The sequence below is a fragment of the Sus scrofa genome, chromosome 2, assembly GCF_000003025.6.
Source record: "Sus scrofa isolate TJ Tabasco breed Duroc chromosome 2, Sscrofa11.1, whole genome shotgun sequence".
NCBI lineage: Eukaryota > Metazoa > Chordata > Mammalia > Artiodactyla > Suidae > Sus > Sus scrofa.
The window spans coordinates 31,545,346-31,617,434 of NC_010444.4; the positions used below are offsets into that span (position 1 = coordinate 31,545,346).

Consider the following 72,089-nt stretch of genomic DNA (forward strand, 5'->3'; position numbering starts at 1 on the left):
AATGAATAATAAATATGTAAAAATACACTCAATTAGTGAAATACAGATTTGAATGACAATAATGTTATCTAAGTTCTAGAGTCTAGAAATCTTTCTGATGGCAAATTATCTCATGTTATTGCAAATGTGAAGTGCCACGGCTCTTTTGGAAGGTAACTTAGTAACATCTACCCCAAAATAAATCTTCTGGTAATCTACCTCACAGAAATTAAAATACCAATTTACAAAGACAATAAAGGAGAACGGATAAGGATATTTACTCAACTTTACTCAGTGGTCAAGAATTGGAAACAAAGAGACTACCCATCAACAGAGTAATTGTGAGCTTGACCCTGGTGTTTTGCACCATGCAAAATGACACAATCATTAAAAAGAATGAATTTAAAATACAGTTGATGATAATTAGAATTTTCCAAAATGTTTTGAAAATTGTGAAAATAAGTCTACAGAAAAATAACTACTAATATGTTTTTATTTTTGTAAATGTAACATTTAAATGATCATCATTTACTATCGATCAAAAAAGAAAAAAAACAGCAGTTCCCGTTGCGGCACAGCAAAACGAATCCAACTAGAATTCACAAAGATGCGGTTGATCACTAGCCTCGCTCAGTGTGTTTGGGATCCAGCTTTGCCGTGAGCTTTGGTGTAGGTCTCAGACATGGCTTCGATCTCATGTTGCTGTGACTGTGGTATGGGCTAGCAGCTGTAGCTCCATTTGGACTCCTCACCTGGGAACTTCCATAGGCTGCATGTGGAGCCCTGAAAAAGAAAAAAAAAAAAAAAAAAAAACCATGAAAAAATACATGGGATAATAAGAATGTGCGTATAAATGAACTGATAGTAATAATAAAACACAGATACACATACTCTATGTTATTAAAATGCTTATCTTGAAGGTGGGATTAAGTGTGATATTATGGTGACAAGAGGTTAGGACATATGTTAAAGATAAAAAGAGCATTAAAGAAATAAATAATTATATTCTTAAAAATAATATGAAGAGAGTGCCTTAAGAGACATAGAGAATTAAATACATGAAAAAAAATGGTAAATTGTAAAGACGTTAATCCTCCCTAAATTAAGTTACAAATTATATGTGATTCCAATAATATTAAGATTAATATTAGAAATAGAAAAATATCATTTTAAAGCTCATATGCATTAAAAAACTTTGCCATAAAAAGCCAGTAAATTCTGAAAATAAGGGAAATAGAAAGCATCTGCTTTACCAAACCTTAAACTATAAGATAGAGTCAAAAAAATGTTTGGAATTAACACATGAACAACAGTAGATAAAGGAAATAACTAAGAGTTCAGATAAACCCAAGTGCAAATGGAAATACAGTATACAATGGTAAATGAGGCACTTCAAATTAATGAGTCAAATATGCAACCTAAAAGATGCATGTATAGCAGCATGGAATACAGGGGGAGAGCTCTATACATTCCTCTTAATTTTGTCATGAACCTAAAACTGCTCCAACAAATAAAGTCTAGGAGTTCCCTTGTGGCACAGCATGTTAAGCATCCAATGTTATCACTACAGTGCTGGGGTCATTGCCGTGGCATGGGTTAGAGTCCTCAACCATGAACTTTAACATGCTATGGGTGTGGCCAAAAAAGAAAAAGTGTATTTTTTTTTAAAAAAAGGTGATAATTTCTTCAAAACAAAAAGCACCATAAACTAACTCAAAACAAAAACTACAAAATGGGAGAAGATATTTGCCACAAGAGACCCAAGAGAAAATTTGTATAATATATAAAGATCATTTGCAAATCAACAGAAAAAAATAGCAAAGGATATGATATGAACATGAAACTCATAAAGAAAAGAAACAGAGGAGTTCCTGTTGTGGTGCAGCGGAAACGAATCCAACTAGGAACCATGAGGCCAGGGTTCGATCCCTGGCCTCAGTGGGTTAAGGATCTGGCGTTGCCGTGAGCTGTAGTGTAGGTCGCACACGCGGTTCAGATCTGGCATTGCTGTGGCTATGGGCGTAGGCTGGCAGCAACAGCTCTGATTAGACCACTAGCCTGAGAACCTCCATATGCCAAGGGTGCGGCCCTATAAAGACAAAAGACAGAAGAAAAAAAAAAAAAAAAAAAAAAGAAACAAATTTAAGCATACAGACAAATGTTCAGATTTACTCATTTCAGAAAAGTAAATCTGGATAACATTTTTTACCTACCTATACAAACAGATCTATCAATGTTAAATTTACTATAGTGAACTATATGGTAAAATAAAAGAATATCCATAGCCTAAGGAAATATTTAGGAGAAAAAGACCCTAATGCACATAACTTATCTTTAAAACAATGTGTGTGCATATGCATGTGGGCATATATATACATGCATACAGAAAAAGAAAAATAGAGTGATAAAGCAAACAAGCAAATGAGATAAACTATTAACAGTAGGTGAATCTGAGTAAAAGCGTACTTACGTTATTCGTACTATTCTTACTTCTGCAACTTATCTGTAAATTTGAAATTACTTTTAAACAAAAACAGGTCTGGGTAAAGTGTTTAGAGAAAGCACTCATATTATTTTGCTGGAGTGTAAAGTTTGATAATAACTATAATACTTTAAAATACACATATGTTTTCACCTAATAATTTCTAGGAATTATTTCCTATGAATATAGTTCCAAAAAAGCATATAGAAAAATACTCATTGCTAAGGGTACAAAAAGTCTGGAAACACTATCTAATAATAGAAGATGGTTTAAGTGAATTATAGCACGTACATACAATGAAATACAGTGAAGTTGTTAAAAGCATAAATTAAGTATAGATATGTAAACGCAAACTAATCTCCATCACATATATTACTAATGAAAAATATATACTTCCATATACCTATGTAGACTTGTTTATTCATAAGCTTACATATATATATATATATATATACACATATATATATATATATATATATACACACACGTATAAATTGGCAACACTCTCTAGGGAAGGAAACTGGATAAATGATTATGAAATGCAGAAAGAGATTTACCTTCACGGTAATTTTGTAATTACTTTTGGAATATATATGCGTATGTTTTAAAATTTTAATAAAGAAAAATAGAAATAGAATAACATTTTCAATGAACACTTTGATCCCAATTTATTTAAACAGCATGCACGTGATATGCTTTGAAAAAAAAAAAATGAAGGCTGTAGTTATCCTCTATAAAGACATCAATTTCTAAGTAGACAAATCTATGCTTCTACATCCAGATATCTTCCTAACCATAGTAAAGGTTTGAAAAGCTGGCTAGAAGGATGCCTGAAGTTTTGGGAAATGTTTCTTTATCCCTCATGAAGGGCAACAAAACACATGCAGAGGTGGGTGGATTGTCAGCCCTCGCCTTTGTCATGCCCATTAAGTGACAGAGATGGCAATGTCAGAATTCTTCTCAACACTCTTACCTGTTGGTTCACAGTACACCTAATGCAATTAGAGTAGATTTTGATGTCTGACATACTTTAGTTTGAATCTGGCTTCACAATTTATAAAACTGCATAATACTGGGTAAGTTAGTTGGGCTCCCTATGTTACTTCTGAAGATTAAAAACAATGCGGAGGAGTTCCCGTCATGGCTCAGCAGTTAACGAACCCGACTAGCATCCATGAGGACACAGGTTGGATCCCTGCCCTCACTCAGTGGGTTAAGGATCCGGCATTGCTGTGAGCTGTGGTGCAGGTTGCAGACATGGCTCGGATCCCGTGTTGCTGTGGTTCTGGCATAGGCCGGCAGCTACAGCTCCCATTGGACCCATGGCCTGGGAACCTCCATATGCCGCAGGTGCCACTCTAAAAAGACAAAAATAAAGTAAAAAATAAAAACAATGTGGAAAAGATATTCAAAGTAGCATCAGGCATATATATTCAATTAATAATATATATTATAAATGTTATTATTATTGATATCTTTGCTATTATTGTTACTGTTATTGCCTGACTGATGCTGGTCTAATACCCAAGCTTTACTGCAAAATCCTAAAGTTAGCTGGCATTTTGTAGTAGTCTTAATGAAGTGATATATGGGGACACTATTAAGTTGATGTCCTGCCCAGATGTACTAAGAGCAGTTGGGTGAAAATAAACTGAGAAGTACTTGAGGAACAGAAGAGTTCATTGGATAGCAGTGAGCTAGTTTCCCCATCTTTGCGTTGTTTCTACTCGAAACTGAAAATTCAGCTGCCAGCTGTTTTATGACTACTTTCAGGGTTCAGGGAATTGATGATTAACAGTGTTCTACATCATAGTAGAGTCTTACGTTCAAAAGGATATATTGAAAAAAATCATAATTTTGGCCAAATATCTTTTTATTAACCACTGGAGAAATCTGCCACCACACTCTGAAAGCATCTGACATTAAGTACCTCAAGTGTGGGTACAAAGTGAATTTATACAACGTTGGATCTCTTGACATCTAGCAAAAGCAAATAAATATTGGTCAAATAAATGGATGAACAGGTAGGCAAACTAAAAGAGCTTTCCCCTCTTCTCTGAAGGAGGGAATACTGATCAATAAAGTTTGACATAGACTAGGGGATTCAGTCATGATGTGGCTCAGATTCATTCAGCTATACATTTCTGTCTTTAAAATTATGATCAAATTTAAAACTATCCACTATATGGTGAAATGAAATGAATGCTGGCTGGCATGAGAATCAATATTATAGCTCTTATCATTTTGTATTCCTTTGAATTGTTGGGAATCCCAAAGAGTAAAGTGCTATATCAAATCATGCAGAAAACATCAGTGGATTATATATGCTTATGCAGACCTTATCCCACAAAAACCTCTGAGGTTTGAGTGAAGACAGGAGGAGGAAGTTACAAAATATTTAAAGCAAGTCAGATCTTTACAGCTGTCCCTCTGGTGTGGTTCAGGTAAAGAAGTGAAAGCTTTTCTGATCTCCCATTCAATGTTTTCACAATTACATATTATTTGAAGCATTTTTTTCGGACTTGCAATTCAACATTCACTTGTTTAAGTGATTATTTACTTCTTTCAGCGGGGTCTAAGATCCATGAAAGGAGGTCAGACCAAATAAATATGATTTCATTATGGAATTCCCAGTGTCCAACAGAATGTTTGGCAAAGAACAGATATCGACTGATATTTTTAATGCAGAAATTAATGGAAATGTGGGATTTTATTTTCTGTCATGTTTATAGATGCTAAGAATAGTTGGACAGCATGGTGACTACAGTTAATAATACTATTAAATCCTATTTGAAAGTTGCTAAAAGAGTAGATCTTAAAGTTCTCAACACAAGAAAAAAGTTTTTGGTAACCATGTGTGGTGCCAAATACTAAGCAGACTTATTATGGTGATCATTTTGTCATCTATACAAATATCAAATCATTATGTTGTATATTTGAAGCTAATGCAATATTATATGTTAATTATAACTGAATTTAGAAAAAAATCAAGAGTTAAAGATGCAAGGTCTGCATGTACTAGCAGGATGTGCTAACAACTTACAGAACACAGACTGAGGAGAAAATAAAATGTGGCCTTATTAGCTTCTGCCATTTCCAATTCTTTTAACTGATCCAACTGAATATATAATCCATGTGGGAAGAAGCTTCTGAGACTTCAAACCAAGTTTCCAGTAGATATTCTTTTTAGTCTTTGTAGTAAGTAACTTTTGCATTTGGTGTCTATGTCTCAAAGTAGACCAGCATTGCTATCCAGTCCCTTCTTTCAGTCTCATAGATTGAAATCCTTTGACTCACCTGAGTCTTTCTTTTAAAACTGTGATCTTTACCATAGGCTTGCTCTGATCTTTTTCTGATATATTTAATATGCTGCATTCTAATAACCTACTTCTATCAATCTACATGCAAGGATTTAAATACACTTGTTAAATAAAACTTAAATATCAAATGAGAAACTGGTGAGAGGACTTAAAAGTGATCTAATTCCACTCTCTTTGATGAAGAGGAGGAAACAAAGCCCAAGTCCTAGAATAAGTTTTCTGTAGGGTTGTCAAAAGCCCAAGTCCTAGAATAAGTTTTCTGTAGGGTTGTCAAAAATCCTAATTTCCTGACACCTGGGGAAGGACCATCTCCAGCCCAGTGGCTTGCTTCTCATTCTGGCAAATCCTAATCATGAACCATCTCAAAAAATAATTTAAAGCAAATTTTGCATTAAGTTAGGCAAACAGACACCTTTTGGGAATAATGGCCATTAACAAGCAAAGCCTAGCAAGCTAAATGCTGGTTTGAGGTCGCTACTTGACATCTCATTTGCCAAATATCCAAGCCATTGATTGAGTCCAAAGTCAATACCATCCTGGAGCTATTTTCATTTCCCATTGTGTAGAAATTAGTTAGCAACAACCATTAAGTGTATTTCCCTACGATTGCCAAAGCTGAACCAAAAAACCCATATAAAACATTCAAATACTTTACAGGTGATCTGATTATTCCAAAAGGAAAGTTTGAATGTGTAACACATCCTACCTGAACTGAACAAATACCTGTCTGCCTCCAAACTTATCTTTGCCATAAGGTCAAATTGGGAGGAAAGTAGAGAGATGGTAATGCAAGAAGGTATTATTTCACTGATTAACTGCCTGGCCTTGAAAAAGGCCATTCCTTCTTTTAATCTGAGAGTATCCTTAAAGCAGCTATTACTTCATAAATTTAATTCGACAGTATGTTTGGAGTTCAAAAGTGATTTCTCATTTTTCGAACAAATCTAAATTCAACAAAATAGGGGGAAATCAAGTAAACTATAATACACTCACAAGACACAAAATTTAAAACATGTAATATATAATTAAATTATAAAATCTGTTATAATTAAGTTATAAGATACTAATAACAATGAAAATAACAAGGACAATACCCATACTATTTGTTAGGCAATATGCTAAACACTGAATGAGAATTATAATAGTCCTGTGAGAAATGTACACACAAATACCTACATAATACAGAAATGTGAAAAAAAATGTAAACAATGGTTATTTTGAGGACAGGTGGTTATTTTTACTGTGAGATATGATTTTCTAAGTTTTCTGCAATATAATTTTTCACTTTTTTTTTTTTTTTTTTGTCTTTTGTCCTTTCAGGGCCGCACCTGAGGCATATGGAGGTTCCCAGGCTAGGGGTCTAGTCGGAGCTGTAGCCACCAGCCTACGCCACAGCCACACCAGATCTGAGCCGTGTCTGCAACCTATACCACAGCTCACAGCAACGTGGGATCCTTAACTCACTGAGCGAGACCAGGGATCAAACCCGTGACCTCATGGTTCCTAGTCGGATTAGTTTCTGCTGCACCACGACGGAACTCCAATTTTTCACTTTTTAAATCCGCTAAAAAAGTTTTTGTTTTTCAAAACTGGATTAGTTAAATGAGATGTAAAATTTTCCATAAAATTTTGCGTGGTGTAAAATAAATCCATAGTAAGCAAAGTTATGACATTTGGATGGCCATTGAGTTTAGTTTTCCCCTTCTTTTACATTATATTAATATCTGCAACAACATTTGCTTTGTAACTGCTTAGACGAAACAAACATACTTTCAAGAGCATCAAAAAGAAACTCTCATATCTACCTCAGACCTGAAATTAGCTTCTGTTTGTCTGCGGAAATGTCTAAAATTTTCATCATTTTGAAATCAGATCTATCGAAATGACCCTGGGGAAAAAAACTCTTCTATTCCTGAGTGCTAACACTTTCCAAGATGTTAACTCAGTGGTTCCCAACCAGGATGATTTTGCCTCCCAAGGGACACTTGGCAGTGTCTGGAGACATCTTGACCGGCGTGACTGCAGAGGGGTACTCCTGGCATCTAGTGGGTAGAAGCCAACGATGCTGCTAAACAGACAGTAGAAAGGACAGCCCCCAGCCCTACGCCCCTAAAAAGCATAATCCAATCCCAAACATCAAAAGTGTAGATATTAAGTAACCCTGAGTTAGTCTAAGTTATGGTTTATCAAAAAGAAATACTCTTCCCTGGGACACAGACCCGGGTTCTAGATTGAAGCTGGTGAAAAAGACTAAAAGGCAGAGAATGAGGGGCAAACAAGGCTCAGAAAGGTAAACCTTGGTAAAAACCCAGCTTTTCTCCTCTATAAACCAGAAATGTGACTTTGCATGAGTTCCCTGAGCCTCACTTCCACACCTTTTCAGTGGGAGTAATAATTACAATTTTCTCATAACGAGTCTTGCGAAAACAATACGGATCTGTGAAGGTGCTGGCAACTACGCTTGTAACCACAGCTAGTGAGCCTACAATGAATACTGATGATGATGATGATGATGGCAGTGGTGATGATGCCACTGATGGTGTCATGATCGTAACGCTGATGGCAAGGCTGATGATTTTCACCATGCTTCGGCATGCCCTAACCTCTACACCAATACAGATGGCAGACCATCAGAAACAAAGATGACTAGTCTTCTAGTTCTTCATGTCCCAGAGACAGAATTTTTCTAGTAGTTAATATAGGAACATAAAGAGAATTCACTCATTACTCAAGAGAATGATCACCAAGGAACAACAAGAACTCTGTGGACAGAAAAAAAGAGCTATGAGGATACATCAAAAAGTAGATGCAAACTGAGCATAAGAGTCAGCATCTGATACTTCCACTGGGAAATAATTCTACCACAGAACACTGCTGAGCTAAATTCACTGCTATAGTGAATTTCTTTCTAACCTAGGAATTAAGTGGAAAGAGAAAACAGCTTCAGTGGAGTCTTAAAGGCAGATAAACTAAAATTAAAAAGGGAAGTCAACTATCTATTCAACTGCTCAGGCTATGTGGTGATCATTGGACTAATAAACTAGATTCATGGTTTGCCACAACCATTTCAAAACCTTAAGTGTGTTAGAGCACTGCCATTTTCATTATCAGATTCCCTTAGCATCTTCCAACATACTTTCTGATATGAGTTCATTTTTTTCATCCTGTGGATTCTCATGTGAAGTTCAATGAGCATGTCACTTAATGTTGGCCCCTGGAAGGAGTTCAAGGAAAGTAATAGATTCAGCCACCTCCACCTGTCAATCATCTATGTTTTCTTTCAACAGCTGCCCACTTATTACACCTCCAACTTGAGGACAGATTCTTTGCTCAATAGTTCTATGCTTCCAGGTTGATGCTACAATGTCCAGATACTTTCACCAGCCAATACACAGCTTGTTTTACTATCATAGCTTGAATGTATTTATACTGCAAATTTTACCATTTGATCATATTAGTCCATCTTTCTAAATAAACTGCTCATCTTGCTCTTTTCCATTTATCTAAATGTTCTCTGGTTTTCAAGGTCTAGCACAAGTCCTGCCTCCTTCCTCACTTAAACTGTTACTGCTCCTGCTGCTCCATCCTTTTGTTCCATACAGTACCTACCATACCTAAAGATGTATCTGTTCTGTAGCAGTTATGGGTCTTGACGTTGGCACACAGCCTCTTAAGCTATACAGTCTGTGTTAAAACACTAGCAGTGCAATTTTTGAAGAACGCTTATTAGATATACATATTTGGGCAAATTACTTAAACTTTCTTTGCCTTGGTTTCCTCATAATGAATAAAAGGTTTTTTTAAGACTTGACATATAGAAAGAACTCAATGGTTAACTATCATACCACTGAGTTTATTATTCTGCTTAGTTTTTTCTGTTCATTTTTCTCTCCAACTGGGTTGTAAGCCCTTTGGGGAAAAGGAAAGCAGTAGCTGTAGTGTGACAAGTCCTAGACCCTGAACTTAACACATGCTAGAGCCCCACTTACCTCTCTATTCTTATCATCCCATTTTACAGAGAAGGAAACTGAGGCTTAAGGATATCTAGATTTAAGATCACATAGCTCTGGTGACAAAACTAAGACTTCAAAGACTAATATTGTATTTCCATTAATGTCAAACTTCAAAGACTTGCCCTCTTAACTCCTCCATAATTGCCCCCTTCTTCTCCTTATATAACTGCATTGAGTACATTAAATGTAGACTAAGTGTTTCATGATGATTACTATGCAATCTGTGTTTACCTATAATATAATATTTAACAACATGCAATAAATATATGTTTTGGAATTTTTTAACACCTGAAAATTTATTGCAAATAAGATTCCTACTTAAAGGCTTAATATAAGTTTCCTCAAGTATTGAATGTTTTCCCACATAAATATTCCTAGACAGTATTTATGAAGCAAAACCATTCATTTAAGGAGTTCCTGCTATGGCACAGTGGGTTGGAATCTGACTGCACCAGCTCGGGTCACTGCAGAGGCGAGGGTTTTTCCCCTGGCCCGCACAGTGGGTTAAATGATCCAGCACTGCTGCAGCTGCAGGGGGTTGCAGCTGCGGCTCATATTCCCTGGCCCTTGGAACTTCCATATGCCGTGGGTGCAGCCATTAAAAAAAAACTACTCATTTAAAGTGAACCTCTAAGCAAACCTCAGTCTTACTGGAATGAGTCTTTTGAAAAAAACATAATGTATCAAGAAGCATAAGGAAAGTGCTAAAAGCAATGGTTGCTTTGCTTAATGGAGCAAGTCGAAAGTGTTTGACGTTACCCTTAATAGTAGTCAGTAAAACAGTTTCCAGTAAAACTTAAGCGAGGAAATTAATCCCATAATAACAGCATGCATGCAGGTTAGGCTCAAATAATAGCAGTGCGAGAGCATGGAGGAAAGAGGCTTTAATTTATGCTTTAGAATGTACTGGGTGGGTGAATTGCACACATGGAAAGTGAGTTATTTCTTAGTCAATTTTATTATTCAGCAAGAACTTTGAAAATACAATATTAGATAAGTCTTATATAACCTAATATTGTCAAATAATAGTTTTTCAATCTAAATGTTATGGTAATCAATCATCTGATTAATATTTATTAGTCACCTACTATTTCATACTAGGAACTCTGCTGCTATGCTCTGAGGATATAAATTGATGTAGTTCTTATCCTGAAACATCTCACAGAAGAGTGGGAGAGATCAGCAGATAAATAATATTTTAATTATAACATCATATAAAAAGTTCTGTGTGACGTAGACTGCCATATGTACACAAAAGCCCATTTCGTGTTTCTCCTCGGGACACAACTAGAGTGCATTTCCCAGACTCCTTTGCAAATATGCATGGTCACATGACTGAGTTCCTGACAATGGAATCTGGAAAGAAATGATGTTTGATATTCAAAGCTCGTCCACTGAAACAAACCATGGGTTGTATTTTTTTCTCATTTCCTCCCCTGCTAATAAATAGAACTTTGAGAACTTCAAGGATGACAGAGCCACAAGATGGAAGGAATGTACATCTCAGAAACTCTACTCACAAGGCTGAGCCACACTCTAGAGGTGGTAAAACTCAAAACGGATCTTTAGGCTACTTTCTCTTTACAATGGACAAGTTAAAGTGCTCAGGGTTAGCTCTCTTGATCCTTTAGGAGACTTACCTAAAATGAGACATGGTTCTGTTTTGTTCTCTCTAGATCTGAACACTGTTCTTTCTAGATCTTTTGTTGTTGGTGGTGGTGGCTTTTTTTTGCCTTTTCTAAAGGGCCACTTCCCTCGGCATATGGAGGTTCCCAGGCTAGGGGTCTAATTGGAGCCGTAGCCACCGGCCTATGCCAGAACCACAGGAACGCAGGATCCAAGCCGCATCTGCAACCTACACCACAGCTCACAGCAATGCCAGATCCTTAACCCACTAAGCAAGGCCAGGGATCAAACCCTCAACCTCATGGTTCCTAGTCAGATTTGTTAACCACTGCACCACGACGGAAACTCCATGTTCTTTCTAGATCTGAAGACCGAGCGCTTACACTTAAAACTGGCCAATTCAGAGGCATGATCTACTAAAGAGCACCTTACATTAAGTGGAGAGCTGATGAAAGATGGCAGCCCCTCCTAGCAAGTGAGTGCTTATGTGAGATGCTAAGAGTAGTTCACTTACGATGGATTGTTATTTCCGTTACCTGAGAAGAGAAACCATTTACATTCACACAAATTACTGTCCATAACATGACTCAACTGTTCTATGGTATTTATCAGTCTAATTTACTATGCCAGGATTCTCTTGACAAGAAGATAATAATGTTCTCTTGCAAATAACTCTATTGCTCATTCTAGGAACTTCCTGAACAATTCATCAACCCTTTATTAGAAAGCTCAAATGACAGCTTACACTCCACGAGATGTTTTGACCCCTCAGTCTAACCTTCTCATTCTGCTATCTACCAATCTAAATGATTCGAGCATGATCTTTACCCAGTGCTAATCAAGCCTACTCACTGAATGACCCATCTTCAAAAAGTCAAATATCCTGACAACTTTCCCCTCCCTCATCAAAGAAGCCACTAAAACTCTGGCAGGGTAACAAGTTCCTCCTTACAATGACAGTAAGTAATAAGCTCAACTTTATCTTATCAGCAGGTTGTCTGGATGATCTATTGGTTTCCTAAGACTTCTGTAGCAAATTACCACTAAGTGTGTGGCCTGAAAAAAGAGAAACTTATTCTCACAATTGTGGAGGCACAGAATCTCATAACAAGGTGTTAGCAGGGTCATGCTCTTTCTGAAGGCTCTGGGAGAAGACCCTTCCCTGACTCTTCCTAGCTCCTGGTAGTTACCAGTAAACCTTGACATTCCTTGGCTTGTGGCACCGACTCCAATCCCTGCCTCTCTCTCCACATAGCATCTTCCCGTTGTATGTATCTTTGCCCAAATATCTCTCTTCTTAAAAGAACACTACACATTGGATGAGGGCGTAATTCAGGATGACTTCATCTTAACTTCATTCTCTCTACAAAGACTCTATTTATAAACAAGAGTTATAAGGTTACAGGTTTTGGGTAGACATGAATTTGGGAAAGAACACTGCTCAGCTGGTACAGATGATATTCTGGACAGCCATAATTTTACTTCCCTCTTCTCCATATCAGAATGACTAAAACATCTTTTACTGTGAACAGCACCTCGTTTTTAAATTAGTCTTAAAATTCAGATGCCACTGGAGAGAAATACTGGTGCTTAAATTTGCATTAAGCTGTAAATGACTGGCATTAGAGTCTTTCCGTAAGGCAAGTTTTGCAGAGGAAGATGGTACAGAGAGAACAAGCGGCTAAAGAGTGCCCAAGGGAATTCTGGAACTACTCTCTCTCTCTCTCTCTCTCTCTCTCACATACACACACACACACACACACACACCAACAACAACAAAACCTTACAAATTTGGCCAAAAGTACTAATTCTAGGACCAGTAATTTATCTCCTTTTGGTCTCCTCAGATGACAGAATTACTACCTTAAAATGTTGGCCATTTGGGACCAGGGCAATGTATCCTTAGATAGTCCAGCCTTTACATGTAATTACTTTGGAGATGACATATTAAGGTATTATACAACATTAACATTTTAGTAGAATTCTTTAACACATAACCACTTGTGAGAAATATCAGTGTAAAAAGTTAAAAGAGAGTCTTAACTTCCAGAAACTTCTGGGACAGCTACTTAGCTGCTGTTTTTAAATTATTAGATTTATTTTTTTATTGAAGTATAGTTGATGTTAGTTATATTGTGTTAGTTTCCAGTGTACTGCATAGCAATTCCACTTTTTTGCAGGTTATATTAATTACAGGTTATTACAAGACATTGGGTGTTAACTTCTTGCGGAGGAAGGTGGTACAGGAGACAGCCCTGATCTCCGCAGTTACAGGCAGGGATTCCTGAGAGTTATAACATCACAAGGCAAATCAACAATTTATCAATGCTTTGTGTGTATATTTATCTATTGCCTCGGGATCTTTACTCATTACAAATCTTTTAATACTTGCCAATATTTTATGGCAAAGTATTGCATACTGATCATCAGAAATTTGCTTATGCTTTGTGTGTCTACAAAAATCACGTTGAGAGACCAGCAAAAGTCGATCTTACTAAACCTAGAAGCCCTGTCAAATTATCCTTGCACATGCAGAAGAATGAACCCTCAGCAGATCTTTAATTAACTCATTCTCTCATCCCACAGCACAAAACTTCTGCTTCAAAATATGAGGCAAAATCTGCTAATGATTAATATGTTTATTTCACATGATTAAAAAAAAGAAATTATAGCTATCTTGGGTTTCAATTCTCTTTTGGGTATATTTATTTAACCCTCCCCAATTAAAAAGAAATTCTTTTCTATGAGGATTTGTAACAATAATATATAAGAACATGCATATTTTATCAATATAATCCTCACAATGTGAATATAAAATGCAAAATATATAAATATAAAATGCAAAATATAAAATGCCTGGGAAAATGGAAAGCACCTATTTTAACTAACCGATTAGTAGTTCATGGAATTCACGGCTCAAGAGTCCCACAGCCATACCACTTGAGTTCAAATCACAAACTGGCTATGCTACTTTGGGCAAAGTATTGAACTTCTATACACCTCAAAGCGCTGAGGATTTACCGGATCAATCCATGCAAAGCGCTAAGAGCAGTGATTGAAACACAGTCAGTGCCCACTAAATGCCACATATTATTATTATTGTTCTCTGAGGCAATAAAATGGACAAACAATATGTACCTGCCTTCAAGATGTTTGAGGCCTGGTGTGGAAAGGTTGAGCGAAAGGTAACTAATCAATAACACAAGATCTGTTACGCTATGTGTCAAAGGAGATGAGACGCCTGAAGTGATCAAGGCCTCATTCTGAACTTCCAACTGGAATGAGGCCTGGAAAAATGAGTAGACATGGTCAAGTGAGTAGGAGAATGAAAAGCATTCAAGGCAAGAGTGTATAGCATGAAAGGCAGCATGAAAGGCACCATGAAGGCAAGAAGGGACAGTGCATTCATTTGATGAAAAGCCTTTTTTTTTTTTTTTTTTTTTGTGAACAAACGTTCACTATTGAAGACAGTCAAAGATTGAGGTGAGAGGGGCCTAATATGGAAGAACCCTAAAAAACCAGACTAAAATGTTTGGTTTTTAAAGATTTATGTTCATGAAAGAGACAAGCAACAATATTAGCCCCAAGGGAGGAGCTGCTGATTTTTTTTTTTTTTTTTTTTTTTGCTTTTTAGGGCCGTACCCGCTGCATATAGAAGTTCCCAGGCTAGGGGTCGAATCGGAGCTACAGCTGTCAGCCTACACCACCGCCAGAGCAACAAGGGATCTGAGCCACATCTGCGACCTATACCACAGCTCACAGCAATGCCGGATCCCTGACCCACTGAACGAGGCTAGGGATCGAACCCTCATCCTCACGGATACTAGTCAGATTCGTTTCTGCTATGCCACAACAGGAACTCCCAGGAGCTGCTAATTGATAGCCAATCCTTATATAAACTCATCTGTCAATCAAATATCAATGTCACTAAATTATATATTGTCATTTTGCATATCATCAAAATTATTTTTACCAAGTAAAGCCTTAATGCTAAAAATGACATTTGATTAATGATGTATAAAAACTTAATCATTCATTCTTCATTTATTCGTTCCTCTGTTCTTTTGTTTGCTCAACACCGCTTATGTCCCAGAAAAACTAGTATGTATGATATCTATCTTCAGATGACAATAATTATTAAAACTAGGTTATGCCCTCAAGGAACCCAAAGTCCAGAGAAAGTGATTAAACTAGCTTTCCTACTGTTCAGTGTACAGAATAAGCAGTGCCATCTGAGAGAGAGTTATAAAATGCAAGGGGAGTTCAGAAGTAGAAGAGAACACACCTTCCTGGGGAAACTGAGAAAGTATGGATGGCACACAGACTTAGCTTTGAAAGGTTTTGAAAATGGTGGATAAGATATTCCAGGCTGAAGACTGAACGGATGCTGGAAACTTCTGGCAATGATTCAGCGTGGCTAAAAGCAAGGCTTTCCAGAACACGGAAAGAAACTATTTCCTTAAGAAGGTAAATGTGAATCCATGATCAACTACACTTTGGAAAACACTGGGTTAAACAAAATGGAACCTAGTCTTTTTATTAACATTTCTCAGGGCTTTTCATAACACTAATTTGCACTTTAAATCCTTAAGAGGGCAATGTGGTACACAGCCCTTAATAAACTTACCTTACTCTGAAATTCACTCCCTTCCCAGAATATTTGAGGGGCCTAATATTCAGTGAATATACATTATAAAGTGCTTGGTTAGAGCAGAGATAGAGAATGCTTAGGGGATCTGATGGCACAAGACTGAGTCAAGCTAATGAATTCTGACTTTTATTCTATTCGCGAGTTTCAGAAAATCCAATCAGTAAGGGAAGCCAGTGTCTTCCTGTGCAAATTGATTCATAATAGCATGCATTCAAAACATGGCACTGGTCGATTGGGAGTCATTCTTATCCTAAAGCATACTAACCAGAGAAAAACGGAGAGGAATTTGCCAATATACTCACTGTGATATTCAAATGACCATGAGCCACCATTTTAAATGTGAGCAGGCAACTGAATGTTCTGGAGATTATCAGCAGGAGAATAAGCCTAGAGACCTGATGGATGGGATTTTTTTTTTCTTATGCCTCTGCATCCCCAAGCATTTCATTTTCACATTTATGACAATGTTGTCAAAACAAATTATGTGATAATATATGGGAAAGATTTTTCAGTTCTATAATTAAAACATGCTCTATAGAAACCTACTTTATTCATATAATTTGCTTCATTATTATTGTCTGAATATACCACTGATCTGTCTATAAAAAGATAACAAATGGATTCAAGCCTTTGATATACGTACCAGATGACAGGGAACTAGGAAACCTGGAAGTTACAGCCAGTCATTTTGGGCTTTAAGGATGCTTTAAGAATAAGGGACCAAATATTTGCAAAGAGGTTTGAGCTTCTTAAAAGAAAAATGCAACATGTTTGGCTCACATTTCAAAAAACTTGGAAAATTAAATTGATTTAAAGAGGAATTTTCTCCTCAGGAGAATCTATTTACGCAGCATCTATTTCATCACTCTTATATTCCGTGAGTCATCAGGAAGTAACACAAAGTCACACAAGAACACAGAGTCTCCTGGGATTTTGAAACAAATGGATTTGAAACTGCTCAGTTGATCCTACCCAGAGGATGATATACACAGGAATTCAGCATAAGGAGAGTTTGATCAGTGCAATTAAATGTAAGCATTGCACCTGTGGAACCTGGAACATGATGTTGCAGTATGATTTATAAGGCCAGAGTGGGTGGATTTCATTAATTCAAAGCCTTACCATCCTGCATCTTTGCCATGTGGCTAATGTTACTGCCATTTTAATGGTGCTTGCAAATAATCTGCCAATGTATTAGAAACATATTTTTGAACTTCTACAAATTTATTGAGTGTATATTATGTGCCAACGACAGTGTAAGCCACTGGGAACTCAAATGTGGGTGGGAATCAGTCTAGCTTCCTTAAAAGACTACTAAAACTCGTTAGGATAAGCCCTATGCAAATAAGCCCAAGGGCCTACGTGAGCTCTTGGGAGGCACACCATGCCATCTCAGTGTTTGGAAGAGACGAATTTGAAGTGAGTTTTGGAGGACTAGACAGAGTTAGCTCGGCAGAGCTGGGAACAGTCCTGGAAGGCAGCAGGAGCCAAGGTTCCTGAACCACATGACGACTGGGCTTGTTAGAGGAGGTAAATCATCAAAATCAGCAGAACTTGTGGAACCTGGAACGTGATGGTGCAATGGGATTTATTAAGCCAGAGTGGGTGGTTTTTATTTCAAAGCCTCACTATCTTGCATCTTTGCCATGTGGTTAATGTTACTACTATTTTAATGGTGCTTACAAATAATCTGCTGATGTTGATGATTTTGATGTTCTGTAAGTTTCAGGGCATAAGAAAAGCTCAGGAAAAGCTTCACCTGTCATGTAGGGAATATGGGATTTACCTTGGGGAACATTAAGAAATATTAAAATGTTTCTAAGCAATGTAAGGAAATACAGAAAGATCTAATTATTTACACTCTAACATCCTCTTGGGAACGACCTCCATCTCATCGTGCACAATTTTAGAGCGATTGTAATTCCAAGCTCTTCTCCCCTCAGAAACTGAGGCGTTTAATTGTCACACTCCTTCTTTCACTACTCTACGACAATCTTCTGAACAAAAGAAACAGCTAATCCCAATCAAGGAAAACACACACACACACACACACATTTGTTTTCATTTCCAACAAATGTGCCTAGGCAATAGAGCAACTTCCACTGTTAGGAATTAATTTATATCTGTTCAGAATATGATTTTTTGAAATACCCTTCTATCTTTAAACTTCTACATATCTTTCTAATTCTTTCCAACATATTATCTTTTTACTACAGTTGACCAGAGATGGTTTCTCTTGCTTTTCAGTTTTCAAAAAAAATTGAAATTAATATAAGCCATCAGCCTTATAGTGATGAAAAAAGAATGACTTGAATGAATACAAAATTGGAAGCATGAGAAAGAGCTGAAAGGAAGCTGTGGAAATCTAGGCAAGAGATAACAGGGACCTAGAATTAACATAGAGACTAGAGGGTTTAAAGGGAGTGAATGAAAATAAAATATATAAGGGGAGAGAACTGAGGGGCCTTTGCAAGTAATCAGATGTGGGAAGTGAGGGAGGAAGAGATTTCAAGTCACCAGGGATCCTGGCCTGAGAACCTGGATATGTGATAGTGCTATCCATGGACCTAAGAAGAAATACAGGGAGTGGTACCCAGTTAATGATGAAGACAAGGAACTTATGCTTAGGCAAATCCAATAAGGCATGCATGCTGAAGCAGCCCACCAATGGTTAAATATTCTAGAGCACAAAGAGATCCTGGTGAGACACAGACATCTGAAGACTGTAAGTTGGAAGAAGAGAATTAAGTCAAAGAGACAGATGCATCACCAAGAATCATACATAGAGTAAAAAGAATACAAAGTTAAGGGTAGATAGAACCTGGATTTGATGAAGAAGCAAAGAACAAAAATCCCACAAAAGAAAGCTGAGAAAGAGCAACCATTAAAGAAGGCAGGTGGAAAACAAGCAGGTTATGGAAACCAAGTTACAAGAAGAGAGTGTGGCCAGAGTGACAAGTGCTGCAGGTAGTTTGGATATAAATTATGAAGTGCTTATTGAATTTAATAAACAAGAGATCATTTGTGTCTTACTAGTTCTCAACTGACACACAAATACAACATGACAAACAATCAGTCCCTTAAAACCACAATCATTGATTCCTGCTGATCTGCTGAACTCAGCTGGAGCCATTCATATCTACTCATCTACTTCCTGGAACCATCAAGCCAGTCCAGAAACATTATTTTCAGGGCAATCTCAGGGGTCAAGAGGATAAACCCAACCACATAAGCACTTTCAAGCATTTGATCTTACTGCACTTAGTACCATTTTACTGGCCAAAGCAAGCAACACGGTTGAATCCTAAGTCAAAGGAAGAGGAAATATACTCTGCCTTCTTAGTTATAAACTACAAAGTCACAGAGCAAAGACCTGGACACAGGGAGGGAAGTACCATTAGAGCCAATAAAAGTAATCCATTGCAGTCAGCCTTCCCTCCTGCAATTACTCTTATCCCTCTCACATGCAAAATACACTGAGCCTCATCTCAGAAACCACAAAATTTTCATCCAATCATGCAATAAACTTTACCTAGATCTTGTGATCTGATATATCACATTTAAATGTGAGTTCCCTTGATCTGAAGGCACTATCTAAAAAGACAAGTCATCAGCCCTACATAAATCAATGTATGATGGTGAAACAAGAGCAAAAACACTCCATTCCAAAAGGAGAAATCAGACAGCCCTGTGAGCACTGTTAAAACCACACTGCAGAACTGTGTTTCTCCTACTCTTGGGGCAGGGGCTGTTTATTAGGTACAAGTTCTGCTCTCCAGGAGTGACTCCCCAAGATACTGTTCATGGCTCTGACCTCTGAAGCTTCCTCCTTCCCAACTATACCTTCCTGCCTACTTAGGAAGAATGCATTGAAAATATGACATTTCTGTGGCTGAGCAACTTCCTACCTGGAAAAATGTCAGGGATCCAATGGTGGTCTTACATTTTGAACAGTCTCAGTGTTTTTTAGTCCCCCATGGTAGCAAACAGTGTCACGGAGTTCTCTGAAGCATTTGGTGGATACACTACCAGAGCTGTCCAGTTGTACTTTCTACAATGATGAAAATATATACTTTACTGTCCAATAAAGCAGTCATTAACCACAGGCAGCTAGTGAGTTCTTAAAATGTAGACAGTATTACTGATGAAGCAAATATTTAATTATAATTAATTTTAATAGCCACATGTGGCTACAAAGTAGGACAAATTTAGCTGACTTAATTATGTATTGGGGGCATTTTAGGCTGCTGTGGGTTCATAGCCTTAATCTTCCTAAAAGCTTTTTACTCCAACTAACAGAATCTAAAAGGTACTATCCTACATTTTTCAGAGGTCTTATCAAACACCTACAGCCTGACTATCAACCTACACAACCTACAGTCATAACTTTTAGTTGGTCTCCACTGGAAAGCCTTGAACCTGTCAGTCATACTCTAGAGTTTATCTTCATCCTTAGGATGTATCAGAACTGAAGATTCTTTTGCTGTTTGGAGAGGTTGGAGATGAGAAATTCTTTTATTTTCCAATCCCACAGGTTATGGACTCTATATTCCTTATAATTTAACTTACTATATACTCATTATTTTCCTAAATTCATGACTTTCTTAAAGTACTACATCCAAATGCAAGTAAAAGAAACCAGAATATACCTTCAACATTTTGCCTAGAGTCCTAGACAAGTACAAAAATCCGTTTAAGTATATTTTTCTATCTTCCCAGTTAATTGTTTCCTCATCACTGACTTGCTGGTCCCAAAACTCATGCCACAAATTTTAAGTATTCAGTCTGGCAGTGGTCCAGTTTTAGGAACTGATTTTCCTATCAGTTAGCAACTGGCTCAAAAAACAAAAACAAACAAACAAAAACCTACAATAATGAGCCATCCAGAAATTCAGCAGCTCAAAACAATGATCAGGAAAATTTGCTTTGCTGTGGCTCAACTGATCTGGGTGGGGATCAGTATGGATGGCTCAGCCCTGCTCCATATGTCTTTCATCCTCCTCCTGGGACCAGCACGCTAGCCCAGCCATGTCATTGTCATGGAGATATCAGAGGCACAAGAAGGTTAAGCCTAATCACAGAGAAATTTTGAAAGTTTTTTTTTTGGCCACATCATGTCTTCTAATATCACACCAAGCAAAGTAAGCCACATAGTCAAACTCAAGTCAAAGGGCAGGGAAATATATTCTGCTCTAGTGGTAGGAATGGCAAAAATCACACAGCAAAAAGTGTCGATGAAGGGTGAATCAAGAACTGGAATCATGTATGCAATCTAACATAGTAACTTAAGCAAGACAAATAAGCTGAGTAATGAGCACAATCAGATTCCAAGACACTGAGGAGTAAATGGGAGGGAATTTGCAATGAGGAATGGAGATGACATACATCATAGAACCATGGATCACCAGGGTCAGAAGGAAACATGGGCTAGTTAGTAAAACCTCCATTGTAAGGCTTAATTTCTTTCTGTAAGAACCTCATAAAGTAATCTTCATGTCACTTTTTGGATGCCTGAACTGACAAGGAACTTACCACCATTCCTGCTTATAACATTCTTGCATACTACTTATAGTCTGACAAATCTACATTTTTCATATCTCTTTTGAAATTCTTCATGAAATAAGTCTGTGTGTCTGTCACTACTTGGTATTGGCTCTACTCTTCAATGCAGAATAAGACAATTCCTTGATTTGTAAGATAGCACTCCAACTGTTTGAAATCAACCACAATGCCTTACATTTGCCAAAATGGCTCACCTTCAGCCTAACTCTACCTAGTTGTGTTGACTGTTTAACATATAACATAATATTGAGTGTACATATCTTTCTGATTTGAGCTTTGGGGTATTGCCAAATTTACTATCATGACAGAGCTAATTATTTAGTTTGATAAAAGAATGTGTCTTGCCATCAGGAACACACTACAATATTGACAAGTGCACATTAGCAAGATGATCAGTTCATGAGGAACTTGAAGGTTTGTCAAATTTGGTTTTGATGGTGAATTGTGGGTGTTGCGTAAGTGGATAATTGTGTCTAAAGGATTATTCTATGACTCTTCTTTGGAAGGAAATACTCCTAGAGCACGGATAATTATTTTATCCTTACCAGTGACCGCAATAAAAGCATGAAAACTATGTTCATGCAATCAGTAGATGACATTAACTTGAGAACAGTTGCCCGCCACACAAGATAACAGAAAGATAATTCAAATGAACATTTGATTAATTAGAGAAACAGTCCATCAGAGAAGAGAAAAAATGCACTAGGGATCACTGTTAGCTTTTACACTGAAGGCTTGAAGCCATCAGAGGAAGAAAAGTCAGAAAGTCTGGTTAGGCATAAGTACAGCATAAAGGATGGAGGTATCGAAGTGGTAACAAGCTAAGACAAAACTAGTGCTATCTGGTTGCGTCTTCATTATTATTAATTATTAATTTATTATAATGGATAATTAATGATAATAAGCAATAATATTGATGAAATAAATACAAGAGAGGAACTTCAAATAATAAAGCTGACTTATAGACCAGCAGAGATTAGAGATGAAGTTGGCAGAACAATACCATTACACTGGCGTTCATATCTGATGTTGAAACTTGCTTTCATTTATGTTATGGCTGCCTATGCAGCTAGACAAGGATGTTTTTAGGAAAACTGAGCTCTATTTTCCATTTTTCCATAAATTACACATGCCAATTTATACTCAAAGAGTAGAGGACATACTTATAGAAGAGGAGATGAGAATCAGATCCATATTTTTTAATATTATAAAAAGGGAAAAAATTACTCAAGACTGCTTACCAAAAGCTGGGCTCTTTTCAGATTCCCATTAGTGTCTGCATGGGATTCAGCCAATGGAATATTTAATATTAATTTTCTTTCTTAAGAGGGCTATGGATTTTTTTCATAAGGAAATAGTGCAAGTGTGAATACCCTGGCTACAACTTATACTTTTTTCCTGCAAGGAGGTATCAAGTGCCAGTAAATGGCTGACATGAGCTGGCTTCATTTCTGAGAAGCAGGAGAGATGCCCTAGCCCAGTGCCTTCATATTCTGGATGCTGCTTCATCTAATGTCAAATCCAACTGGGACCTCATTGCTAACACTCATCACGTTTTGGTTTCATTCATTTATGCTAATTTATTCCATGGCCTGTTGTTCGTCATCTTTTCAAAACAGATTATTTCCAGCAGACTGATAAGGGTGGAAAAGCAGAGGGAGAAAAAGCCGGTTATCACATATGTCCGCACAGGCCACACGAAGTGGTGGTGAGGGATGGCCATTACCCTGAAGTACAGCACAGTGAACCCTTGGCAGGAGCATATGCAACGTTTTCATGAGTTTACTGTTCTCAAGCAACCCCAAAGAGTGCTGATGGGTAATCTGTGATCATTTTTCCAGAGATGTGAATTTAAATAATGGGCTCTGTGAACTTGGTAAGAAAAAAGCAAGGCATTTTCTAGTAGATCCACCAACCACTACCTAGTATGTGCTCTAGAACATACGTTTAATGCAGTAAAGAATGCACTGGCCCCATTTAGACAATGGGCTACTTAAGAGTATCAGGGTTTACTAACAGGTTTACCTGACTAATATTTATTAAGGACCTATGATAGTTTTGCTATAATATGCAAACCTGACATGATCTCAGGCATTCTGCTGTTAATAACAGCTGATATCCACTGAGTGCGTACACTATACCAGGCACCATTCTAAATATTTTATTCATAATAATTCATTTTATCCTCACTAACTTAATTACAGTTAGCAACTCAATAAGGCAGGAGCCCATTATTATCTCTATTTTTTAAGTGAGGAAACTGAGGCCCAGAATGAATAATTTACATAAAATTACTCACCGCGGAAACGGCAAACCTAAAATTTGAGTCAAGTTAGACTGACCCAGAGAACTCCCTTTGTCACTGGAGATCCCAGGATCACTCTACTCCCCCTGGACGCTAATTCAAAAACTGCGACCTTAGGACACACTTGTTTTTAAATTCTCATTTATTACCAGGAAATAAATTTCAATACTACAACTAATATCATCACCGCTTCCTAAGTGAACATCTATTATGTATCAAGTAAGGTTCCAGACCTTAAAAATAATTGCCAATCCTCAAATTTTTAAAAATGGGTAGTTTTAATCCTATTTTATGGAATAGAAATCTGAAGCTTGGAGGGGCCAAATGACAAGTTGAAAGCCAATAACTTGAAGTCAAGACAGAACAGTAATCTAGGTCTGTTTGTTTTAGGCCCTTGTTCTGATCATAACCAGTCACTCTTAAAAATAAAACGAACTTAGGAGTTCCTGCTGTGGCACAGGGGGTTAAGGATCTGGCATTGTCACAACCAAGGCGTAGGTCACAGCTGCAGCTTAGATTCAATCCCTGGCCTGGGAACGTCAATATACCACTAATGCAGCCAAGAAAAAAAATTTTTCCAAGAGTCTAAAATATGACTGGCCCAGCTTCTCTCAAGTGTTTATCACTTTTTTCCAATCAATAATAGCCAAAGCCATATTGTACAAGCACGGTTATCAGAAAAATGCTGTCAGTTCCCAGAGAAGAGGAACCGTAAATCTGGTAAAAATTAATTGTAGAAACACTGGAAAATATCTTCTTTGGTACCCAGATATATTTGTTTAGATATTTAAACTTATTAGCAAATTTTATATGGTTCTTATTATAATAAAATTCCCCATTAGGTATAAGGATAAACAATTGAGAGTTTTTACTTAATGAGACTTCCCTTTAACACTTGCTTTATGACAATTTCCATAGTGACACGACAATACAATTGAGCGTTTTAATTAAGGGTCCAGCTTCTTGGACCCCTCTGTCACTTAGTTCTTTCATTACATATATTAATTCCTTAGTTTGCTCAAAGACAAAACATTCTTGATTACTCAGAGTTAACTAAAAGTCAACAGGCAGTGTTGAAAAGCGGCGAGTACTAGTTTGGGAATGTAAGGCTTGAATTGTGTTCCTGATTCTGCCACGAGCCAGCCATTAGTGATCCTTCTTAAAATAGTTAACATTTTATATCTTAGTTTTCTCATCTCTATGGACAACACTGGATTTCAGAAATGGCAAACTGTTTCACATTCATGCCAACTCCAGGTGATTATCTCTATTTTTAAAATGAGGAAACTGTGCTGAGCAGGGCTCTGAGGTCATATATAAGATATGCGAAAAGGTAACAGCAACCTGAGTAGTTACTGAGGTCTGCTGGGCATGGAGGAATTAGACCTGGCCTGGCAAAGTATTTCGCCAGGTACTTGCCTTGCAAAAACCAGGTGGTTTATTCACTGAAAATGTGTTTACTGAGTATGTTCCAATGCCTGGCACTGACTGCAGCAGGCAGGGATAAGGATAAATTAAATAAGGTATGGCCCCTTATCCTGGGGAAACTCATTTCCTGGAAAGTATGATGAGAGTTATAAGAGGTTGTTTTTAAAGTTTACTCAGGCTCTAGATTTGCATGAACTCCGATCCGTCCAGAGGTAAAGCATCTGGATATTACAGAAAAACTCTTTAATTTTCTACTACTTATATTTCCCCGTCTCTCATATTAGCATCTACAAAGAAATAACCACATACAGACAAACCAGCTTCATGGCTGGGTAGTGGCTCTGCAGGCAGGGAAGACAAGCAAAATTACACTGCAAAATGAATCAAATGAAAACAGCACGGTTGCCACTGCCTTGTGGGACAGAGCCTCAGCTCTCAGTGCCCACACCACTGAGGGAGGGCCCAAAAATTGTTGCCATTTTATGTGGCTGCGAAACTGACATTTCAGATTGCCACACCACTCGTTTCTTATTCAAAGGTGGGCCTAAGAATGGGTGGGTGGAGTCATAACAAAGTACCTGTGTATTAGCTGCAAGAAGAATGGTATCTTCAGTTTCCACAGTGGGCTTTCCTTACCTGGAGAATCTTAAAATGGCCTATCCCTATCTCCCACCCAAGCAATATTAACTTATCTGGCGCTCTGCTCTCAGCCATATTTTTCCTATTGATTAAAGTGATGTTGTTTCTACATCAACTTCCTGTGACATTAGTTAGCATGATTCAGGATACCCAAATCTTATCGTTTCTTTGATACAAAACAAGCAAAATAAAGACCTGAGTTTAGAAGTATAGAATACCCAAACTCTAATGTACAGCAACTTTATCAGGGGAAAATACTACCTTATTAGATCTCCTGGCAGCCATGCAGTTGGACTTCCAGTAATTACCACATGCTGCACCACCACTTGCTGGGGAATGTTTTTCCTTTATCAGACTTCAAAAACAGACAGGTGTCAGTGCCGCTGAATGAAACCAGCCAGAGCCATTGACACACTTGTTCTGATGCACACTGGAAAGGGGGTAAAAGCTATAAAGGACACTCGATAGCTTTGCCCACTGGAAAGGTTACCTGTAGGCCACAAGGAGCATTTAGTCCCTCCTAAAAACATGGTTTAGGTTCGCCTATGCAGCCTTTCTTCCACTTGTCTCCTCCAAGGAGCCTGCTATCTGTTTTCTCTGCCTTCTATTTAGTCAACAAATAAATATCAGAAGAATATTCCTAAAGCAGTGCTTCAGGTATACTGATCTTCTGCCCTGAAATTCTCTGGTGGCCCTTCCATTACCCTTTGAATTAAGCAAAACCTCTCTTAATTCAGAGGGATGTAAGGCCTTTTACAGTCTGGGCCCTGCCATCACCTCAACATTACCTTCCACCTCTTCCTCTCTCCACTCTCTTCTTCCTGCAAGTCCTCATGTGGAACACACCCTCTCCACAGCTTCTTTTTTTTTTTTTTTTTTTCGTCTTTCTCTCTTTTTAGGGCCACACCCATGGCACATGGAGGTTCCCAGGCCAGGGGTCCAATCGGAGCTGTAGCCACCAGCCTACGCCAGAGCCACAGCAACACGAGATCCAAGCTGTGTCTGCGACCTACACCACAGTTCACGGCAACGCCAGATCCTTAAACCACTGAGCGAGGCCACGGATTGAACCTACGCCCTCATGGATGCCAGTCAGGTTCGTTAACCGCTGAGCCATGATGGGAACTCCTTCCACAGCTTCTGCTTAAGGCTCAATCATCCTAGCTCCTACAGGAATGCTTCAAATGCTCTCCTTTCCCTCAACTACACCTACTTTCTTCCCCTTTCAAATCCTCACAGACATATCTGTTGTTTCTTTTATGTATTTATATATTGTGGTTATATATTCCATATACAAAGTGTACAAATTTGTGGTGTTCAGCTTACTGATTTGACCCAGGCAACCACCACCCCAACTGAAGCATAGATTGTTTTCACCACAGCAGAAAATTCCTTTATGCACTTTTCCAGCAAGTACCTCTTTCTCAGGGATAGTCACTGTTTTGACTCCTATCACAATAGTTGTACCTATTACAGAATTTCTTATAAATGGAGTTACATGGTATGCACTCTATTGTGCCTGTTTCTTTCACTCAGCATAAGGCTTTGAGATTATTTTATGTTATTTTATTTTTGTTTTTTTATTACTCAATGAATTTATTACATTTATAGTTGTACTAGGTTATTTTTAAATGTAACGATAGTCTGTTCCTTTTTACTGCTGAGTAGTATTCCACTGTGTGAGTATACCATGATGGATTTGCTCTTTTTATAACTGATTTTTCATTCATTTGTTCACTACCTTAATCCATCAAAAACTAAGGCTTGCCATGATTTTTATTTTTCTTGCCAGCTATTACAATGATTCTGTAATTGTCTTATTTCTTCTCTGTATTGTATTCTCTGTCAAAAAGAAAGACATGAGAAGTTTCATTACTGCTATTCTTTAGGTGCCACACCTAAGGTTCCCTCATTTAATCCTCACCACAGCCCTGTGAATAGGTAGACAGAATCCTATTGTACAAATGAGTAAACTGAGGCTTAAAGGCGTTAAGTGTCCTGCCTTGGGTAATGCAGTAGAGGGAGCAGAGTTTTAACTTGGGTACTCCTGGCTCCAAAGCACGTAGGTTTATTTGTGTCGTGCTTAGAGTTCTCTGAAAATCCCACTACTATGGCTAGCACATAACCACCCATTGAATTGAAGGATATATTCTGTATTTTGTAAAATGTCCTTAAGAAGATCCAGTAAGATGCATTGTATGAGGCAAACAATAAGTAAAACAAAGACACACAATGAAACACATGTAGTAAAAATCCTCACCAACCATCACTACCCAGTTGGACGGCAGGCTACAAAGTGATGGCCATCTGCTTTCTCAGAAGAGCAGTAGATACCTGTTCTTCTTCCAATGATATCCTTGAAAACTGCTGTTGATATGTTATTATAGCTATTTCCCAGATTCCATCCACTGGACTTTCCATAATTTTAAACCCTTCTTCAGTGTCATCTTTTCAAAAAAATCCTGTTTACTACAGTAGAAGTAATGTGGGATTTAATATGTGGACAGATCTATACACAAATATCATTTGCATCCACTTAACTATTTCGCTGAGCTAAGGCTAATTTCCCTATTGTTAAAATGAATATAACAGCATTTACGTCTCAGTATTCTTAGAAGAATTTGTGTAAATTTATGTGCTGTTCTTAGCACAATGCTTGGCATGGGGTTAATAAATATTTTCTGTGATTAATATTGTGATCTTAAAACCCAACCCCCTCTATTATTCTGATCATCATTGACTTGTAAGTATCATCTGGATTCTCTGTTTACAAAGAAAAATCAACCCACAATGAACATACAGGGAAATTTAAATATCGACACTTGAAGACAAACCAGTCCTAGACCTGGAAGAGGGGAAGGCCTACAGCACTGTTAGAAGGAGTGACACTACAGGAGAGAATTTGGGAGTCATTAAGTATGTGGACTGTGGAGTCACCATCTGTATTAAAATCCTGGCTCTACTATCACCAGTTGTGTGATCAGGGCCAAGTCACTTAATCCCTCCATATTTATTATCTTAATCTGCAATCGAGCTCAGAATACTGGATATCTCCTTAGAGGGTTGTTTGAGAATGAAATTAAATCCTAAGTGTATCATATATAGTATATTGCCTGGCACACTGTGAATTACCAATAATTGATTTAATTTTTATAATAATTATTATTTTTGTCAGTACAGTTGGGTTGTAAGTGAAGGTCTGCTTGAGCCAACAGTTAAAATGATAACAGGGATGGCATCTGTTTGATTTTCCCTAGAGGACTCGATTTCATGTTTCTTCCCCAGGAGCTGATATTTCATGCCAGAAATGCACAGGGCAAAAGAATCACCTATCCTAATAACAGGGAAAATGGTTGTTTTCCACAGGGAGATGAGCTGATCTTCCACTTAAAAAACCACCGTGGCACAGATGGAGAGGCAAAGGGTGGTGTGCTGCCCAAATATTAAGTGTGGAAAACAAGGGTACTACCAGAAGTAAGCACTGAGTAAACATACATGAAGTCTAAGAGTGTTTACAATAAGCAAGAACCTGCAAGCAACTCACAAAAAAAGTAGTCATGAACATTAGAAACATACCTTAATACAATACAGGCCAAAGATGACAAACCCACAGCTAACATCAGACTCAATGGTGAAAAGCTGAGAACATATCCTCTAAGATCTGGAATAAGACAAGATGCCCATTCTTACCACTTTTATTCAACACAGTATTGGAAGTCTGAGCCACAATGATGAGAGGAGAAAAAGAAATAAAAAGAATCCAAACTGGACAGGACTAACACAACACTGTAAGTCAACTATGTGCCAATATTTTCTTTTTTTAAAAAAGAAAGAATCAATACAATTCTCTTGATTGGTGCTTGAAACTAGATGTTACCATTTGCTAAATGGAGATGACTAGAGGAGAAACAAGTCTAAGTGGAAAGGAAAATCAAGAGTTTTTCATCCCAGTGGGGATAACAAGTAAGTCATTGGACACATATACTTGTAATTAAGTAGACAGGCCACAGCAGGAAATTTTTAATTTAATTTAATGACAGTTAAGACCACAGGGACAGATGAGATCACCTAGAAAAGAGCAGTATAACTGAGGAAAAGTCGAAGAACCTAGTGCTAAGAGGAAAACCAATAGTTAAAGGTTAACATAGAAGGAGTTGCAAAGAAATCAGAGAAGTGCTCTCTGAAAGGTGCCTGGAAAACCAGGAAGTGGTGGGATCACAGTAATGAAATCATGGTAATAAAATAACCATGTTGGACTGTTTTTGGAGAAGATTTTATCATCACTATGTCAAAACATGCTGAGAGATCTGTATAAAGCAGTAGAAAAATACCATTGGATTTGGGCATGGATCTGTGGCTTTTCACAGATGACTTGGCGAGGAGTGGGAAATGGAGAGGCAGGGAAGGGAGCCACACCAGAGTGCAATGAGGAGAAAATGGGACATAGGAGATGGAAATATGAAAAACCTATCAATTCTGATGTTGAAGGAGGTCAGAGAAATGGAGTAAGATCTAGAAGAAGATCTATCCAAAGAGATTTGGGGGGTGGCTTGCATGATAGGTGAGATGGAAGATATAAACACTATCAGTTCCTACTATTTACTGTGTGATTATTATGTGCCAGGTGCTCTTCTAAACGCATTCCCTGATTTTTACTTACAAAACTTCACAAAATCCCTATAAGAGAAATACTAAATACAATCCCCAGTTGCTACATGAGGGGAGTAAGACAGAGAGAGACAGAGGAAATGTGCTTCACCTACTGAAGACTGGAGCCAGTGTTTAAACCAAGGCAGTCTGTCTTTAGAGTTTATCATTTCAGTCTCTACTATGAACTGTCCCTAGCTATACTAGTCTGCGTGAGAATCAACAAGCAAACAGAGAAAAACTAAAGTTGCCAGAGAAAGAGAGTAACAGTGCAAACACAAAGTCCATAAGAAGGCAAGACTGAATGAGATCAAGGGCAAAAGAACATAGGGAGTTTCTGCTGTGGCCCAGTGGGTTAAGATTCCAACTGCGGCAGCTCAGGTCACTGTAGAGATGCAGGTTTGATCCCCAGCCTAGCACAGTAGGTTAAAGGATCTGGCATAGGTTGCAGCTGCAACTCAGTGGGTTTATCTGGGTGAGGCTTAATCAGGCACACAGGATGGAGGGATACAGGAATAAGTAAGTTAGGACTGTCATAAGTTAACCACTCCAGGGGCAGATGTTGAGATGAAGTTCAGGATGAAAGATGTTATTTAGGAATCAGCACCTGTGAAAGGAAGAGGAGGGATACAGGATTCAGTGGAGAGAGTTCATCTGAAAGGCAGACAACACAAAAAATTTGCTTAACCAGGTGAGGAGCTCTGAAGCAAATGTTTGCCATCAGGGCTTTCCCATGTGACCACTGGTAGAAAAGTCTGGGTATCTTTGTTGCTCCCATCTTGTTCAATCAATAGATAAGGGTGAGGCTCTGGCAGGGTAAGGCTTCAGGCAAGGTAATTCTGCAGTTGGGGGCCAACTTGGACGATGCTGAGAGTGGGATCCCCTGTGAAGGCACTCCCTATGCTGGTCAGTGGGTCCTTCCATCAAGGTGGATGTGGACAGCCCATCTCAACACCTATCCAAGAGCACATGGGAGAGAGAGAGAGAAATTATCACAGAATAAGGAATTCAAGACTGATAAGGAAAGAAGAACAGCTATGAGAGAATGATTCTTTTTTCCAATTATATGGAGTTTGGTGTGGAAAGGATAGCATAAAAGTTACCAAAAGAGGCTGAGCAATCCCAGCGGAGACAGATTACCCTCTGCCTTAGTTTGGAAATAATCTACAACCCAGAAGCAGTTTTAGACCCTCAGACCTACCTTTGCCTAGTGTAACCTTCCTTCACACGCCAATTTGGTTTGCTAGTCAAAGCCCCACAGAGAGATTCTGAATGCTAGAATGTTCCATATAAGACAGTTTAGATTCTGTTATGACAAGAGATGAGAGCTATCTATCTAGGTTGAAGGAAAATGTCACTTACCTAGGTTGACGTAACTGGGATCCAGGAACAAATTACATAACCTCCTCAACTATCTTTCTTTTTGATGAGGTTTATGTTTGCACCTTAATTTTTTTTTTAATGTACACAAGTTTAAGGGAGTAGGAGAAAACATTATGTTTGAGGATGATTTAATTGTGGATTTGGACTCAGAGGGCAAAGTCAGATCATAATACCAAGAAGACCTTTTACTGTCTTCCCACTTTGTGGTGGGTGATAGAATATGCGCGTCACAAGGGTATTGATCTCCTTGGACAAAAATGCAGAGGCTCCTGTTTATAGACCCCATCACCTAGTGCAATTCTGGCCCACTCTACCCCCACCATCCCTTTAACTGGAAATGTTCATGCAACACATTGTGATGTGTCACCTATTAATAAGAGGTAAAATAGGCTGTACTGCCCCCCTCTTTATTTTCTGGAAATTACATGGCTAAAAGCAATAGCTTTGGTTGCTAACAAAAGACTGTTTCATCTGACCCTGCACTAGTTTTGCACTCAGGAAAAAAAGAATTATTGTAATGACAAATTTACCAGCCCGGGCTATTAGCGGCTAAGTTTAGACTAAACTCTCTACCCTAGTTACTATGTTTGGACTCGAAAATGAAAATATTATTTCAAGAAGGAATGAAAATGCTCACCATGCCTCTCACATGGGAAAGAAAGTTGCTGAAAAGAGTTTGAATTGGTTATGAATACAATGCAATTATTCTATTGAAAACATCGGCTGGGAGAGTGTTTTTCTAAAGATAGGATCCAAATAGGCCGACACTACTTCAATGAGATTCCTCCTCCTCCCAACCCCACTCGTGCAGACTTCAACTACCCCTCATGCACATACAACCAAATGGAAGACATTTCATATTCTTAATGACTCAATCACAGGAGGACAAGTCTTGATCCCTGAGCACCTGCTCACTGCCTAGAGAAGGAAGCAGGCAGAATTAGGAGTTGGGAACACTCTTGCTGCTGCCACATTTATGGCCTTGAAGAAGCCACTTTCTCCTCTTTCAACCTGCTTTTTTTTTTCCCTGTACAGTAAAGCCCCAGCATATCTCAAACTCTCCTCATACTCCCCTTCAAATAAAACAGTAATCTCCTCGATTTTTGTTTGTGATTTTGCAGAATGAGCAAAGGGCCTATTCAACCAAGAAGGGTTGTAAAAGTCAGGCAGGCACAGGACCAACAATTTGGGGTCTTTGTTTTTTGCTGGACATGATCCAAGACACTTTGCAAACCTTAGATCTCCTTTCAGCCTCTGCCAAACCCATGGGATTGTACGTATTATCAGATGCACCAAAAGGTCAGACTGTCAGAGCACTAAACATGGAAGCTACGAGAGGCTTCAAACCCTGGGCAGGGTCACAATGATTTTATGATTCAAAGCTTCCCCAAATGTTCTCTGTCACATACACCAAACTTTCCCCTACTTATAGAGCAAATTAAGCCATGAGAACTTCACATGAGAAATTCATTCTTTTCTGTTTTAGTCTTTCCAGATATCTCCTTTGGAAATGAGACATATCAAAATTTGAAATGTAGCATATATTTAAGAATCAGCCTAAGTTGGAATTCCAACTTTGTGATAATTCACTTAAGTAATCTGAGCCCTAGAGTCCTTCCTATCTGTAAATTGAAGAGAGCAATGCTACCTTACACTTTTATGAAAATTTAACAAGCTTGTTTACGTTGTCTTTTTTTTACCTTCTCTACTTCTTTCTTATGGGCCAACATTCTAATTCTCTAACATAAATTCATTGCCAGGGTGCAATATTTGAACGTTGTGTGAGGACAAATTTCCAGTAACGAGGACATCAAATGTGGGTTATAGAAAAAGCAGCCATGTAAAAAGAGCACTAACCTGCTACCGGTTACGCGCAAAAAAGTAACATTCACCCAATCTCCCTACAGTTCAGTTGATGCCTCGACTTAACTGGTCCTAACTTGTAGACCTGGTAGTTAAGTCGACTGTGGTCAATAGGCCAAAAACAGAAGTAACTTTGTCACTGCGTCACTTTGATCCAGGGCATTTAGAAGCTGATGTGAATTTTCCATACTTCCTCTTTTCCTATCAAGGTTAAGTCCTAGACACCAGCTGTAAATATGACAGCATCATCAGAGGGTGGAGCCTCTTTCAGCCCAGGTCTCAGACTGATCAACCTCATTGAGAAATGCTCCCACCAGCTGCACCAAACATGCAAGAGGATAAGAAATAAGCTTATTTATGCCAAGTCACTGAGATTTAGGGCCCATGTGCCATAACTAACTCTATGCTATTACACTGATACTAACAGAGGTTGGTACAGGATACAGAGGGGGCAGAGATGAGGGTGTCTGCCTGGATTGTCTAATTCTACTGGGAGAATCTGCCTGGAGGGTACTCCTGTTTCAGTTTTGAAGACTCAATTGTTATGTTCACCGGGGATCCCCTTGGAGGTCTGGGAGCTAGAGGCTGTCATTCCAGGCAGAGGTTACAGCACAAGGAAAGGCACAAGCTATGAATCTGCATGACACAGAGAATCACAAGTAGTTATTTCTGGTGTGGAGTTAAGTCTTCAGTGTAGTATTTCAGGAGCAGAGCCCCAGTAAGAAGGTACATCTCATAGATATGTGCATGTCCCTTCCCCTGAGAGTAGAGGCGGAAGAGGGAAAAAAAAAAAACCAAAAACACTGATTAGATGGCATCCCAATGAAGACACTCTTCATCCTTTGTATAATTTTTTCTCAGGTTGGCCCTGGTTAAAAACAGGAAAGAGTTCATTTTCATCACTGGTATTTATTTTAGTGGATGCCAGTGTAAACTTGCAACACCCATTCATTCCCACTCCAAGTGGTTTTCAAGTTGAAGCGGCCAATTATCCAAAATGGCTTCCTAGTATGAAATGTCCATATTCCACTTGGGGCTCCCTTATTCCATAAAACTCATTTAATGCATGAGCTTAATTACATGGAAATAGATCAAGGGCCTCAGAGGTGAAAGGCTAACGAGGGCATTAAATTCTGAACCACTTAACAGCTGCCCCATCACTTGGCAGAACTGTATTTTAAAATAGTGTTTGAAATATATTTAAACTGAAATAAATAAAACATATTTTCCTGTAAATGATGCCAAGTCCTGCCAATTAAACTCAGATCTATTTAAAAAAAAATCTTTAGCTCTCAACAAATGCTGGCTGCTTTTTCCCACTAAAAGCAATTCTGAGCATTCACGCTTGCACTTTTTCCCTGTATCATTATGCCGTGTTCCTCTTGTTAATATTTAAAGCCTCTGAAACTGTTTTTCCCATATGCTTTTGGAGTAGAATGCAAAACTTAAGTTTTCCATTTTTACGAAGCTTTGTAAAAAAATAATCTCATGTGCTACTTATTAAGGGAAGATACTACTAATACCCACAGGCATGAAGGCTTCACTAAATTAACAAGAAACAAAAAGATTTGGTGGAAAGTCATTATCTTTATAACCATAACTTTCACCATTAAACATGATTAATAATAATGGCACAACAATAATCATAATTTTGAATGTGATAAACTAGGTGCTTTTCTAAGTTCTTTATATATAGTACTATTGTATTGTATACTCACAACTTCCGTACAACTATTTTTCATAGGAGGAGACTGAGTAATCAGTGATTAAAGAAACTTCCCCGAGATTTCAGAGTTTTAAGTACCTGGGCTAGAATTTGTACCTACATCCAACATTAGTTGAAATCACTATACTATTCTGTCTTTAAATTTTATAGTTAACAAACCACAAAATATATCTATTTGTTTTGAAAGAAATATCTAAAATCACAAAACATATATATATATTAGTTCAGCTGTTGAAAATTCAATTAAAAAATGACTACTGTGTGAATCATGGATATCAGTTTATAGGGTGAAATTACAAAGTAATAAAATAGAAGAACTATCTTCCCTGACTAGGAAGACTGACAGATTACTACAGGTGGCTTTAAGGACCATGAACCCAGAGCACAAAAGGCAGTATGTTTTCTCTATCCTGGTAGAGTCGGGGATCATAGCTGGAATGGAATGTACTGGGACTCAGAAATGGCTGGGCATCTCTGGTATATTGTTTGGCTAAGTCTAACGAAAGGTAAGTTTTAAGAGGTGCTTTCTATACACCACAAAGGTCAGCCACAAAAAGATGAACTCAGCGAGAAATCCATAGTTATCAGAGGAGAGAAACATATCTGACTGTAACAGCTGTTCCTCAGATTTATCTCTAAGCACAGTCTCCTCTTTATGGACTCACTGTTCTGTCCTATTGAGAATATGGGTGAGGGAAGGAGGGGGGTGGGCTTGGTATAAAAACAAGAAAGTCTTAGAGTTCCCATTGTGGTGTGGCGGAAATCAACTAGGAACCATGAGGTTGCAGGTTCAATCCCTGGCCTCGCTCAGTGGGTTAGGATCCAGCGTTGCCCATGAGCTGTGGTGTAACAGTCACAGGTGCGGCTTGAATCCTGCATGGCTGTGGCTGTGGCAAAGGCCAGCAGCTATAACTCCAATTGGATCCCTAGCCTGGGAACCTCCATATGCTATGGGTGCGGCCCCGAAAAGACAAATAAAATAAAATAAAAACAAGAAAGTCTTGTTTCATGCAAAATACCTCTCTTTAATCAACTCTCCACACTAGCCCACAACTGTGATAAAGACACACATTTTACTAACCGCCCCCCCATTTACTCTTGGGATGCAGACAACCAACATTAACAAGTCATGCTCTGGTCCTGTCAGACTTCTCCAGCATCAAGCTGCACCATTCTCTTCCTTACTCTCTGAACTTTAACCTCCTTGGATTGCATCAGATCCTGAGAAGCTCTACATTCAACCACCATGTTCAACCACCAGTTCCTTCTGCTGTGATAAGCTACTCCTCATTACCACTCTACCCATTCCATTTGACGTAGTTTTGACTGATGCTTCGAATCTCACAGTGGCCTCTTCTTCCTTTAGAATCCTTTCCATGAATACAGTTTTGTACTTGTGCATGTTGTTATTGCAATTAATTCAAGTAAGGTCTGGCCCCTCTACTAAGGTGGCTGTTTTTTGCCCACTATTTCATACTCAACACCAAACAACTTGCCTAGAATGAACCAACACTCCAAATGGATCTCAGTCCCCACAGGGTGCTACATGAATGTCTTCTAAGAGGATATGTCTCAAGTGAATGGAAGACATTCCTTCCTCTCTCACAAAAGAAAATCAGGCAGCCCAGTGATCACCTTTTGTGTACCATCAGAGCATGAGACAAGCAAGAGTTAGCCATGCCCTGCAGCCTCAAACTGAAGAATTCTGCAGATGCCATGGAGGTTCCTGGATGTGTCCACCAAATGTAGAGACACAACGGTGGGGGCCCAAGCAAGAGACAAATGGAACATCAGTGGTACCACAAGGTAACTAACCAAACTGAGATATCTTCCTGAACAAACTTGAAACACCTTCTGAGAACTCCCAAAATATAACTCTCTAAATGTTGAATGATCTAGTTTTCCTAGAGCCTCATCTATTTAAAATTTCAAGAGGAGGAACACAAGAGTCTCCCACTAATCTGAACTAAAGATATGGTCCTTTTAAAGGAAGGAAGTCAGTCACTGCTGACTCATGGCCAGAGATTAGAGTGCAGGTGCTGGCTCTTTCCTCAGAAATGACATTATTCAGGAAGGCTAGATGTTAATGTTGCTCTGGATTTCTACATTTAGCATTTGGTCCTATCTCTTGTTTTAGTATTTCTTAATTACTCTTCTATATTTATAAGCATGTTTTATAACCTCCTAAGCATCAATATTTAGAATAATATATTTATTTCTACTGATCTGGTTTTCAACTACAATCCTAAACCTTTCCATCTGTCTATTACTTGAAAACAACATTAGTTTCAATTTCAGAGTATTCCAAAGACTCAGAGGAGTTCTCTTGTGGCTAAGCGGGTTAAGGATCTAGTATTGTTACCACATTGGCTCAGGTTGTTGCTGTGGCAGGGGTTCAATCCCTGGCCCAGGAACTTCCTCAGGTCATGGGTGTGGCCAGAAAGAACAAAAAAAAACAAAGCAAAGCAAAGATTTAAGATATTATACAGATTAACCTAATTTGCTTCGGGAGTAATATGGTATGACTTCTCTCCAAAATTTTTTTTTCAAACAACATTTTCACATGTCCTTGACTGTCATTTGCTACCAAAAGGGCCAAAAAATGGGGTACTGAACTGCCAGGACTGTCTTTGCTGAGCTAAGGCAATGGGAAATCAAGTCTTCTCACTGCTTTCAGGCCCCAAGCCTTCCGTTCCTTTTCCTTATTCTGTAAATTATTAGTTAACTCCTGTTCACCTTTCAAAAGTGCTTTTATGGGCCTTTCACCTTGTGCTCATCTCTCCTACCATGTCCTTAATCCCAGCACCATCTGCTGCTCCTGAAAATCTTGCTGGCTAATATACCCAGAATGTTAATATAGTTCTAACATTCAAATACTTGGTGACTCATGACCAATCAATTTACTTTCAGCTCTTGTTCCTTTAGTTTGGAAATGACAAATTAAAAATGCATTACATGTGAATTCAGAGACAGGAACAACCTTCTGTTAGGTGTGAACAAATTTCCCTATAGTCTTATTTTCAGTGATACTCCCAACCTCTTCTTTCTCCAGCCCACTCTCCTTGTCCTCCAGTTTTTGCCAAGGACCTTTGCATTTTCTTCTCATCCTTCTCAGTTATCTATTTCACGCCATGAAGCATCTCAGCAATCTACATTTTCCGTGTAGCTCTCACTCATGAATACAATATCTGTAGGTTCCATACTGGACAGCCCCTCTGGACATGCCACAGCAATTCAAGTCAGCACCTTTAAAGTTGAATCCATCATCCCTCGTGCCACAACCAGCTAGCTCCCTTCCCACATTAGTTATTTTAGTGAGCACCACTAATGGCACCCTGGTTCTCTTAAGATTTTTTTTCCCCTATCCTCAATACACAATCAATTGCCTTTTACATTCTGCCATTTTGACATTTGCATCTTTTTCCTCCATTCTATCTCTGCTTCTCTCCAGCCACTTCCTACCTTCAGTGTTTCATCACCTCACTCCAAAATGTTTACAAGATATTCAAAAGACTTCTTCCTATACCTGTACCTACCTTGTTCAATCTACTCTTTTCGATGCATCTGGAAAAAAGTTCTCCAAAATGGAAAATATAATTTATGCCATTTTCTTGCTTAAACTCCTTTAACACCCCTGTATCACACGCACGGAAAAAAAAGCAAAAACATTAACATAGCACTCAATGCCCTTTCACATCTGACCCTTTTCTACTTCTGTAGCTTCATATCTTTCCAATCCCCTCCACCCAAGAAAAGCTTCCATCATTCTAAACAACCTTCGCTTTTCCAAACACACCATGCTTCCTCATCCCCTCTACAACCAAAATTCATTTTGTTGGGAAAACATTTGCTTTGTCTTTGTAAACCACATTCAGTGCTTGAGATCTGTCACAGGTATTGCTCCTCCCAGAAAGATTTCTCTGTTACCCCACTCTTGCCTTATGCCTGTTTCTCTTCTACCACAGGACCAAGCATAAGTTATTATATTTTCTCACACACATTAGAATCATCTGTGCATGTGTCTGAATCTGAATTGCAGAACATCATCTATCATTTCAAATGCCGTGGCTTAAACTGTCTTTAAGTATTTACTAATGACAGCAATAAGTGTATTAGCTCCTCAAATCTAATTTATGAATTATCTGCTGTCCTTGTGTATTAACTGGGAAGGCTTTCTCCCTCTGTTGGCAGTCCAGTGACTTTCTAACTTTCTCGACCTCTGTGTTCTACTATGCTTAGTCATAAGGTGGGTTTTGGTGGGCTTAATGGCTTTCTGGATATATATCAAAAAAAAAAAAAAAAAAAGCTATCTTCTTCTTCCAGAGAAAAACATGAATTTAAGTTCTGCTCTTTTATGTCAACATTAAGTATTCTTCATGATCACTACTGTTTGGCTACCTCCTACTCATTATTCAGAAATGCTGCTATTGACACATGTAACTTCCCTTAGGAGGAAGTCTTTTTGATATTTGCATGTCTTTTATCATGAAGTGCCTCAACTTTTTCAAAGTACTAACTACTAAATTTAAAAAAATAATCAATAAAATAATCAATTAATATAGGCACTTAATGAATTACCAAATAAATGATCTTGCCTTGATTTAACTTAACACAATTTTAAAATAATTCTCAATTATCCAATATAAATTAATAGTGTCTAAAAGGACTTTCATGCATTTTAATAGGTGTAGAAACATATGAGGTCTTTAGGCACCCTTCAATGATGCTACCTGAGAGTATCATTTTTACACTCTGATAATAAAGCTCAATCTGTTTAAGGATCACTTTGGTTCAAGTCAATTTCATCTATGTGACCAAAAAAATCATCTTTTGCTCTCCCTTTGGGAATGCATTTATTAAAGATAAGTATATCAGAGTCAGGATACATAGTTTGTTCAACATGTTTTTTGTTTAAAGGGAGTTTATCCCTTCAGTAATACTGTGATCCAATATGACTCTACGGTAAATGCTTAATGTTGTACAGACTCTTACTTGTGCTTGAGAAGGACAAACTCTCAAATGCTAATTACATACATTTCCTGCGGTCTTAGGAAAAATTCTTATACACAGTGAGAGAATCTAAAAATGGTATTCGTTCACTGTCCACCACCAAAAACCCAAAACAAAATAACTATGATTTTTGAAACAGTATCTCAATAACTTCTCTCTCAAAACATTTTTTCCCTTGTCTAAGCTTTGAAGAAACCAACCTTCAGAAGGACACTAACATAATTAATTAATGTGTTAATAATTTTCCCAATCTCCTATTTTTTTCTGGTGACATTATACAGCCAACTGAGGGAAAATTCCCTTTCAAAGAATGTAGGTCACCACAGATTTTTACATAAAAGGGAGAATTCTCTTCCTTTTTATGCTCATAAAACAGAATACGTAGTTTTCTGTAATCCATTGTCAAGACAGTGAGAATGGATGGAAATAAAAGTGGGCAGTATCTTGAAATATTAAGACTGTGGGCTTTGGAGTCAAAAAAATGGATTTAAACTAGGGTTTTGATACTTATTAGTTTTAAAACCTTTGACAGTTACTTAACTTTCTGAATTTCTTCTATGAAATGAAGAGATGACAGCACATATACAATCCTTAAAATGTTTTGTCTTTAAGGATTTTTTGAAATGATTTGTATAAAGCACAAAATGCAGTGCCTGGTAGGTACCAAATGCTCATTAACTGATAGGTGGCAATTCTTCAAGGAGAGATTTTGTTCAGGTATCAGCTGTGTTGGAATGCTACTGTTATCTTGTCCTTTCCACTACTGTAACATTCCTTTCTAAATTATTGTAGCTGCATCAGTAAAATAGCCAAGGGCTTATGCCATCTCTAAAATGAATTTTTCCCCCAAATAAGCCTGGAGCACACAAAATGACTAGAAATTTATAATTTCAAAGTCATTCTTGTCCCCCTCCTCCAAGGAATTTAGGCAAGAGGAGGAAATTAACCCTGATTTATAGTATATTTGCTCAAAGAATAATATTCTCATATCTCAATTTTGGGGTCAGACACAAAGTGGAGTAGGTTATATAAATCTGAATTAAAAAGCAAAGTTTGTAAAGCCTCCAGTGATTTCCTGAGAAACCAGACAGCATAACTTCATTAAGGATGGAAATGAAGCTCCTTGATCCCGCTGCTTCAGAAAATGTACTTTCAGGACACAAAAAGGAAAAGCAAGAGAGAAACAAACATGCATAGAAGAAAAAGAAGAGGGGAAGAGAGAAATAGAGTAGTGGGATAGAGAGCGAAATAAGGCCTGCCACTCTCAACAGTGGCCTTTGCTCTATGGCCAGAAGAACTGCACCACTTCTGCAAAAGATCTAAGAAGCTCAGAGTCATCACACATAGAAAAACAGCTGAGTTTGGAACTGCCCTCTAGTTGAAGCATTAGCACATCTCAAATGGTTGAGTGTTATCATCAGATGCCACTAATGGAAAGCCATTTTACACACACACTAAATTCTACTTAATATAGCAATGCATCAATTCCAGACTCACTTACATTGAAGTATTTTAGGGGTTAGAAATCTACTTTGGATTTATAGTGGGAAAATGATCTAAAAAACAAAACAGAACAAAAAACTAACTTTCAGTCTGCAGTATATTAACTACCTGTGGGCAATCCATGATAACTTGGTACATACTAGTTATGTCCTTACCTTTAGCTGGAAAAACCAGCCATGTCAAATAAGTAAAGTTGACATGTCCTTACCTTTAGCTGGAAAAACCAGCCATGTCAAGTAAGTAAAGTTGACAGTCACCTCATTGGTGTAATATGCAATCACCTAAAATATTCCTCAATCCCATGAGCCCTGTGATATACCCAATCACAGTGTCTAAAACCCCCCCATCTGAAGAGTTGTTCAAAGATACATGTCTTCGAAGTCTACCTATTCTAACTCCACTGTGTTCTCTCCAAAGCCAGTGACAGATGATGGAACACCTTGCTGAAATTCATTTATCTATTCATACAAGTGTCTATTCTTTGATGTATACCAGGATCATTTTATGTGAGTAGGGATAGAATAATTAGAAAAAGGTCTGGCCCCTGTATTCAAAGAGTTGACAGTAGGTTACCCATCCCAAGAAATTCAAGTGATATTACTGAAAGAATGACTATTTTCAGGATAGGCACTTGAGAATATGATGAGAGAAGGAAGAAAAATATAACAGTAACAAAAGAAGCAAAAATGATTTGAGGAATTTGTAAACACATTTTTGCATGGTTTTAACATGTCTGAACATTAGCCACATGAGACTTAATCTAGAAAGTGCTCAAGTGTATAATCCACAGGTTAATTTTTTATCAACACTATGAATGTCTGTTATTCTTGGGTCTATGACTTCATTGTAAGTTTAAATACAATGCCCATATTTATTTCTATTTATAAAAATGTAAGCATATTGAAAATATATTTTAATAGACCCATATATGCACATACCAGAGATTATGTTAAATGTTAACATTTCACCCTATCTTTTTTCTCTCATCCTCTTTCTCTCCTTAAAGAAGTACAGTTACAGGAGTTCCTGTCGTGGTGCAGTGGTTAATGAATCCAACTAGGAACCATGGGGTTACAGGTTCGACCCCTGGCCTTGCTCAGTGGGTTAAGGATCCAGCGTTGACGTGAGCTGTGGTGTAGGTCACAGACGCAGCTCAGATCCCACGTTGCCGTGGCTCTGGTGTAGGCCAGCGACTACAACTCCGATTCGACCCCTAGCCTGGGAACCTCCATGTGCCGCAGGAATGGCCCAAGAAAATGGCAAAAAGACAAAAAAAAAGAAAGAAAAGAAATACAGTTACAGCTAAAGACACCCTCTTTTACACCTCATTTTGCCCTCTCTTTCTCAAGAATAACCAATTTTCTGATGTTATTTCATTTATTTACTCATTCAAGAAATATTTAATGAATCCCTACTATGTGCCAGACATTATTCCAGGTATTTGGAATACATCCTTAAACTAAAGAAATAAATACCACTGATCTTCCACAGCTTGTTTAGAAGGGTGACAGGGTCAACAAACATAATTAATTTACAAGTACATTTTACATTAAATGAAAGACGGACTAATACTATGGAAAAGTGAAATAATACAGAAGAATAAGGAAGATCCAGAGCTGGGGGGGGGGCGGTGGCAATTTGAATTTAAGGATGATATGAGAGAAACAATTTGAAAGAGGTGAAAGAGAAAGGAAGTGAGCTATTTGGAGGAAATACTTTCCAACATAAGGGCCCAAAGTACACTCCCACCAGCAATGCATAAGAGTTCACATTTTCCTACACCCAATTATAAACATTTTCAGTTCCCAATTTTTGCTAATCTCTTGAGTGAGAAATTTTTTAATGTCCATTTCCTTTATTACTAATGATGTTGACCATTATTTAATATATATGTGACTGTTTTAGGTTCCTTCCCCGTAAACTGCAGGTTTCTTTTTTCTTTTTTTTTTTTTTTTTTCCAACTTTTGTATTGTAGTGGTTAATCTTTTTTAAATTGATTTCTGGAAGTTCTCTATAAAATCTATAAAACTATTTCTCAGTCATATGGGTTTGGAATATCTAATATCTAATGGCTTTTTTCATTTTATTTAGTTTTTCTGTTTTTCAGACAAATTTTTTCATTTTAATATGATTAAATTGATCATCCTATTTGTTATATTTTGTATATAAATATATGTAAACATGGGTATATATTTTAATACATTCTTTCCTAATCTAATGTCATAAAAGGTTTCTCTGATTTTTCTCAAGATTTTAAACTTTTGTTTTTCTGTTTTAGGTCTCAAATCCCCACTCAAAATTTATTTTATTTTATTGTATATTATGATATAGAGATCTAATTTACAGTTTATAAGTGAAGAGCAAACTTATGCTTATTTATTTATTGAAAAGCTTATTATTTCATCATTGATAGTTATCTCCTCTGTCACATACTAAGTTCACTCATCATTTAAATGAAATCTTTTATTTCCTTGTCTTTTGGCCAATATTATATTTTAAAGATCTATCCACATTGTTAACTAAAGTAGTTGTTTGTTTTCTGTCACTGCTTTATGGTATTTTCAAGAATGATGATACTACAATATATTTATCCAGTCTATTTTGATGGACTTTAGCATCATTCCCACTTTCTGTTTACTACAAATAATTCTGCTATTTTGAACATTCTTGTACACCCCCTATGTTGCATATGTGTGAATATTTACCTAAGAGTAGAACTGCTAGTTTGTAAGATATGGAGCTGTTCAACTTTATTAGGTACTACCAGTTTTTCAAAATAATGACATGGTTACACTTCCCATAGCAGTGTATCACAGACTCAGATATTCCACATTTTCATCAACACAATATAGTTACAACTATTTTTAAAAGACTATTGAAAGAAATTTTAAAAGATCTAACTAAACAGAAAAACACCCCATCTTTATGTATCAGAAGACTTAATACAATTAAGATGGCAACATTTCCATTATTGATCTACAGAATCAATGCAATCCCTATCACAGCTCCAGGTAACTCCTTTGAAGAAATTGACAAGTTGATGCTAAAATTTATACAAAAACTCAAAGAACCTAGAAGAGACAAAACAATCTTGAAAAAGAACAACAAACTGGATGATTCACTCTTTCCATTTCAAAACTCAACAGTACAGTACTGTTATAGGAACAGATAAGGACCAATAGGATATAAGCATAAGTATAGAAATTAACCCATATCCCTATGGCCACTTGACTTTCAACAAAGGTGCCAACCTCATCCAATGGGGAACAGTCTTATAAAACAAATTATACTGGGAAAACTGTACAACCACATACACAGAAAATCCTAAAGATACTTCCAGAAAACCACTAGAGCTCATTAATGAATTTGGTAAAGTTGCTGGATACAAACTTAATATACAGAAATTCACTGCACTTCTATACACTAACAACAAAATATCAGAGAGAGAAATGAAAGAAACAATCCCATTTACCATCACATCAAAAATAATAAAGTTACAAGGAATAAAGCTACCTACAGAGGCAAAGTACTTGTACTCTGATAACTATTAATATGCTGATGGAAAAAAGTGACGATGACATGAATAGATGGAAAGATATACCATGTTCTTGAATTAAAAGAATCAATGTTGCTAAAATGACCATACTATCCAAGGCAATCTACAGATTCAGTGGAATCTCTATCAAACTACCAATGGCATTTTTCACAGAACTAAAACAAAAAAAATTTTTTTTAATTTGTATGGAAAGACAAAATAACCCTGACTAGCCAAAACAGTCTTGAGAAAGAACAGAGCTGGGAGAATCATAGCCCCTGACTTCATAATATACCACAAAGCTCAGTAATCAAAACAGTACAGTACTGGCACACAAACAAACATATGGATCAATGGAATAGGATAGAAAGACAGAAGTAAACCCATGCACTTATAGTCAATTAAGCTATGACAAAGGAGGCAAGAATATACAATGGAGAAACAGCGATCTCTTGAATAAGTAGTGCTCATAAGTTGAACAGCTACACATAAAAGAATGAAATTAGAACATTTTCTCACACTATATACAAAATAAACTCAAAGTAGATTAAAAACCTAAATATAAAACCAGATAATATAAAACTGCTAGAGGAAAACATAAGCAGAACATTCTTTGACATAAATTGCAGCAGCTTCTGTTTGGATCCATCTCCTAGAGTAATGGAAATAAGAACAAAAATCAACAAATGGGACTCAATTAAACTTAAAAGCTTCTGCACAGCAAAGGAAACCATAAACAAAATGAAAAGACAACTTACAGACTGGAAGAAAATATTTACAAATGATGCTACTGATAAAGGATTAGTTTCCTATATATATAAACATCATATACAGCTTAATATCAAAAAACAAAAAATCCAATCAGAAAATAGGCAGGAAATCTAAACAGACATTTCTTCAAAGAAGACATACAGATGGCCAACAGGCACATGAAAAGATGCTCAGTATCACCAATTATTAGAAAGAGGGAAATCAAAACTATAATGACATATCACCTCACTAAAAACGGCCATCATTAAAAAGTCCACGAATAATAAATGCTGGGGAGAGTGTGGAGAAAAAGGAACCCTTAGACACTGTTGGTGAAAATGTAAATTGGTATAGCCACTGTGGAGAACAATATGGATGCTCCTTAAAAAAAATTAAAAATAGAGTTACCACTTGATCTTACAATCCCATTCCTGGACATATATTCACAGAAAACTCTAAATCGAAAAGATACATGAACCCAAATGTTCACAGCAGCACTATTTCCAACAGCTAAGACATAGGAGCAACCTAAATGTTCATGGATAGATGAATGGATAAAGATGTGGTATATACACCTTGGAAAATTACCCAGCCATAAAAAGGAATGAGATAATGCAATTCTCAGCAACATGGATGGACCTAGAGGTTAACATCCTAAGAGGAGTAAATCAGACAAAGACAAGTATCATATGATATCACCTATATGCAGAATCTAAAAAAAAAAAAAAATACAAATGAACTTATTTACAAAACAGAAATAGATTTATAGACCTAGAAAATAAATTTATGGTTACCCAAGGTGGGTGGGGAGATAAATTAGGAGTTTGGAATTAACATACACATACCACTATACATAAAAGAGATAAACAAGAACCTACTCTATGGCATATTTAATATCCTATAACTTCTAATGAAGGATCTAAAAAAGAATTCATGTATATACGTCACTTAGCCATACACCTGAAACTAACACAACACTGTAAATTAACTGTACTTCAATTTTTTTTTTTTTTTGTCTTTTTTTTTGCTATTTCTTGGGCCGCCCCTGCGGCATATGGAGGTTCCCAGGCCAGAGGTCGAATCAGAGCCATAGCCACCGGCCTGCACCAGAGCCACAGCAACGTGGGATCCGAGCCACGTCTGCAACCTACACCACAGCTCACGGCAACGCCGGAGCGTTAACCCACTGAGCAAGGGCAGGGACCGAACTCGCAACCTCATGGTTCCTAGTCGGATTCATTAACCACTGCGCCATAACGGAAACTCCCTGCACTTCAATTTTAAAAAACGGTTTAAAAACGAATTATAACTTCTGAACTGAAAGATTTATATCTTTCAAAAATTGAAAATTTATAAATATCACCTATCCCATCCTCCCATTCCTTTTTATTTTTATTTTTTTAATTTTTAATTTTTTACATTTTTGTCTTTTTAGGGCCGTACCATGGCATATGGAAGTTCCCAGGCTAGGTGTGGAATCGGAGCTGCAGCTGCTGGACTGTGCCACAGCCACAGCAACATGGGATCCAAGCTGTGTCTGCGACCACAGCTCATGGCAATGCCGGATCCTTAACCCACTGAGCAAGGCTAGGGATACAACCCACATCCTCATGGATGCTAGCCAGGTTCGTTAACAACTGAACCACAACACGAACTCCCTCCCATTCCCTTTTTGATAATTTCTATGATGCATATGTTAAACACCTCATTCTGTTCCCTCTGCCTATATATTATTCTTTTATTTTTTTAATTTTGAATCTCTTACTTTCAGATAATTTCCTTGATATTATTCTAATTCATTAATCTTATTTTCAAATATGCTTACTCAATTAATTTTTAATATCAATAGCTACTTTTTCATTTCTAAAAGTTCTATGTGCTACTTTTTTCAAGTCTTTATTTTTCCTTGTAATTTTTTCTTTTCTGTTTTAAGCATTTAAACATAATTATGTCATATTCTTTTCCAGAGTATTATTCTATATCTAATTTTCATGGAGCTCCAATCTTCTATTTTGTTTTGATTTTCGAGTTTCACTCATACTGAATATGTAATAGAGAAGAACAAATTTGACTCCATACTATATTTGTTCTTTATATTTTAATTTTACTTTAACCTTTGTCCTCTTGTCACTTGTGCTTAGTCATTCTGGCTCTGCACCTTTTGCAAAAGGATGCTGCCTATAGCCTGAAATATACAAGATAGCTTATTCTTAAGGCTATGATCTTTAAGAGTATTACATTTTCAGATAAAAAGTTGCAGAACAGAGAATAACATTTGTTTTGTTGAAGGTTTACAGGAACACCATGACCTGACCTATGTGGAAAACAACAAGGATAAAGGATCCAACACTAAGAAATCTGCAACAACTAAACACATCTCTCCCTCACCTTGCCTTTAAAAGACCTTTGCTGAAGGCGTTCAAGGGAATTCAGGGCTTTGGGGGGGCACTAGCCACTCCTTTCCTTGCATAGCCCGGCAATAAACCTTTCTCTGCTCCAAACTGCAACCTGTTGGTACTATTTGGCCTCACTCTGTTTCGCACATGGACTGTTCGGTAACAAACACACCTTTTAAAATTTCTAAGAGCTCCCAAAGGTCTACATTATGAAAGTATCCTCCCAGATTGGTTTTTCTTTTTTCTCTCCCAGAAATGCAGGAATTAACATTATAGAGGTCTATTTTCATGGTCATTTCTGAACACAAAGGGTTTCAAAACCTTTTAATAGTATTAATTTAAATTTTAAACTTCTATGAATACAATCAAGTCTTCGTTTTTCAGATGACCTTTCCCCCACCCCTGTCAAAAACCCAGGCCTAGAAACAGAAGCTTTCTTGTCAATTCTCTATGCTGTAGCAAATTCCTGTTGATCTACCTTTTGATGAGCTAACAACCTACTCAGGCTTGAATTCTTTACCTCCTTCAGAACCAAGACCCCATTTCCTGTTAAAATACTGGGAGTGAGAACCACAAACCCTTGATAACCAGATAATTACTCCTACCTTCAACCCAGACGACACAATGTCTCCTCAGGCTGCCAATGCATCTGGTTAAAAAGTAGAGGGGAAAAAAAAAAATCATTCAAACCACTTTCCTCCCACAGAAACTCTTTTCATGATCCAAGTAAATGATTTTTCTCATTTCATTGAGCAGATGTTGATTGCATTAACAAGAATATGTGGCTATTTGCAAATCTGGTCAAGATGACCAGAAGGCATCGATCAATACAATCTGAATCACGTTCTCTCCACATTTCAAAACATGTCAGAGAAATTTCCAATAGTCTCTTGCTCCTCCTGAGGAAATGAATCATAGTTTTTAAAGGTAGATATCTAACCAAAATATGTACAATGATGCTGATCATCTTACTAACACTTGACAATAGCTTTTTAATTATTTTCAAAACCAAACAATCAAAATGATACTTCTCCTGAGAAACTAAGCTGTGCTACCCCTGACCATTTCACTATGACGTTTTTTCAACCTGAAATGTGAGAACATACCTGACTTTCTTTGGAGGCCACAAAAAAATTTTTTAATTACAATTAATGTTTTCACTTTCTACTTTCTAACAGCACAACCTCTTAAATTCCTTTATGAATAGGACTCAAAACCATATGTGAAATGGCTGTTCAAGGAAAAGGTGGAGAATAATCTAGTGGAGGGAAGAGACTCAAAGAGAAATCTTGATAAAATTTGTAATTTTTGAAGTATGACAAAAAAAAAAAAGTAGAGCAATTTTAAGCTGTATTTCTGTGAGTTGTGACACAGGGTCGTGGGTACGGCCCTAAAAAAAACAAGAAAAGAAAAAAGTCTATGAGAACAAAAGGTGGGACTCAAGAAACTCTTTCCTTGAATTTTAATAATAGTGAACACTAAAAATCACATTATCAGCTAATTTAACATTGACCCCTGGCAAATTCCTGGATCACATTATCAAAAAAATACAGGTTTCAACAGAGATTCTCTATAAAACACAAACCTGAACATGTAACTGAGCAAAGTCTTATAGGGCTCCTGAAGACAAAAGCTTTTCTGTGTCCCCCATTTCTTGTTCTTAGGAAATGGGCCTCATTCAGCCTCCATGACCTTCCCTGAGTTCCTAGGAACAGGTTCAGACAGTTGCTAATCAGGAAAGGAAGGCGATGCAAAGACAAGGGAGGAATGGTTAAGAAATAATAGTACGGCCCTGGGGGAGGATCCTGGTTTTCTCTCAAGGGATACATGTAATAATATAGGCATCTTACACACCTAAGAGAAAAGTTTTACTCCTTATGCTTCTTTCAGGAATGAATACTTTCAAACCGAAGAACTTAGCGTCCTTCCTTGTCCTTCTCCCTGTCTTAATTGCACCCCAAACACAATCACCTGTATACTAAAGATTAGGCACCCTGAGCATAATTGCCTGTGGGTTAAAGATTATTAGCACATATTTTTCAGGAACTTTCCTAGTTTGTTCTAATCTCAGATCAATATGCCCTTTTCATAAGTACTCTTATTCTAGGCAACAGCCCAGAAGACACCATCATGACCATGCTGAGACTCCAGCTTTGATGAGTAAGATTTCCCAACCCCCACCCCCACCTCGCCCACCAAGAATGAAGAATACATGTTTGTCCCAAAACCTGATTCCTATCGGAAAACCTATCTTTCTTCCTTTTACTATAAAACTCCTCACAATTCTTTCCAAAGGGAGGCTTAATCTTTTTAGCCTCCTGTGACCCTCCTTTGTCTGACAAAGCAATAAAGCAATCTTTTTCTCCTTTACCCAAAACTGTGTTTCAATTTGGCACCAGCAGATAAAGGCTGAATTTTGGCAACAAACATGGGGGAACCCTTTACCAAATCTATGTTTAATTTCTCAGAACTAAAAAATTGAGGATGTATAGCAGAAGGGTCCAGCTCTTAGACTCTAAGATGCAATGCCTTAAAGCTTGCAAAGCTGTTAAATGCCCCATTTATCATGAATGGGGAAAAAAAAGAAAATACTGGTTCTATTGGTGCCATTAAAAGTGTTAATATTTAGTCTGATCCTTTGAATTTTAAAAATGAATACAGATGAAACTTCCAAATGAAATCTAAATAGGCATGGAATTAACTGTAAATGTGATGGTCAAATTTTATCTAACAATTAAATGCAAATGCTGTCAGTTCAAAGAAGCCTAAAAGGAAAGCACCATTTTTAGCCTTTGCAACTGTTATTTGTGCATTTGCGTTTTAATTTGCTACACCCTGATTTCATTGCATGGCTCATTATATTATAGTAAATGCAACGTATTACATGTGCTTATTAACTAGATGTGTATCTGTTAGGAGATGACAATCTATACATTTTGAAACTATGAAATTAAGTTTCACTAAAGACAAATCGGAGTAATTAATTACATTATCACATGTGACTCAGGCAAAACTAAGACTGCAATGAAAGGGAAGATGAAATCCAGTTACAAAATTGTAATTTAGGTGAAAATGTGAGACCTGCTGCGCAACATTCAAATTTCAAACGTGACTCAGCATCACTTTATTCCCTTAATTGAATAGTATTATCATATAGTTTTAGTAAGCAGGTGAAGCTGGTTTTGAAGAAAATATATTGCTGCTAGCAGCTTGGTTGTCTTTACGTTTAAAATACCTTAGCCCAGGGAACATAATCATTTCTACCCTTCATAAATGTAGCAAATTGCCAAATCCTACCTTATTTTTTTCATATTTTTTTAGTGACTTTTAAAGCTCTTTTTTTCCCACCCACCAAGCATGTGCCAGGGATGTTGCAACCAAATGATCAAGGTACTTTCTCACTAGAATAATCAGTCCATAACTACTTCTGAACTCTTCACCTTCCTCATAGTTCATGAAGGCCATTGACAGATTGATACCAGAAAAAGCCATTTATTCCTCCCTCCTTTGATTTTATAGCAACATATGGAATATGTAATTTGTTTTCTAGTGCAGTATTTTGAGTCCTTGTGGAGATAGCTACAAAGCATTTTCTTTGTTGGATATTAAACTCTTTGGAACTGGGACTTTATCTTAAATATCCTTGAAAATACTGCAGTAATGTACTGCAGATATTCAAAGACTACTTTACAGGTAAATGTGGCATGGTATGTCTGCCCTGTTGTCAAAGAACTCCAATTATGGAATTAAGACTAGATGTGTGGAACAATCAGAAGACAAAAACAGTAACCTAGAGCAATAATTTGTAGTATAAAGAATACATTTTGAGACTTCATTAAACAAAACCCTTATAATGATATATTATTTGACCCTCAATGATTAATAGCATTTGGATAAGAATAACAGGGATATAAGCAATAGAGAAAACAGCACAGTGTTCAGTGTTTCTATTCATTGGTGTGTGAGGTTTCTACTGGGGAACAGTGAAAAGCATCACTTGATAAAGGCAAATAAGTTTACTTTATAGAGGACCTTGATATTCAAAACTACTACATTATGAGAGAGGTATAAAAGTAATTGGCTAGTTCTCCATGGCAGAGCCACTCTTGATTTCCCACTAAAATATATTTAAAGGCAGTAAAAATAAAAGTAAAATTTCATAGCAAGACTACTGCTAATTCAACTGCTGTCAAAAATGTAGGAAAATATAAGTTTAAAAAATGAAAAATTTTACTGAAAAGGGCAATCGATAGTACACTAATCACATGAAAAGTAGGTATGCATATCTTTTGTCTTTCTCTACTTTCTTCTGCAGTGGCTCAAAAAACAAGATGTGTATCCAGAAAAATCACCACATCTCATGTGTTACAGCATCTTACTTTTTACATTCAGATGGAGATTTTGAATACTAGAAAGATACTGGAAGGGTTTTTGGGGGGCAGAGGTTGTTTTGTTTCATTTTGTTTCAGGGAACATGAACCCTGGAAGGTGTGAACCCTACAAATAAAGGAGTACATGGGAAAATACCAAAAGAAAAGCACTGAAAAGAGTTATATACTTAGGATTCTAGTCTTTTTTTCACATGCACCATCTCTTTAAACAGTTCTAGAGAAACAAGCTATGAAGTAGGAAAAAAAAAAGGCAGCTGTGGGCTTCTACTGCACCAGAACTTCCCATCCAACTGTATCTTTTGGAAAGATTCACTCATCACCTGGATGGAAAAGGTGAACAAACAAAAATTTCTATACTTGGATGCTGGCCCCAATTTGATCTAGATAGATCCACCAAAGTGAGGCAAAAAGACATGACCTTTAGAAACATCAGAAAGTCATGAAAACAGAAAATGTTGAGAATGAAATGCAATAGAATAAGATAAAAAGAGGACTGGAATTGATAAAGAAAACAATGAGGAAATTAAAAATTAAATAATTTAATATACACAGAAGTAGTAAAAGAGAATATTAAAAAAGAATAATAGCCAACTTCAAAAAATAAACGGAATTCCTAGATAAGAATAAAAATCAATTTTTCAGATCCTTTTGTAATATTAAATGAAAAAAATGAAGCTACATAGTTCTATTTTTAAGTTTTGAAAGACATGCGAAACTCAATTTGACTTAGGTAAATGCAAAGACGAGAGTAAGACACCATCAATGAAACAAGGACAGTTTACTCTTTCTGAAGATTGACTTGAGATGGCCCAGAAATCAATAAAAATTAAGTATCTGAAAATATAAATTTTGAATCAAAGGAATGGAAGTGAACATTTAAGATAAATATCTGAGTTGACACTGTTTTTAGTTTAAATAAAACTCCAAATTCAACTGTCAAATATGATAAAATTAAGATTAGAGACTTCCCATCATGGTACAGTGGAAACTAGGAACCATGAGGTTTCGGGTTTCATTCCCCAGCCTCACTCAGTGGGTTGAGGATCCACAGTTGCCTTGAGCTGTGGTGTAGGTCACAGACCCATCCCGGATCTGATCTGGCATTGCTGTGGCTCTGGCATAGGCCAGCAGCTGTAGCTCCAATTAGACCCCTAAGCCTGAGAACTCCCATATACCTCGGGTTTGGCCCTAAAAAAACAAAAGACCGAAAAAAAAAAAAAAGATTAGAAGGGAACATTCGTAATTTAAAAAATCAATTATAATGAAGATACAAATGCTATATTTATAAAGATGAGATGTGGACAAAACAAAATTCAGTTAAACTTCATGCTTTCTGTAAAGAGGGACTAGAAAAAACATTAAACTTGTAACTTTAATGATTAGGAACTGTTTGGAAAGCTAAGGAAACCACTTATATAATTACAACCATAAGATATACTTTCCAAGACACTGAGAATATTAAAAAAAAATTTTAAATATATAATGTTAAAATATGTATAATAATTATCATTTTATACAAATGGTTTTAACTATTAAAAGAACAAGATTTTAATTAGGTCAAAAAATAAATAATTGTACGAGGCACAGCTAAACAATATTATTACAGAAAGGTTAAAAATAAAAGAACGAATAAGTATGTTTTAGGCAAACACATAAAGTAAACAAAGGATGAAATAAATACATTAAGCACTGAGAATCTAAAGCAAAGTCCTTAGAATCTATGGCAAAAAGAAAAATGAAGTTTTACATGGATCTAGTCTATTTTTAAACATAACTGATAAATTCACAGACTTTCATTAGGTTAAAAAAAAAGTCCTGTTATAACACTGAAAATCAAAAATAGCTTGAAATACAAGGGGATAATAATAATTCAATAACTGAGAGAATTTAACATAATTCTTTCATAGATTACCAAAAAAGAAATAAGAGCCCAGAGAATTTAAAAGGTAAAATAACAATATCAAACTAAAGCATGTATATTGAATTTTGTACCTTAAGAATATAAAGTAGATGTCAACCAACACAGCAGAATAGGAAGCCCAGACCCTCCTTTGCCTAAGGAGACACCTATTCAACAGTTATACATGAACAAATTCCCTTTGTGATATATTCATAAACCAGTTAATCTAAACCAATGGGATCCAAAAAAATAAAACAAAGGAACAACCGAAATCAAACAGAAACAGAGTTATAGACACGACAACACGGCGGGGGGTGGGGGGTGGAAAGAAACAGGTAAGGGAAATTAAGAGGTACAAACTACCAGTTGCAAAATGAATGAGTCATCGATATGAACAGTTTAAGAACAAAGTCAACAACTATATAATCCCTTTGTATAGTGACAGAGAGTAACAAGACACTGTGGTTATCAGTTTGAAATGTATAGACATATCCAATCATTATGTTGCATAAGAGGAATTAACAGTGTTAGAGATTAATTATACCACAGAAACAAACCAACCAACCCATAGAAACGATCAGATTTGGGGTTACCAGGGGTTTGAGGCAGGGGTTGAAGGGAGGGAGAATTGGAAGAAAGCGGTCAAAAGATATAAACCTTTATAAGTAAATATTAGAAATGCAATGTACAGCATGATAAATATAACACTGTTATATATATGAGACAGTAAATCCTGAGTTCTTATCCCCCCAAAAAAAGTTTCTGCATAATTTTGCATATATATGACATGATAATCATTAAACTCATTGTGATAATCACTTCATAATGTATGTAAATCATTATGCTGTATAACAAACTTCTATAGTGCTATACATCAATTATATCTCAAAAATTGGAAGAAAAAAATCAAATACATCCTGTATTTTATATGTATGTGTGTGTTATATATGTGTGTGTCTATATAAAATACATCAACAAGATGTCAGGATGTCAACCAGACAGCCGAATAGGAAGTCCCAGACCCTGTTTTCCCTAAGGTACATCTACTACTCAACAGCAGTATGAACAAACTCCCTTTGTGAGATATACATAAACCGTTAAGAGGTTCAGGTACCTAGTTAGCTGTATGGAACGGCAAAATTAGCTGTATAAAAGCTGACAGGAAAATTTGTGGCACTCACTCACCCAGTCCTTCCCCTTGGCGCTCACTCTGCAGCACAAACAGGGAGGAAACCCAGAGTTCCCTGCTTCTTCCTGGGGAGGAAAAGAGAAGAAGACGACTGAAATATTCAAGCAACGTTCAGACTTTGAGGGGAGGTACCCAAGGGGCTGGCTTCTGCCTTGCTTGAATCTAAGCACTAACAGGAAAAGGTGTCAAGTTGGGAGCTGCTGAGAACAAAGGTGACAATTTGGACTAGCACACACTCACTGGCCATAGTCCCTCCCAGTCAGCTCCGTCAGCTCCTCACTTAAAGAGCAGGAAGTATTCCCTAACTCCTGGCTTTTCCCAGGGTGGGGAGGCGGGTAACATAAAGCCAATGTTCTAGCTTTTCCCCAAGGGCTGCCCAAGAGACTGGTTTTTGTTTTGCCTATCTCTATGCCCTAATGGGACCCAGAATACTCTAGATGCCTGGGGACCACAGAAAACAAAAAAGTTGGGAGACTTGCTGCTGTTTCTAAGGACCAGTGATAAGCAAGCAGAGCTAACACAGCATGGAGGCCTCTCCTTAGGGGATGTGGGGGGTATGGTAGTGAAGAGTAGAGCTGGCGCTCAGTGTTCCTGACTTCAAAACATACTACAGTGCTATTGTAAAAAAATAGACATAGTCCTGACATAAAAACAGACCTATAGATCAATGGCACAGAATAGAGAGCCCAGAAATGTGAACAAAGAACACGAGCCTGAAGTCACGTAGCACACCCTGCAGGTCAGGTGTTCTCTGCCTTCCTAGGAAACCCCACACTCCACTCACCTGGACCAGGCTCCCAGCCCCTGCTGTGAGCATCCCTGAGGGTGTTCAAAGATGAAAATAGTTCCTGAGGGAGGAGACTGGATAGAGCAGCCAGCTTCCCTAGACTGCCGCTAGATGGGTTGGGTCAGAAACTGAGAGTAACGCTGCACAGACGCTGCCCTTAAAGGCAAATATTTGAGGGATAGGCAGAGTTGGTCTCCTGGTACGAATTTTAGATACCTAAAAGCTCCGAGCAGAAAAAAAGGAAAAAAAAAAAAAAAAAAAAAAAAAAGCTGACTTTAGGATAGCCGTAAGGCTCATCTAGTTGCAGCAGCCTTGACCTTGACAGACTTAGGACAGCAGCCCTAGGTGACCCGGCCAGAAGCAGCAGCGCTACACCAAGCCTTTTGGGTCCCTCCCTGGAGGGCAAGAGAGTTACGGCCTGCGCATGCGCAATTCACTCCTTAGTTCTCGCTTCCGGCTTTCCTGCTTACGCTGTTTGAGCCCCTGTGCGCTTTCCCACTGACTGCCCAGAGCTAGGGGGCCGGGGGTGGTATCCTGTAACTCTGACTGGTATGGGGTGGGGAGCATAGGGAAGCCCAGCCACAGGATATATTTTGTGATAGCTGATGTGAACTAAACTCCTTATACATGAATCTGGGAGGAGAAGGGGCCATAGCTCCCGGATGTTTCTCATCCGAGACCCACCTGCCTGCCAGTAGATTTTTTTTTTTTAAATCATCTAAATTTTAGACAAGACTTCCCAATGGGGAAATGGTAGTATCCTCAAAATATAGGTTTGAGAAAACTATACACACACACACAAATAAAATTGGACCCTTCTCTTACACTGTACAAGAAAATACACTCAAAATGAACTAAAGACTGGAGTGTTGCCACTGGCCCCTTGACTCAGGTAACAAACCCAACTAGTATCCATGAGGACTGTGCTTGGATACCTGGCCTCGATTACTGGGTTAAGGATCCAACGTTATTGCGGGCTGCGGTGTAAGTCAGAGGAGGCTGGGCTCTGGCATTGCTGCGGATGTGACCTAGGTCAGCAGCTACGGCTCCAGTTCAACCCCTAGCCTGGGAATTACACATATGCCACCAGGGTAGGGCCCCCCGCCCCCAAAAAAACAAAACCGAAGGCCTAAATGTAAGACCTGAAATCATACAACATTTAGAAGAAAACATAAGGTAAAAGCTTTATGGCGTCCCCATTGTGGCTCAGCTGAAAGGAATCCTCAGCATTGCTCAGTGGGTGGGGAATCCTTCCTTGCCTTAAGCTGTGGTGTAGGTCACAGACGCAGCTGTAGCTCTGATTCATCCCTAGCCTGGCAACTTCCATATGTCACAGGTGTGGCCCTAAAAAGAAAAAAAAAAGGGGGAAAGGAAAAAGCTTTATACTATTTGTCTTAAAATGATTTCTTGAATATGACACAAAAAGCATGGGCAACAAAAGCAAAAATTTACAAGTGGAACTACACCAAACTAAAAAACCTCTACATAGCAAAGGAAATTAGTGAAAAATCGATTTATGGAATGAAAGAAAATAATTGCAAACCATATATTTTATAAGGGGTTAATTTCCACAGCATATAAGGAACTCTTACAGTTTATTAGCATAAATAAATAAATGGGCATTCCCGTCATGGCTCAGGACTAATATCCATGAGAACACGTTCAATCCCTGGCCTCGCTCAGTGGGTTAAGGATCCTGCATTGCCGTGAGCTGTGGTGTAGGTTGCAGACGCAGCTCGGATCCCACATTGTTGTGGCTCTGACATAGGCCAGTGGCTACAGCTCTAATTAGACCCCTAGTCTGGGAACCTCTGTATGCCGCGGGAACGGCCCTAGAAATGGCCAAAAAAAAAAAAAAAAGATATACAAATTGCAAAGCAGTATATGAAAAGATGCTCAACATTACTAATCATCAGGGAAACCTAAATCAAAGCAACAATGAGATATTACCTCACAAATGTTAGAATGGCTATTATCAAAGAAAAAGAAGAATAAAATAGCAAGTGTTGGTGATGATGTGAAATTAGAACTCTTGTGTACTGTTGGTACAAATGAAAAATGATGCAGCCACTACAGAAAAGAATGTGGAGTTTCCTAAAAAAATTAAAAATAGGATAACCATAAGACTCAGCTGTCCCACTTCTGGGTATTTACCCAAACATATTGAAAACAGAATCTTGAAATGATGATTGCACTCCAATGTTCATTGGAGCATTATTCACAGTAATCAAGAGGGAGATATAACATAAATGTCCATCAATGTATGAATATAGAAAATGCAATTTTCATTTATTCAGCCCTAAAAAAAGGACTTCTGACACATGCTACAAACATGGAAGAACATTGAAGACCTGCAAGTAAAACAGGTCAGTCACAGAAGTACAAATACTATATGATTTCACTTATGTGAGATATCTAAAGTAGTCACCTGCATAGAATAAGTAGAATGGTGGTTGCCAGAGGCTGTGAGGAAGGTGAAATGGGAATTGCTGTTCAATAGATAGTTTCAGTCATAAAAAAAGATAAAGTTCTAGAGATCTGGACAATAATTTGCATATAATTAATACTGTACTATACATTTACAAATTTAAGAGAGTTGATTTCATGTTATGTTTTTTACTATATTGAAACATACATATAGGAATGTATATCTATATCTCTATATATACTCACATTTAATTTTGGAAAATTTATAAAATAGGCATCAGATAAATTTTAATTGATCACCTAAATCAGAAAATTTAGGAGTTCCTTGATGGGCATGGGGGTTTAATCCCTAACCTAGGAACTCTGCATGCCACAGGTATAGACAAAATTAATAATAATAATGATAATGATAATAATAATAAAAATAATAACCTATAAGGCCATGCCAATAAAAAACCAAAAATTTTAAATAAAAGTCTAAAAAAGGAAAAAATTTTAAGTACACTATACTGGATAAATATTGCTGTACATGCAGAAATAAAACACAACTAAAAACTAAGGTGTATATAGTAATGTAAAGGAAGATAATAAATATTTAAAAAATCTTATGTATGGGCAAAACTTCAATATTCAGAAAATTCCTACCATTAAACTTCTCACATTACAGGTAGTTATGAGGACAATAAAATCTATTTAAGAAAATAAAGAGGACAGAAATTTTATTTGAAAATTGTAAAAACAATAATTTAAAGGTTTTTATCTTAAATATTATAAAAATATGTAAATAGAACATATAAAAATACAAAATAAAAGTTTAAACAACCAAGCTACAACAACAGATATGAGATTGCTTTTAATTTACAAAGAATTTCTATAAACTACATTTGTTCTCTGATCTTCAGGGCCTGTATAGAACATCATTGAGAAGTTACAAGCAGCCAGGACCCATACCATGGGCCAGTAGAAGAAACCCAGATGTATGAAGAGATCCTTGGGGAATAACCAGAAATATTCAAAAAAGACTAGGAATAGTCTCAGCTGTGAATAAGTTCAACATGGAGCCAAGGTGATTTGAAAATTGGTGCTTTGGGAGTTCCTGTCATGGCACAGTGGAAACAAATCCAACTAGGAACCGTGAGGTTGAGGGTTCAATCCCAGGCCTTGCTCCATGGGTCAAGGATCCAGCGTTGCCATGAGCTTTGGTGTAGGTCACAGACACAGCTTGGATCCTGCGTTGCTATGTCTGTGGCGTAGGCCGGCACCTGTAGCTCCGATGAGACCCCTAGCCTGAGAACCTCCACATGCCGCAGGTGCAGCTCTAAAAAGCCGAAAAGAAAAAGAAAATCGATGCTTTTGTAACTTTGCTCATAAGGCATTGATTGATTTGGTTAATAACATTGAAATTAATTTGCATGAAGCATGGAGGCATGTTTCATTCAAGATAAAATTCTCAAAATAAAATGAAAAATTTTAATACAAAGAATATTTCAATATGGTTTCTTCTATTTTTTTTCCATCAGCATATCTCTAATCCATTTATTTTGTAAATTTAAGTACCTGAAACCAAGTTTAAACAACATTAATACTGGTATTTTCTGAATCATGGAATGCTGTGTGATTTTTGGCATATTTCTATACACTGTTGTATTGTGTGAAATTTTTATAACTACAATGTATTATTTTTATAAGAACAATTGTTTTCATTGCACAGATGCTGATATTTAGAACACAGCTTTTGTCCTCACTCCCTCTCAAAATTCCACTGTAGTGAGAGTCTAGGACTCTGAAAAGTAATAAATTCATAAGAAAAGTAATCATGTCAGGGACATCAACAGGTCAAGAACTGGAGCAAAAGAGAGTTCGACAAATTATTGGAAAATGAATTGTAATTGCGTGGGTTGACGAAACAGTTGAAGTAGGTGCAGTTCAGAGTAAATACATGTGGGAGATTCAAAGTTGAGAAAGAAATACCATGAAGTCAGTAGATAAAAACTGATCACGAATCTGTTGGGGATATGGCTCAGATCATCAGAGTCGAAAAATGAGACACATGAACACGGGGAGATCTCGACAAGGCTCTTTACTTCTGCAGAAGGTCATGGATACTCCAAAAAGCACGGGCACTGAACAAAGGACCTTCCCCTATTTATCCCTAACACAGGTGATTTACCTGTCCCCTTCCCATAGGTGAGGCCAGGGTGCACTTTCTTCCCGGTTGGCTAATTTGAAACAAATTATTACTGGGAGAAGAGGGAAAGAGGAGGGGGGGTTGCAGGAAGGCAAACCAGAGCAAAATGGAGTAACCAAGATTTCCTTTGACAGAAAAGACATTATGTTACTTTCCACAATACTTTGCAACAGAAGAAACTCAGGCTAGCAAATGAGAATATTTGAACAAGTCCTTTATTCTTCACTATGAACACCCAAAAGAATGTAGGAGAAAAAGTAGTAGCACAAAGGAATAACACAAAATTTAAAATAAACAGAACAAAAATTCTAGAAGAAATATAATTTATATAGTTTAAGGGAACCATTTTTAATGTGTCCTAAAAGAGATATGAAGTTATGGTATTGATAAAATATAAACACCATGCTAACCAAATGATCCATATGAGAAGAAAACGTGTTTTTGGAAGTTAATAGATTAATAGCATAAAAAAAAAAATTTCAAAGACCTGGAGATAGTTTTTTGTTTTAAATCACTGATCTTAGAGCAAGGAAAACAAAACCAAAAGTAAATAAATAAATTATGGGAAAACAGGTAAGAAACATAAAGAACCATTCAGGAGATTCAATATCCTACTGTCATTCCAAAAGAAAGAATCAATGAAAATGAAGGGAAGAAAAACAACATCAACAACACTGACAACAGGAAATTCCAAAGTGTTAAAGGAAAGCATCGTCATTTAGAGTGAATGTGTCCAGGGAGTGAAGTACTAAACCCCTCCTCAAATTTTCAAAAATAAAATTAAGACTATAAAAGTTTACAGGGAAGAGAAAGAAAAGCAGGCCATCTATAAAGGTCCAAAAACTAGTTAAATCAAATGCTGGATGATAATGGGGAAATGGCTTCAAGAATTGAGGGAAATGCGTTTGAATTCTAGAATTTAATACCCACGTAATCATTCAAGAAGAGCAAATAAGATATTTTCGCCATGTAAGTGTCTGAAATTTGAACATCCACAATGCTTATTTGTGTGTATTTGAGGATATACTCCAGGGAAATTAAGGATACAACCAATAGATAGGAAGACATAGGCTCTTGAAAAGTGTAAAGACTAGAGGTTAAAAGGCCCTTGGAAGGGAAAGATTTCACACAATGGAAAATATGGTTGACCAGGATAAATTTGACAAAATGGCTTAAAATTAAGTAGTGAGTATTATTCACAGATGACTGACCTACCTGAATCTAAGCTAGTTTCAGAATATAGCTGAATCTGTCCAACCCACAGACTGGTGGTTTCCAGACACTCCTTTGAGTTGATACGAATTATGCTACTTTAAGATATAAACAATATTGCTACAGAGTCCCAGGGACAGTTATTAGGAAGCATCCCTATTCATGAAACTCAGTATAGAACTGGTAGTGCAGAAAAGGTTGAAATATTCAGAGATATCTGGTGTCTTGAGGGCTTTAATCTTTGGTCACCTATGATATGACTCCCTAAAGACAGCATCTTCCTTTTTAAAGGGTATCTTTGTTAGAAAGGTAATCACCAGTCAAGGGGAGAGGGTGACCACACATCTGTCTCAAGAGGTTTCAACATCAGCAAGGAGGCCAGAAGGGAAGGTCATGAGATTAATTCTTCCTGAACATCCATCCAATGCCTTCTGGAAACAAATCACCAAAATTTGGGGTAAAGTAGTATCATGTTAGAACAATTGGTGGAGCAGATTCCATGATCAATGAACCATCAACTGTTAGATTATCAATTAATATACCTTAATTCATACCCACAAGCTGATGGAGATGAGTTACGCTCATTTTACAATAGGAAACTTATTAAAGATTACATTGTAAAAGTAATTAAAAGGAAAAAATATATTTTTCCTTCTCAGATGATGGTGAAAAAGCATTTGATAAAAATTAAACACCTGCTCCTCATTAAAACACTTAGAAAGCAAAGAAAAGGATAGTTATGAACATAAATCATAAAACTATATTTAACAAGATACTTAATGAAACACTGGAGTCATTTCCACTGGGATCACAAGAAGACAATGATGTGGGCTATTTCCATTATTAGTTAGAATTTTCCTGGAAGTTCTATCCAAATTTAATAAAAAGCTAGAAAGGGGTAGACAAATTACCACTTTTTGAAGAATATAAGGTTAAATGCCCAGGAACTCTAAGAAAATAGACTGAAAATTCCTAGAATTAGTGAGAGTTGAATAAGTAAGAATATTTTAAAGTTTCAGAAATCTACATTTTTGTATGAAACAGGGGTGACCAGTTAGGAAATACATAAGAAAAAGTTTTGAATTACAGCAGCTGTAAAAATATCTAGAAACGCCACACAGAAGAAATGAGAAAGACTTTCATGTAGAAGGCTACAAAACTTTCCAGAGATACATAAGAAAAATTTAAATTTAAATACAGAATGTAGTTATTCCATATTTTCAGTGCTGAGACCAAATATTGCAAAGCATGAAACTGAACTTTTAGCTATTTTTTTTAACCAAGTCAAATCTTACTTATCTATGAGTAAGGCAAAACTCTTATTAATACAAGATAGGTAATAAGTATACTGACGTGGTGGTTGGGGGGGGGTAAGGCTGAATGAGATACAGATACAGTTGTGATTCATTGTGTGCTTTGCCAAAAAGGAATGATAAATAGAAACAGTGATGTAGGAAGATCATCTAAGGGTTTCCCAAAGGGGAAGAGACCAGAGTGTGAAACACCAGCAAGAGTACAGCTGTAGCAAGAACTAAGAAAGCAAAGAAAGGGGGGGATAAAAAGGAGAAACATCACTGAGAAAGAATCTGTAGCATTTAATGAGAATAGAATAGAGAAACTGAAAGGGAGAAGGATCTAAAATGACCACAAGTATCCCTTCTCTCCATAAACTGAAGTATGGACTGGGAGAAAGCTGATGTGAGAAACTGGGAGGAAAAGCAGATCATGAGTTTCCGTTAATAAGATATAGTGTGTTTCAGAAGGGGTAGAGTGTTCTCAACCAGTTCAGGGTATTAGTTATGCTGTTTACGTAGATGTGGAAGTTAACTAGGATGATAGCCGAACTTAAAATACAGACCTCATGTAGCAAGAGAAGAAGCCTTCGAAAAGGAGTTCTCTTGTGGTGCAGTGGGTTGAAGATCCAGTGTTGTCACTGCAAGGGTTTGAGGGGCTGCTGTGGCACGAATTTGAACCCTAGCCCCCAAACTTCCACATGCTGTGGGCGTAGCCCCCAAAAAAAGTCTTCTAAGAAAGACGGCAGTAGACAAGACAGTGGCTACATAACAGTAATAGTGAGAAATAGAGGATTGTACACTCAAACATTACATGTTTCAATGAGTTCCCTTTGTGGTTCATAGGACACAAACCCGATAGTATCCATGAAGATATGGGTTCAATCCTTGGCCTCGTTCAGTGGGTTAAGTATGCCGCATCGATGTCAGCGGTGGTGTAGGTTGCAGATGTGGCTTGGGTCTGGTGTGGCAGCAGCATTGCGGGTAGCTGTAGTTCCAATCTGACCCCTAGCCTGGGGATTTCCATATGCCCAAAGTGCGGCCCTAAAAAATTACACTTTTCAAAAGAAAAAGGAAAAAGGAATTGTGGTCTGTAAGACAAATATGGAGGCTACTGCCTAATTTAATGAAACAATTTTGTTATTCAAAATACATTACAGCATTTTCTAGAAACTAAAATTCATAGAAAATACATTATGATTCTGGTTTTAAAATGTACTTTCCATATGACCTGAACAATTGTCGGTCTCAAAGTCAATCTGTTTTAAAATTCTTTTAGATTAGAAGTTCCTCAAGGGATAAAGGTAATTCTATTTGTACTTCATAAATTCTGTATTCTGTAGTGCAGCCCTACGTTTCCTTCTGAATTGTGATGAAGAAAATCTGGCAATGCAAAATCCCATGTAGTTATAAAATCTTTGAGTCATCACAGCAGATAATGCACAAAGTTATTTAGCACAGGTGTTTCTGAAGTTGAGACATGTTTGGGGAGTTCAAAGTACCTATGGTTCTCACACTCTTTCTTCTCCTGGTGTGATTCTGTGCTAATGTTAGTACACAGAGATAGAACATTAATTGTGCCATATTTCTGGGTGACTCATTAGCTGCTAAGAATTGTTATAGAGAGCCAAAAACTTTCCAAAATGTCTCTGTTTATTTGGGAGTTTCTATAATTATAGTTCTTCATTTAAAGAAAACTTCAGAGAATATGGAATCACATGGAAATCATAGGAATGGATTAAAGTCTTAAGACACCACATATTATTTTGATATACCCCTATTACTGAGAAGAAGAACTCCCTTGACTGTGTTCCTGGAGTATACACCTATCCTGGCACTTAGATGACATTATAACTATTTATACCCACATCTAATGTTTTTACTATACTAAAAGACCCTTGGCCCAGAGACTTTATTTCATTCATTTCCGTATTACTATTTACAGAAACACTGCTTCACTATCATAAGTGCTCATTAAATGACTGTTAACTCAGTGGATGAATTAATCAAGTTGATAATTTAAAAGTTGTATTCTTATGAAGCAATTATAAAAAATTCAGTAGGAACCTCTAAGATAAACTATATTAATTATTCAATTTGCTGAAATGTGGGAGTTTGATTAAGAAGTTTTCTGGTCATCTCAACATTCCATTTTCCAAGTATCATTTGGTTTGAATTTGGTTTAGAAATTTTTTCTGTATACTGTTTTTTTGCCTTCAACTCTTTGAGCAAGAACAATACATTAAGGTTGTTATACTTGTTGTTATTTTATAGCAACTAATTTTGTAGCCCCTCAGAAGGCACTATTCTGGATATCACTTTTAGTTGAGAAGGATGTGAGATAAAGATACAAATTGTGAAGGAGGAGATTTGATTGATTCTATTTTATGTCAGTCAAGGATGTCGTGGAAGTCAATGATATGAGATTTTTGTAACTCTCAATTTTCTCTCAAAACTTAAAGCAATTCTCTCCTCTGTGTTTCCAAAATAACAAAAAAATATATATACACATATATATCACATATATATATATATGATATATATATATATCATGATCTTATAAAATACAGAATGAGTTTTCTTGGAATTTGTATCACTTAAAATAAATTTGACTGTCCATATACATAACATGGAGGACTTAGGTTGAAATTCAGTTCAATAAACATTCATTTAGCACCCATATGGGAAGGCCTGTTGAAGCTTAAAATTTATTGGGGAAATCATGCATGTAAATTACAATGAAAACTAAAAAAATTAAAAGTTCTATCTCTGTGACTATAATTGATGTGTTTAACATCTATGATCCTCAATTTACTTATTTGCAAAATAAGGGGAAGTAAGAGAACCTATTTCATTATTTTTATGAGAATAAAATAATGTATATAAAGCTCTTAGAGTTGTGAATAGCATATTAAAATCACTCAACAATGATATCTATTACCAGCAATTATTTTAAATGAGTCAGATATAAGTATCGTAGATGAGAAGATGATTGGCTCTCTTTGTAGGATTAGGGTTTGGGGATTGAATCAAACAGGGAATCATTCATGGAAGAAGTGATATAAATTTTAAAAAGATGAAGAGATCACAGACACTCAGGTATTAATCCTGGGTTTTCCACTTACTAGTTATGAAGTTTCATAAACTCACTGAGACTCTGTTTTCTGACTTGTTAGATGAAAATTATAATATATTTCATAGGGCTGTAATGAGGGCTAAATAGACAATGTATGCGAAAATATTGCCTGACAAATAGCAAGTATTGACAAGAAAAGAAGGAAAGAAAGGAAAAAAAGGAAAGAGGGAAAATAAATAATAAAAGTGCAAGAGTGTTGTATCAGTATCTATGATTGTGTAAAAAAATCACTCCAGAACTTAGTGGCTTAAGGATATGGCTCAGCAAGTTAAGAGCCCAACATAGTGTCCAAGAAGATACGGGTTCAATCCCTGGCCTTGCTCAGTGGGTTAAGGATCCAGTGATGCCGCAAGCTGCGGCTTGGATCTGGTGTTGCTGTGGCTGTGGAAGAGGCCTATAGCTGCAGCTCCAATTCAACACCTAGCCCTGGAATTTCTATATGCCACAGGTATGGCCATAAAGAGAAAAAATAAATAAATAAAAGCAAAGCCAAAAAACCCCAAACCTTAGTCGCTTAAAATATCTATTATTTCACAGTTTAGATGGGTCAGGAATCTAGGTAGAGTATAACTGGGGTTATCTAACTCAGGTTATCTCACAAGCGAGAACAATTACAATGTTGACTTAGTCTGTAGGCTTTCAAGGCCCAACTGTAGATGGATCTACTTCAGGCCCACTCACATGACTGTTGGCAAGATTTAGTTCTTCAGGAGATATTGGAGTGAAAACTTCAGTTTGTTGATGGCTGTTGGCTGTAAGCTGCCCATAGTTCTTTGCCAAGTAGACTTCTCCATAGGACATTTTACAAAAGGTCAACTTGCTGCATCAGAAGAAAGAGCCAAAGAGTGAGAGAGAATGTGGACGAAGTCACAGATTTTTAACTTCATCTCAGAAGTGATATCTCCTACTTTCACCATCTTCTATCTGAAGCAAGTCATTAGATCCAGTCTTTACACAAAGGGAAGAAATTACATAAGAGTTGAATGTCAGAAGTCAGGGATCATTTTAGACATTGCCTGTTTACCTCAAGTATTCACACTGATGGTAGATGTTTATAAATTTTATATATAAATTAAGTCGTATGTAATTTATATAAATATAAATTATATATATATATATATATATATTTAACCTCTTTATTCCTCTGTTAAGGGTAGAAGAAAATAATTCCTACAACATTAGGAATAAATGAGTTAATATGTGTCAAGTTTTTAAACAGCGCCCCAAACAAAGGAAATCCTCATTAAAGGTGAGCTCTTGTCATTGTCATGGTCATTATTATAACTGCAGAAATTAGAGACAAAATGTACCAAGTCACAGAATGATGGAAAATAAGGAGGAAAAGGACTCAGGTGAGTCTATACATTCTTACAACACATATTCCCAAGGCATCGCAGGAAGACATGTTCTGTGGATCAGGTTGGCTGTTTGAAACAAGCCCTGAAGATTGAGGAGTAAGTTATGTTTTGTTGGAACGGGGCAAGGAGGCAAAACTTCCCCATTGCCAGATAATGGGATGAGCCAGGCTGCCTACAGCAAAGGAGAGATTTCCTAGTAATACCTCTGAGGCAAGCCCATAATTATAATTAAATAGATCAAATCAGAATATTGCATTCTCCCAACCCCCACCCCTCAGGATAGAAAATCTAGAAATATGGGAGGAGAAGTTGCAGTTTTTATAAATGGTAAAAGCTGTTAACTTTGCAGTGAATTTTATACATGTTTTATCACAGCAGAGACATTGTGTTATTTCCAGCTCCTCTTTTTATTGCTAGTAAGCCTCACAGAATTACAACCAGTGAAATATTCCTCTTTTCTCTTGGGTGGTAATGAATTTCCCAGTGGAAAAGGAGTAGTTTCGTATTCTCATTACATAATAACTCAAATATTTGGCCATGTTGTAGCACAACATTCTTAATTGTCTAATCAAGAAGGTGTCTTAGATGCTAAAAATCCAGATATAGTTTTTTATGCTAACAGAGAATTATATAGGTAAAGAGGACTCTTCGAATGGAATAGCCTAATACTCTCATTTTAAAGGTAAGTTATACCAGAGGTCTAAGAAAATTACCCAGTTGTTGGAATAACAGTGCATATACTTATAATGATAATATCAAGCCTTATCACTCTGCCAGATCCTATTTCTATATCACTTCAATATCACTCCAAGTGAGATTATTATCTCTTCCTGTTGTTATTATCTCTTCTACGGATAAAGGAAGTGAGGCTGGGAAATTCAACTGTCCCATGCAATTGAATTAATCAATATTATGGAGCACCTTCCTTATGTCAAAATGAGAGTCACTGGGTTTAGGATTATGAGATAACAGATCTAGTTTCTGCCCTCAAGCAGTTTGTGTCAGTGCAGCGGCTGGGAGGATAGATAAACAAATACATGTTGATTGTGATAGGTGAAGAAAGCTGCTGGAAAGCTGTGACTAGAGTGAAGGTAGCTATTCCATTGTGTGTATGTACCACATCTTGTTAATCCTTTCATCTGTGATGGACACTTAGGTTGTTTTCATGTCTTGGTATTGTGAATAGTGCTGTGATGAACATACAGGTGCATGTATCTTTTTCAATGCAAGTTTTGTCCAGATATATGCCTAGGAGTGGGATTGCTGGATCATATGGTAGTTCTATACAGTTTTCTGAGGTATCTCCATACTGTTTTCCATAGTGGTTGTACCAATTACATTCCCACAAATAGTGCAGGAGGTAGACTTTTCTCTACACGCTTTCCAGCATTTGTTATTTGTTGACCTAATAATTGTCGCAAGACATGTTTCTACAATATTTTCTTAGCCTCTTTGCTGAAAATTCCATCTTGTCCTGCTTTACTTTACCCCATATTTCTGCTTGAAAAGCAGTCACAGTGCTGGTAAATGACTTAAGCTTAAGAACAAAGACCTAAAGGCATAAGTTATTCATGTGGTCAGCTGAATGAGGTTATAATGCGTTGGTCCAGGCATGCTGGACCTGTGCAGATAGGCACGTGTTTTTACAGCATGATATGTCCTCTAAAGAATAAAAGGAAGATGAACCTCATGGCCCCAAGGGGTTTATGAGGGGTCGTTAGCGGGATATGCATTAGCAAGGAGAACCGAGGTGCAAACCTAGGCACACAGGGTTGCTGCAGAGAGGCACACCATCTGCAGAAACACGATGGTGACTCTCTAGAATGCTATGCATAGATAGCTGACGCCAAGCTTCCTCAATGCTAATGATTGTTAAATGCCTAAAGTCAGAATAAAAGCTTAATCAGCTACCAGCTATGTGACTTTTAAAATAATTTTAAAAAACCTATATCCTGCACCTACAACCCCCTCCCCACCTGACATATTCCTAAAGAGAACAATAAAAGCAGTGTGGTTTCTTGAGGCGGAGCTCTTGGTCCCTGAGACCCTGAGTCCCCCGGTTCCAACATTTAATTAAGATAAATGTCTCTGTGTCTTGTTTTATGTTAACTTTTTTCCTTAAGTTTCACGGCACCTGTTCTTCAGCCCCATCCTGCTGAGCTAGTCTTGGCAATAATGGCCATTCTGACTGGTGTGAGGTAGTACCTAACTGTAGTTTTGATTTGCATTTCTCTAATAATTAGTGACGTTGAAAATTTTTTTTCATGTACCTGTTGGCCATCTGTGTGTCTTCTTTGGAGAATTGTCTATTTAGGTCTTTGGAGTTTTGGGATGCAAACTCTTATAATTGGAATGAATGGGCAATGGGGTCCTATTGTACAGCCACAGGGAACTATATGTGATTGGGTCACTTTGCTATACAACAGAAATTGAAGAAACATTGTAAATTAACTATACTTTAATTTTTTAAAAAGGAAGGAGGGAGAGGGAATCAACTGGAAACAGGTCTCTCTGAGAGAGGAATACTTAAGTTGAGCCTGGAAAGGTGAGAAGGAATTAGTCAGGAGAAGAGGGGCAGTGGGCATTCCAGAGAAAGAATAGAGGGCACAAAAGACCTAGGACAAGAAAGAATCTGACCTTTCAAAGAACTAGAAGAAGTCAGCTCTGGGATGAGTGACTTGCCTGAAGTCCCTGAGGTGGGCACCAGAGTGGGAGTCACACCAGGGCTGCCTTATAGCTTTGTTCTTCCTTCACTGTGCCCCAAGTGAACCAGATCCCGGGCAAGGGAGGTGAGGGGGAGGGGGTGAAGGACCATCATCTCAAACCTCTGAGTGCTCAAAAAAGTTGACCTCCTAAAAATCTGAAGAGATGACAGTAATCCTAACAAAAATCTTCACTTTTGACCGAGAGGGGACAAAGAATCATTTGTGTTATTTCACCATGAACACAAATTCCTAACATGAAAAGGGTTAAAAAGGAGAAGGAGGCTTCCTTCTACACACCTCAAAGTTAGACTGCACAAGAGCTAAAGACAACAGCAGAGTCACCTTCTGTTCTCTCCCTGACTCATGCCAGTTCAAGATAATTCTCATTTGCTTTGGTGGCATAGTGGTGAGCATAACTGCCTTCAAAGATAGTGCTAGTTCCCCAAATCCAAGGCTGGAATATTTACTATTAAAAATTTTTTTGGATGCTGCGATGGAAGTTTTGGCTACAATAGTAGCAAATGAGTCTTGAAACTCAAGAGAGAAGAGAAAGAATAGTTTTTGACCAACTATGCTCATATCATTTCTTTTTCCCCTCATAGCAAACTAAGATGTAGATCTTTTAAAAATGTAGCCCAAATATGTAGCCCATCATGGCTCAGTGGAAACAAATCTGATTAGCATCC

The 72,089-nt window shown here is 37.3% G+C and overlaps 1 long non-coding RNA gene across 1 annotated transcript; it reads right to left on the reverse strand.

Annotated features, from left to right (window-relative positions):
* Positions 29,807–58,042, reverse strand: LOC106509388. The gene is made up of 4 exons (XR_001306921.2): positions 57,083–58,042; positions 56,295–56,363; positions 49,424–49,467; positions 29,807–31,259 (listed from the first exon to the last, which is right to left on the reverse strand). It is a non-coding gene; the product is annotated as an uncharacterized LOC106509388 (long non-coding RNA).